The 55,753-nt window shown below is 54.7% G+C and overlaps 6 protein-coding genes across 7 annotated transcripts; 4 read left to right on the top strand and 2 right to left on the bottom strand.

Annotated features, from left to right (window-relative positions):
* Nucleotides 1–3,182: 3,182 nt before the first annotated feature.
* KIRREL2 (kirre like nephrin family adhesion molecule 2) lies at nt 3,183–12,172 on the top strand. Its single transcript, XM_043993877.1, has 16 exons — nt 3,183–3,275; nt 5,095–5,314; nt 6,887–7,036; nt 7,168–7,317; nt 7,501–7,661; nt 7,870–8,020; nt 8,147–8,252; nt 8,352–8,500; nt 8,812–8,939; nt 9,032–9,164; nt 9,259–9,359; nt 9,493–9,712; nt 9,975–10,086; nt 10,267–10,369; nt 10,527–10,610; nt 11,296–12,172. The coding sequence occupies exons 1-16, from the start codon at nt 3,183–3,185 to the stop codon at nt 11,620–11,622; spliced, it is 2,388 nt and encodes a 795-aa protein (XP_043849812.1). The 3' UTR covers nt 11,623–12,172.
* A 786-nt stretch (nt 12,173–12,958) lies between these two features.
* On the top strand, nt 12,959–19,800 carry APLP1 (amyloid beta precursor like protein 1). Its single transcript, XM_043996739.1, has 17 exons — nt 12,959–13,279; nt 14,094–14,237; nt 14,475–14,601; nt 14,852–14,964; nt 15,218–15,351; nt 15,567–15,751; nt 16,037–16,167; nt 16,789–16,863; nt 17,077–17,235; nt 17,415–17,543; nt 17,777–17,876; nt 18,013–18,120; nt 18,286–18,312; nt 18,629–18,672; nt 18,869–18,931; nt 19,054–19,206; nt 19,375–19,800. Exons 1-17 carry the CDS (start codon nt 13,151–13,153, stop codon nt 19,471–19,473), a joined length of 1,920 nt encoding a protein of 639 aa, XP_043852674.1. The 5' UTR covers nt 12,959–13,150; the 3' UTR covers nt 19,474–19,800.
* Nucleotides 19,801–20,549: 749 nt separating this feature from the next.
* Nucleotides 20,550–28,390, bottom strand: NFKBID (NFKB inhibitor delta). Its single transcript, XM_043993876.1, has 13 exons — nt 28,198–28,390; nt 26,171–26,434; nt 24,109–24,209; nt 23,856–23,895; nt 23,529–23,746; nt 22,961–23,139; nt 22,767–22,872; nt 22,541–22,687; nt 22,275–22,326; nt 22,041–22,189; nt 21,760–21,876; nt 21,318–21,482; nt 20,550–20,924 (listed from the first exon to the last, which is right to left on the bottom strand). Exons 1-13 carry the CDS (start codon nt 28,388–28,390, stop codon nt 20,871–20,873), a joined length of 1,785 nt encoding a protein of 594 aa, XP_043849811.1. The 3' UTR covers nt 20,550–20,870.
* Nucleotides 28,343–32,444, top strand: HCST (hematopoietic cell signal transducer). 2 transcript variants are annotated; one of them, XM_043997398.1, is made up of 4 exons: nt 28,343–28,499; nt 31,792–31,815; nt 31,969–32,127; nt 32,261–32,444. In XM_043997398.1, the coding sequence occupies exons 1-4, from the start codon at nt 28,457–28,459 to the stop codon at nt 32,299–32,301; spliced, it is 267 nt and encodes an 88-aa protein (XP_043853333.1). In that variant the 5' UTR covers nt 28,343–28,456; the 3' UTR covers nt 32,302–32,444. The 2 variants fall into 2 exon arrangements, with proteins under 2 accessions (XP_043853333.1, XP_043853334.1); XM_043997399.1 differs by lacking the exon at nt 31,792–31,815.
* A 347-nt stretch (nt 32,445–32,791) lies between these two features.
* Nucleotides 32,792–40,522, bottom strand: LOC122748194 (transmembrane immune signaling adaptor TYROBP). Its single transcript, XM_043993874.1, has 6 exons — nt 40,462–40,522; nt 34,838–35,011; nt 34,335–34,361; nt 33,863–34,000; nt 33,524–33,567; nt 32,792–33,024 (listed from the first exon to the last, which is right to left on the bottom strand). Exons 1-6 carry the CDS (start codon nt 40,520–40,522, stop codon nt 32,959–32,961), a joined length of 510 nt encoding a protein of 169 aa, XP_043849809.1. The 3' UTR covers nt 32,792–32,958.
* A 1,539-nt stretch (nt 40,523–42,061) lies between these two features.
* LRFN3 (leucine rich repeat and fibronectin type III domain containing 3) lies at nt 42,062–46,017 on the top strand. Its single transcript, XM_043999258.1, has 3 exons — nt 42,062–42,283; nt 43,030–44,557; nt 45,147–46,017. Exons 2-3 carry the CDS (start codon nt 43,068–43,070, stop codon nt 45,649–45,651), a joined length of 1,995 nt encoding a protein of 664 aa, XP_043855193.1. The 5' UTR covers nt 42,062–42,283; nt 43,030–43,067; the 3' UTR covers nt 45,652–46,017.
* Nucleotides 46,018–55,753: the final 9,736 nt, after the last annotated feature.

The raw sequence follows: 55,753 nt of genomic DNA, 5'->3' as shown, positions 1-55,753 counted from the left end.
CTAATTCAGGTCCTTATCACTTCTAGCCTGAACTATAGCAATTAGTCTCCCTGCCATAGTTTTCTCACCTCTCCAAACTTCCACACAGCTGTCAAATTTTTTAATTGTTTTTTTTTTCGGGATTTAACCACAAAGCATTTACATATATGCAAGTAGAATACAAAAAGATAACTGTACAGGAAAACATTAGTCTACAGAAAAGAGGGAAAAAAATTTTTTTAAAAGGCTAAACCTGGGGGTGTTAGGTGGCACTGCAGTGGATAAAGCACCAGCCCTAGAGTCAGGAGGACCTGAGTTCAAATCCAGCCTTAGACACTTGACACTTACTAGCTGTGTGAACTTGGGCAAGTCACTTAACTCTCATTACCTAGCCCCCCCCAAAAAAGGCTAAATCTGGGTGACTAGTTGTTATCAACCAATAATCACTTGCTTTTTAAAAAGTATATAATAAATTCAATAAGTTACTTTCCCAAAATGTCCTCCTTGTCTGTACTTCCTAATGAAACTTCCTCCCGTTTTCTTTTGTGCATTAAAAATATTTCAGGATTGTGCAGCTAGGTGGCGCTATAGTGGATAGAGCACCGGCCCTGGAGTCAGGAGGACCTGAGTTCAAATCCAGCCTCAGACACTTAACACTAGCTGTATAACCCTGGACAAGTCATGTAACCCCAATTGCCTCGCCAAAAAAAGAAAATTTCAGGGACACTCTCTTTTTGGCATCCCTATTGTTAATCCTCCTCCCCCATTTCGTTCCCCCATTTAAAAATGGGGTCAGGGGGCAGCTAGGTGGCACAGTGGATAGAGCACCAGCCCTGGATTCAGGAGGACCTGAGTTCAAATCCGGCCTCAGATACTTGACACTTACTAGCTGTGTGACACTGGGCAAGTCACTTAACCCTCATTGCCTGGCAAAAACAAAAAAAAAATTAAAACGGGGTCAGCGGAGGGAAACCTTATAATAAATAAGCATAGTCAAGCATCGTCCACACTATGGTCATGTCTAAAAATATGTGCCCTTTCTGAACCTTAAATTAATCATCTCTGTCAAGAGATGGGTAACATCCTCTAAATACATGGTTTTCAGGAAGTCTAAAGATTCTTAAATTATCTTTCCTTGAGCTAAGTTGTTTTTATATAATCATTTTCTTATATTTTTTCAATCTTCTTATTTTGTTCTAGTATTTCCTTTTCCCATCTTAATAGTATTTTATTTTTATTCCAATTACATGTAAAGAGTTTTCAACATTAATTTTTGTAAGATTTCGAGTTCCAAATTTTTCTCCCACACTCTCTTCCCTTCCCCCTCCCCAAGACAGCAAGCAATCTGATATAGATTATATTTGTATGATCATGATAAATATTATTTCCACATGTTCTACTATTTCTTGCTGTCTTATGGAGTTTCTAATATCTGTCTGGTCTTTTCTAATTTTCAGAGAGTCCATTACTTGGACTTTCTTTTCTAAATTGTTTATTCTTCTAATTTGTTTCTCCAGCTTTTGTATTTCATTTTAAATCTCTTGATGCATTGTTTTCTAGGCATTTGTGTAGCCAGTGAAAATGACAGGATAGAATAAGTGGCTTTTTCTACTTGCTCTTGGATTTCTTATAGGATCCCTTCAGTCGAGGAGGTTCCAAGAGGTTCTGACCCTGTTGTGTCCTTGTCAGAGCACATGTGATGATGGGGTGGGGGAGGAGGATCCTTGAGTTCTATACTATGTGATAGGTCATCTCTAGGTTCAGGCTGGGCTCTTGTTTCTTCTTGTATCCATTCCCTTCTCTCCATAGAACCAGCCACCTCACACTTTGGACTATCACAGCAGCATAGTCCTAATTAGTCTTCCAGCTTCTGGTGCTTCTCTTCCCTAGCCAGTTTGCCTCCTCCACACAAAGCACTAGTATGACTCCATCACTCCCCTGCTTGAGAACCTCCTCATTGTCTTCAGCCCTTCACAGCCTGGTTGCAGCTGCCTTTCCAGGCTTATTTGCACCTTGCTTCCCTTTACATGATTGTTGTTATAGCCAAACTGGTTTACTTAGTTTCCAAAACTCAGAATCCCATCTCTCACCTCCATGCTTTTGCTCAGGTTGTTCCACATGCCTAGAATGCATTTCCTTCTCCCTTCTGCCTCTTAGAATGCTGAGCTTCCTTCAAGGCCCAGTGCATGAGGGTTTTCTACCTCCTGGCCCTGGATTCAGGAGGACCTGAGGAAAGCTTTCCTAGTTGTTGTGCTCTTTCCTTCCTCAAATGTTATTTGTCCTCATTCTTGAAGAGGACCATGACATAGCGGGATGTCATGACTTACAGTGAAGTGAGGGAGGGCTGTGCAAGGTCACCAACCTCACTCTCTCCTCCAGAGCCATCTGGGTCCAGTGGAAAGACGTATGTATGTATGCGTGTATATGTATGTGTATGTGTATATATATGTGTATGGGTACATGTGTGTATGTGTATATGTATATATCACGATGACTGGGGGTGGCCCTGGATGTTTAATGCAATTGGGCTTAATTGACTTGCCCAGGGTCACACAGCTAGTGTCTAAGGTGAGATTTGAACTCATGTCCTCTTCACTCTGGGGCCAGTGCTCTATCCACTTCGCCACCTAGCTGCCCCTTCCTCCTCACATTGTCATGTACTATGTGTACTTTTCTGTTTACTCATTCTCTCCTCCTCAGGAGGCAGGAATTATTTTTTGGTTTGTCATCGTATCCCTCTCACCTCAGTATTTAGCCCCCTTCTCACACCCTTTTATACTTCCTCTTTATGTATTGTAAACTCTTGAAAGCAAAGACTGTCTTTCTTGTATTTGATCTCTAATGCTCAGCACTGTTTCTGGCACATAGTAATGACTTTAGAAATGCTTTTTTATGGATTCATTTGGGAGAGTTATCCTGGGGTCTCAGGTCCAGTTGGGGTCTCCCAGGGACATTACTATGGGATTCTTGATTTCCCAGGGGGCTTACAAATATATTACTCTGGAAGATTTAGGACTCTGCTGTCCTCATAATGGATACCATGATTACAGGGTGTTTGTTATTTCGAGATCTTAGTGGGCTGACAGAAGTTATTGTGGCATTTCTGGGTGCCTGCTGGACTTACAGCAGCATTATGGTGGGATCTCTGGGACCAGATGGGGCTTCCTCTTGTGTTTCCTGTGAGGTTTCCAGGGGGTTCGTGCATGGCTTATTGTGGAATTTCTGAGTTGCCATTGAGCACCCAGGGCTGCTTGGATGACATCGCGCACCCCCTGCTATATGTGTTTGTTATTATGGTATCTGCAGGATCCTTTCAGTCTCTCATGGTTGTTAATGTCATAGGTAGGACCACAAGCTGGGGTTTTATGGAATCTTTCTGGCCCCAGTGGGACTCAGGGGTCTTATCTTTTGTATTCCTTAGCTCTAGGTAGGTGATGGAAGTGGTAGTAGGGGTATGTGGCTCCTACAGCACTCAGGATAGGCTTCCTCAGGGCTCACAGGTATGTTAGTTTATGTTCCCTGACCTCAGCTGGCATCACAAAGTGTTATTATGCGATCTCTAGGCCTATGATAGGCTCGGGTTAAAACTGGGTGATCTCCCGGTCCCTTCCTGGGCATTGGGGAGTTATTTTAGGGTTTCTGAGCTTAATAAATGTTAACTAATGAATAACTGTTGTTTCTTGTCAGTCACTCTGTTTCTCCCCTTACCCCATCCTATAATTCCTGGACCATATGCTGATGTCCCTTGTAAGGGATAAGCCTCTTCTGCTCTCATTTTAGCTCCCAGAGATTTACTCACACAATCACATCATTCCATTTACCCCCATCTCAGATTCCAGACTCCCTTCTGGCTATTTCCTTCCCCCATATCCTTGAATACTTCCTACCCAGCTTTTTAGCACCCCCTGTTGAGGAAAGACTGTTTTTAGAAGGAGCCCCAGTTTCCAGCTCTCTAAACTCTCCCATGTCATTTCCCCTCTGTTCACCTATTCCTTTAGGTTTCGGTTTCTCTTCTTCCTTGCCCCAGCCTATCTCTCTTCTCAATTTTTTCTGGTTCTTTTGAGAAGTTTTATTTCCTTATGTCCTCTCTCTCCAGACCTCTCCTACTATCCTCATTCCTTTTCCTTTGCTTTTGTCTTATAGTCACTCCAAGCCTCACTCCCCCAGGGAAGCCAGCTCTGGATAATCTAGGGGGATCTTCGGGGCTAGTATGTTAGCTATTAATGGGCAAGAACCCAAGAGTGAAAGGATGGAGACTGGAGGGCCACACCCCTAGGGCCCCTGGGTGGTAGAGGGTGCATACAGAAGTCAGGGGCTTGGAGCAGACTGGAAGGCTGGGTGTCATCTGTATCTGGAATGGGGACCATGGGTAGGGTCTGTGGTGCCCTAATTACCAAGGGTCTTAGAAGCAGAGAAAAGGTCTGGGACACTTGCCTTGAGCTAAGAATCTCATCAGCTTTAATTAGCATCAGATCTCACCATCACCCTTCACTTTTATTTTCCTTCCCTTTGCCCAGCAACGGCTTATTTCCTGACTTGGCTCCCTAGGGCCTCATCCCAGACGCTCCCTCTTTCCATCTCCGTCTCCTCTTTCCATCATGGTGGGGCAGGGAGCAAAAGCACCTTGGGAAAATTGTTCACAAGTTTCCTCACTCCAGGCTCTGCACTGCCCTCCTTTCCCCTGCCCCTGATGGCTCTGGAACCCAGGCATTCAGCCAGATGTCTAGTGTCTGCTGATCCCCAAATCCTCAGGCAGCATGATGGGGGGGGGAGTAGCACTGAGGCAGGCATCTGGATTGGTGGCTAAATCCAATGAAGTTGGGTGATTTAAGGCCGGATTTCTGACCCTGCAGGACATGGCATCCTCTCAGAGTTGAGCCTGAGGCATCTGCCCCTCTTTCCCCCTTCTCCCTCCCCCTATTTGAATTCTCAGGCATCTAGCCTCTCTTCAGAGACCCAGGCTGGAAAGGCCTCTCCCCACCCTCTCCTCGGAAGGACACCCAGGTGTTCACCTCCCCAACCTCACCCCCTACCTCTGCCCCAGAGTCTAGCATCCATCCCACCCCTCTCTTCCCTCTCCCTAGGGACCCAGGTGTCTGCTTTTCTGTTCTCTAGTTGTGGGAAGAGGATATTTCTCAGGGATATGCTCCCTTCCCTCCCACCTGCCTGTCCCAGCTGCCCCTAGACCCCTTTGGCCCTCGTGGGAACGCACGGCTGGGACCCTCATTGAAGCGTCAGGACAAGCTGCTCCGTTCCCAGCCTCCTAGTCCCTGGCCCCGCCTACTTTTCTTGTGTCTCCCGGGTGACCACAGAGGCTGTGAGGAGGCAGAGGGAAGTGTGGGGACTTGAATGCCTGGGGTCTTGCAGTGGAGGGGTGGGGGTGGCAACAAGAGATAGCAGACAGAATGTCTAGTCCTGTGGATGACTATGGAAGGGATGTCTGGACCCCCAAAGAGATCTGGGGGACAGGATTCCTGGTTTCTGATTTTTAAAAAGGCAGAGGAAGGGCTGACAGCGTTCAGTATTAAGAACTTTGTCCTATAGTATCCATAATGAGACTGGGAACTCGGAAGGAGGATGGGGGGGGGGCTCTCCCATAGCGGAGTCTCAGTTTCCCCGGAAAGCACTGACCCTGATCTGACCTTGCTCTCAAGCTAAAAATAGCCCTGCATCCCGTAGGCCTCCAGCTCAGCTGGGACCCCTGAGGCCTGGACCGTTTATATCTTCTTTTCCACTTGGGGAGCCCTGGAGACTCAGCTTCCTACCCCTAGGGCCCTGTCTGAGCGAGCTTGTTCCACGAACTAAGAACTGAACGAACTCCTTCCCTGAAGCCCAGAAGTGCAGCCACGCCCCGACCAGAGAGTCTGGAGTTTGGTCCCCTAAACCCCACTCCTAGGTTAAGATCCACACACCTGTCTCCTCGCTCACTGCTCCCCTTCCCTCTCCCCTCACGACAGGTGGCTCCCCCCACTACACACTTCCCTTCATAAACTCCCCCCAGTCTCTACTAGTGCTGAGGAGGGTTTTCTCAATGAGGAGGGGTGTGTCCAGTTGGGGGCGGGGCAGAGGAGGGCTGCCTAAGTGTGTAGCCATGCCCAGCCCCCGGGGACTTACAGAGCAGCAGGCAATCGGAGAGACTGGAAGGAGAAGCCAGAGTCCCGCTTCCAGGAGCTTGAGCCTGAGGGGGTCACAGAGCCCGTCTTGGGGGCGAAGGGAGCAAGAGCAGGCAGTTTCTTTTTGCTGGGCCAGAGTGAGCAGAGCTGTGGGTGGACGCAAGACAAGCATTTTGGTGGGGCCTCCTTTTAGCCCAGAAAGTTTGAGGACTTGAGAAAGACACAAGAACAGCAAGATGCTTTCATTACACTTGCTTCTATTCTTCCTCCTCCAAGGCTCCAGTGCAGCAGGTACGGGATAGGATCGGATGGGGTAGGATATGGGCAAAGGTTAAGTGGGAGGAAGCGAGTAGAGACAGTAGGGACAGTGCCCCTGTACCTCAGTTTCCCTATATGTTCTTTTTGCTCCGGGAGGGGGAGGGGTCAGAGCCAGGAGTACCAGCTCCGAGGCTCGGGGAGGGAAGGACAAAAACAAGTCTCCTTGTCGCCTCAGGCTGCCAGGACAATCAGCAGCAGCATTCTAGGATAAAAGGAAGGTGACAGGTCTGGATGCCTGGGTTCCTGGGGAAGGGACTGGTGGACTGGAATTCTGTTACCTTTCACAGAAGATCGTGGAGGTTGAGGACAAAGGAAGAGGCTGGGGGAGGATCCTAGACCCTTGAGATCCAATTCTGTTCCCGCCCCTATCTTAGCGCGGGAGAGGTCTGGGCATCCCCAAGCCTGTGCCCGCTGATGAAGTTTTGGCACACTGCATCTCCCTGAGAAGCCCTGACTCATCTTTCCCCTCACGCCAGGCCGTGCTCCCCACTTCATCCAGCAACCAGAGGACCTAGAGGTTGTCCTGGGGGAGGAGGCGACGCTCCCCTGTGCTCTGAGCGGCTACCACGGTTTGGTTCAATGGACAAAGGATGGATTAGCCCTAGGGGGTGAACGAGATCTGCCTGGTGAGAAGAACCCTTTGGCATGATTCAGGGTCGGAACAGCTCTGTAAGGGAGATTAGAAGTCTGGATTGATACCTTTAGGCTTGGATTTCGAAATATGACCCTTCCCCCTTTTGTTATGTGCCTCCTCCAGGGTGGTCCCGTTACTGGATTGCAGGAGACAGGGCCAGTGGCCACCACGATCTGCACATTGGAGCAGCTGAACTCGGGGATGAAGCATCCTATGAGTGTCAGGCCACCCAGGCTGCCCTCCGCTCCCGGCCTGCTCGGCTCCGAGTACTTGGTGAGCGACTGCAGATCCCTTTTCTAGCTGGGACTCGGGCGTTTGCCCCCACTCCCATGTCCAGACCCATCCCTCCCAGGTGTCACTTCAGGTCTCACGTATCTGCCTCTGCTGGTCTTGCTAGGCCATGGGCTCTCTGCTTAAGGGAGGTCTGGAGAGTCACCGGTCTTCTATTCTCCTCAGTCCCCCCAGAAGCACCTGAGGTGCTAGGGGCTCCAACTGTGGCTCTGGTTGCTGGGGTTGCTGGGAACTTGACGTGCCGCACCCGAGGTGGAGCTCGCCCCATCCCTGAGCTGCTCTGGTTTCGTGATGGTATACGTCTAGAGGGAGCCACTTACAGCCAGGTCAGGTTATAATCTGGGGCTGTCTCCTACTTCACAGCATGGGGAGGACAGGGAATGGAAAACATTTATCTTTGCAGACTCTTACAAAAATGTGGAAATAATAGGACTGGGGGGGAGGAACCAGAAAAAAGCTGGGCTGTTCCCTCACTGAGGGTCAGAGAGGCCAACCAGCCTTAAGCCCATTCCTTTCTTCCCTCCCCCCACCCAGACCCTGCTGGCCAATGGGATCCTGGGAGCAGCTGAGAGCTCCCTCTCAATCACCCCCTCTGCCCGGGATGATGGTGCCTCCTTCATCTGCCAGGCCCGAAGTCCAGCCCTGCCAAGGGGCAAAGACACTGAGGTCACCCTCAGTCTTCAGTGTAAGTGAGAACTGGACTTCTGGGTTCTGTAGGGGGCTTGAGGGGATCTTGGACAGGAATTGGTTGGGGAAAAAGATGCTGGGCAAGTCCTTCTTTATTCTGACTTTAATCTCCCGCATCTCCTAGATCCCCCTGTGGTGACTCTGTCTGCAGAGCCACAGACAGTGCCTGAGGGTGGAAAGGTCACATTTCTGTGCCAAGCAACTGCCCATCCCCCAGTTACTGGCTACAGGTGAGCCCTTGCAAACACCCCCAGTCCCCAAATGACGGTACTCTCCCAGGACCCCATAGTTCCAGCCATGTTTGAGTAATGATCCTTCCTGCCCTCCAGGTGGGCCAAAGGAGGGTCTGTGCTTCCTGGAGCTCGGGGCCCCCTGTTAGAGGCAAAAGCAGATGCTTCCTTCCTGACTGAGCCTGTGTCCTGTGAGGTGACCAATGCCGTGGGCAGCACCAATCGAAGCACAGCATTGGATGTGCAGTGTGAGTAGAGTGGGCAGACCTCTGCTTCCAGAGGCAGGGGCTGGGGCTGATCCTGGTGTCCGGGCTCCCTGCAGTGGGTGAAGAATCTGTTGGCCACCCTTCCTGGGTGGGAAGTGTCATAGGAAGTGTCAGGGCCTTGGATCCTCCGGTGAGAGTGCTGTGAGGGACTTCTGATGCTTTGGTATCTAAAGGAGTAGGATGAGGGTACTCCCCATGCCTGGGAGGGGCAGGTCGGGACTCCTGAGTCTCTGAGTCAAGAGACAATAATCCTGGAGCCTGAGTCTCATTGACAAGCTCCCTTTAACCTCCAGTCGGTCCTCTCCTCCTCTCTCCACCTGAGCCAGTGGAAGTGGATGTGGGGGAAGACGCCTCTTTTACCTGCACCTGGAAGGGAAACCCGCCCCCACGAGTGACCTGGACCCGCCGTGGGGGGACGAAGGTAAGGGGTAGAGCGCCGGGACGGGGGCTCTGGGTTTAGCTCATTTCCTCCTTCCCAATCTCCCCTAATGACTTTGCCCCATGCGTCTCCAGATCCTGAGCTCGGGGCCCACGTTGCGTCTGGCGTCCGTGGGGCCAGGGGACGCAGGGCATTACGAGTGTCGCGCAGAGCCAGGACCCTCAGGAATGGGGGGCGGCCTGGGGGAGGCGACACTGACTGTGCATGGTGAGCAGAGGTTTTGGGGGGACAGGACGAAAGGGAGGGGCTAGGTGACGGTGAGGAACGGGGTCATCTCTGATTGGACTTTGAATCCTCCCAGGGCCCCCAGCAGTGACTGCCTTGCACTCGCCCCCGGCTGCTCTGGGAGCTCCGGCCCGGCTGGAGTGTCTAGTGCTCGGCTCCCCAGCACCCGATGCAGTGGTAAGGGTTCTTAATCCATCCCATGGCACTCTTTCCCGAAGAACTTCGGCCCGCGCCTCCACGCCTCCTCCCACCCCCCAACCCCAGCCTCCGAGCCTGTCGCCGAGCCTTTCCCGTTCTTTCCCCTGCCCAGGTCTGGTCCTGGGGCGAGGGCGCACTCGCCTCGGGTTCTCGAGGCCGCTTCCTAGTAGAGACGTTCCCCGCCCCAGGGGCCGCCGGCAGTGGGCGACGAGGATTGGTTTCGGTGCTGCACATCTCGGGGACTCGGGAAGCGGACTTCGCCAGAGACTTCAACTGCAGCGCTCGCAACCGGCTAGGAGAGGCAGGAGCCCGGGCTGGGCTGATCCGCAGTGGTGAGCCCTAAGGGTCCCTGGACTCCCAGAGTTCCCGGCGACTCGCAGGACCGCCCCCCCCCCAACCGACCACCCAAATCCTTGCAGATCTCCAAACCTAGAGCCGGAGCAGGGTCCCAGAACCCTCCACATTCCTCAGGGACCCCCCCACCTCGGCTCCTAAAACTGCCCCAACTTCCCTACATTCAGGATTGCTTGGTTCCTCCCCCCGGGCTCCCCAAACCTTTCTTTAACCCATTCTGACCCCTGTGTCCCCTCCCAGACCCACTGCCCCTGGTGCGCATCGTGGCCGGAGTGGCTGCAGCGGCTACCGCTTTGTTACTACTGCTCATCGCGGGGGGCGCCCACTGCTGCTGGCGCCGAGGCCGAGGTCAGTGTGGTCGCAGCTGCCCTTCGGGGTCCGCCCCACTTCCTGGTCCCCCGCCCCTCCCCAGCTGGGCCTTTGCCTCAGCCCACCGCCCCCCAAGCCCTTGCTGTTCCTCGTTGTTCAGTTTTCTCCGTCTCTGGGGGTACCGCCCTCTAGCTCCGCCTTCTTCCCCACTCTCAGGCTCCAGAGCAAGGATCTCTAAGCGGGACATACTGGTGCAAATCACAGACAGCGATGGTTCCAGTCCTCGGGCCCCCGAGGAAGAGGGGGAGGGGAGCCGGGAAGACCAGGTACGCCCCTTTGGACGTCCCTTCACGCGAAGCGCCCCGCGAGGTTGGGGTCCAGGAGCTGAAGGCTGCCGAAGCCCTAGTCGGAAGGGTCGGCGACTCACAGGGCTGGGAGGGGGCCTCTCCCGGGACACTGAGTGTCACGACCCCCTCCCCTTAGGTCCACAGCAGCGAGTCCACCTGCACTTCCCACACCCAGCAGAGCGACCTCGCGGTAGATAAGGAGGCGGGACCTGAGTCCAAGGTGGGCGGAGCAGGGCGAGGGCGGGGCCTGGAGCTTCTAAGGTCTGGGCCCCCCTCCCATCTCTGTCTTTATATCTGTTTTTGACTTCTGCCCTCCATCTCTTTCTGGGTCCCCTCGGTCACCTCCCTGCTTTCTCCTTCCTCAGTCCTTACCTGGGGTCACTTAACCTCCTTATTCAGTCCCTGTATCTCCTTTGTCCTGGTCATTGTGCAATCCTAATTCTTGTCTTTCCCTTCTCTGAGGCATCATGGACTCCTGATATCTATATGTTTGCCTATTCTCCCCATCACCACCACCACTATTTCCCAGCCCCACCCATAAGCCTTTCCAACATTGTTCAGAGACTTCTAGCTGTGCCTCCTCTGTCTTCCAACCCTGTGTTTCTCCATCTGTCTCTCCTTGTCTGTCAGCCACCACCCAATCCCCCTGCCTCTCTCTGGTATGTCTCCCTGTCTCCTTCAAACCTGTTTCTGGTGCTTCTTGTATTTCTCTTTGGCTTTGCCCATAGGTGCCCTCCCATCTTTCTGCCCCCCCCCATTATACCCTGTACCAATCTATCTATGTGTGTCTATTGACCGATTTTCTTGATCTCTGCTGCTTTCCCCTGGGCTTCTCATCTTTAACCTTCATCACTCTGTTTTCCCTTATCATCAGTCTCATTTTTATCTTTTTTCTCTCTTCCCAGGATCCTACTAATGGCTACTATAAAGTTCGAGGTGTTAGTATGAGCCAGGACCCTGGAACTGCCCTATTCTCCTCTCCAGCATCCCCTGTCTTTCCTGCCAGCCCTTCTGCGTTCTATGACCTTACCCCTCACCTGGCCTTATTTCCCTCCAGAACTTGGTGGTCTCTACAGGCCCGGGAGGGTTACCTCACCACTCCATACACACGTGCTTTCACCAGCTATGTCAAATCCACACCCAATGGGACCCTGACCAAGCTCTGGGCCCCCTCCCTTTTCCTACACAGTCCTCCCTGTTCCTGGCCACAGCGCCTTCAGACCCATGTATGACCTGCCCTCAGACTAACTGGTCGCCCACTGCAGCCAATGGGAGGCCTCGTAAAGTCTCCAGTCCTTTCTTGTGTGATGAAGAACTGGTCCAGTCATTGGACAACCAAGATTTCCCCCTCAAGATAGCAACCCAACTCTGGGAATGGGGGGAAGGGGGGAGGAGGAGCAAGACTTTGATGGACAGCTGGCCCAGCAAATGGAAAAAGGCCCCAGTGTAAACATGCCCTACCAGTTCACCTGAGTCAAGAGAACTCAAAAGTGGCAGATGGATGGGCTCCCTGGAAGGGGAGGTATATGGGGTTGTGGCAGGAATGGAATCAAGGGCACACAGATGTATTGATGATTCAACCAATAGATGGGGGGAAAGTCATTACCGGGCCCCTGCCCAGGAAGCAGATTCAAGATGGTGTGAGGACCAGAACAGATGGCCCTCCATTGCCTGGGAGATGCTCAGTGTCCTGGAAACTGTGCCAAGATGGCTTCTGACACCAGGAACCCCAAGATGGTGGACTCAGGTGGCCACACCACTTACTTAGGGGAAAGGAGGGAATTCGGGGGCACATTAATTAGATAAGAATTTGGAAATCTGGTATGGATGTTGGGATTTGAATATTTATGTTTAATTAAAAATGGAAAAGATACGTGTGAGAAATCTTTTACCATCAAGCAACCAGCCCAGAGGGCTCAAATCAAAGACCGGTTCTGATGGCTCTGGGCCACAGGTATCAGGGACCCCTTCCCCTCCCAGACCCCGGCGTCCAGGTTGCCCAACCCATTCGGAGCTCCACCCCCCCCCCCACTTCAGCCTCAGGTTCTGGGGACCGCAGAGCAAGAGTTGGGTGGGGGCGGGGAAGGAGCTCTAGCCATCTGGGTCCCCCGCCTTCCCTCGGCCAGACTTTGTCCACGGACATATATATCCCTTCGGCCCGGGTCTTGTGAACCTTCCAGGGCCAGGGGGAAATTAGCTGAAATAGTCCCAATACAGGAAGCTTCCTTTATTTCTCCACCTTCGGCTACGGAGGCAGCCCACGGTGGGGTGGGGAAGTGGAGGAGATGCCGTGATGTGGAGGCAGGATACCCGGGGCTCTGAGGGCAGTGTCAGCCCGGAAGGTCGAGGGCCTGGGAACATCATTGCCTTAGATCGCCTGGGCACTGCGGGTCTCCGAAAGATCTAGGAGGAGGTTTCAGGCCCAGAGCGTTGAGTAGGGCAAGCACTCTCACCCGCGCTATTGTCCCGGCCGGGGAGGCGGGGCCGGGGCGGGGCTGGCGGCGCCGGCGCAGCCGGGGCTGGGGGGGCGGCAGCAGGAGGAGGCGGCGCGGTGCTGGGAGCTCCTGTCACCGGCGGGCCCAGGGCGGGGAAACCCGGGGGAGGGGGCTGGCGGACTGAAAGGAGGCGACCAACCAAGGACTGGGGGAAGGGTAGGGCGAGCTCAGCCGAGCCAGAAGGAAAGAGATCGCGGGCCAGGGCTCGCTGCAGGGCCAGGCAGGGGAGACAGAGACGGGGCTCGGGCCCGGCCCCGGCCCGGACATGGGGTCAGCGAAGCCCGCGGCCCATGGGCTCGGCCGCCGCCTCGGTTCGCCGCTGCCGCTGCCGCTGCTGCTACTGCTGCTGCCAGCACTCGGGAGCTCATCCAGGGGGACGCCTAGCCCCGGAGAGGTGAGACCCACGCCCCCGTCTGCGGGTGAGGTGGGGGACCCAGACGCGCAGAGCCCCCAGCCTTTTACATCCCACCCCACCCCGAATCTCGCTCTGCAGTCCCCAGGACCTGCGGCTGAAATGGGGGGGGGGTGGGGCTCTGAATGGGTTGGGGGCCTGGACGCCTGGGTCTAGGAAGAGATGGGCGGGCTGGGACCCTGACACCTGCGGTCCCGAGACAGCGGGACCCTGGTCTTTGAGAGGAGAGGATTGGTGAGGATAAAAACGCATGAGTGCCTGAGGGGGGTAAGGGTTGTAGGATCAGGACGTTTAGGCCCTTGTGGGGTAGGGACTGGAGGCCTAGACTCTTGGGTCTTTGCATCGTGGCCTACGGGACCCAAACATCAGGGTCACGGGGTGGAGTGGACAAGACCCCTGCCTATGCCGCCCACTCCCACCCCACCCCCACGGACCAGAGAGGATGGGGGTGCGGCAGCGGGAAGGAGGGTCGGTCTCCGCGGTAACCAGTCGGTGATGCCAGGCGATTCACCTGGGACCCAGTCTCCATGGCGACCCCCCCATCCCCTCCGGAGCAGTTGCCTTGGCAACGCCATCTGTACCGCAGCAGGGGCTGGGGCCTGGATCTCTGAGAGGGGACTAGCGATGGGGTCCGGATGCCTGGGTCCCCGAGAGTGGCGGGGTCTGGGGGTCTGGATGCCTGATATCCCTGATGTCGGGCTCGGGACTCCTGGGTTCCTGAGGGGGGCGGGGCTGTGGCCTGGATCCTGCAGCCCCGACGCTCGTGCTTAGCTCTCACGGTTCCTGCCCTTTTCAGATGGCGGGGGTCCCCCAGGTGGCTGGGTTCTGCGGGCGCCTGACCCTACACAGAGACTTGCGCACAGGCCGCTGGGAACCTGACCTTCAGCACTCACGCCGCTGCCTCCGAGACCCGCAGCACGTGCTGGCCTATTGCAGACAGGTGGGCGGGGCCTGAGGGGGCCGGGCCGGGCCGGGGGGGGGTCTGAAGGGGAGGGGCTTAGAATGGCCTGGGCCTCTGTGGGAGGGGACCTTTGGGGGTGGATCCTATGCGGGACTTTGGGACCGAGCAGAGGTTTTAGGATTCAGGAAAAGCCCTTGGGAGGGGATTTGGGTGGGAGTGAGGAGAACCGTGAGCTTCCTCCTCCATGGAGTCCCCATCCCGTTCCCCCACCCCCAGGTGTACCCCGACCTCCAGATAGGCCGCGTGGAGGAGGCCTCGAGACCCATTCCTATGGAGCGCTGGTGTGAAGGGGCCCGCGGGACCAGATGTCCCCACCACGTGGTGATCCCCTATCACTGCCTGCGTGAGTGGGAGGGGCCTTGACCCCAGGTGTCTCTAAGAAAGTGGGGGCAGGGCCCGGGATACTTAGGGAGTAGGTTTGAGGCAAAACACCTGAGTGAATCCCTGAAGGGAAGGGGGAGGGTAGGGGATTTGGCCAGGACAGGGATTATTTGAAGGGAAGGGAAAGGAGGGAGAGGGAGGAGGAGGAGGGGGAGGAGGGGGGGGAGGAGGAGGCGGCCGCGGCTCATTTCTCTCTCCACGCACCCCTACAGCAGGTGAGTTTGTGAGTGAGGCCCTTTTGGTCCCTGAGGGATGCAAGTTTCTGCATCAAGAGAGGATGGATGAGTGTGAGGGCTCAGCCTACCGGCACCACCAGGCCCAAGAGGTGAGGAGGGACTGGGGCATCTTGGCCTCTAACCACAGGATTTTCATAGGGACCTTGGCTTCCTGGCTTCTATCCCCCATCTCCCTCCAGAGCCTAGTGTCTAGTTTTCCAGCTCCCGAATCCCTCCAGACCTGGATGTCTAACCTCCCATTTCCCCCATTCCAGTTCACTCAATAATCTATCTATTCTCCCTTTCCCCCACACACCTACCTCCCACCCCACTACCCAAGGTCCTCTATCAATTCCTCCTCAGGCTTGCCGCTCTGAGGGCCTGGTTCTTCATGGCTCAGGGATGCTCCTCCCATGTGGAACAGATCGATTTCGGGGTGTGGAATATGTCTGCTGCCCTGCCCCAGGCACCTCCATGCCTCCCCGGACCCCGCACAGGTGAGGTCCAGGGTTTCCATGAGGGTGAGGGCTAGCCTGCTAGGTGTGTGAAAGTTTGAAGGGCAGATTGTTGGAAAACTGGAGAGCCTGAATGACCGGGACCCCGAGGGTGGAGAGCTGGAAGGTCTGTGTCCCTGGAAGTTGGAAAGCAGGGACTGGACACGTAGATGCCTGAGTGTCATGCAGCCAGATCGGGGGTCTTGTCCTCTTTGCAGTGATGCTCCCGCCCAGCCCCAGTCCCCAGGGGGGGAGGAAGAAGAGGAAGAGGAAGAGGAGCCATTTCCCCAAACAGTAGATGACTATTATGTGGAGCCCCCCGGGGAGGATGAGGAAGAAGAGGAGAGTGAGGACAGAAGATTCCAGCACCCCAGCACCCAGCCCCCTTCCAGGGCCGGCAAAGGTGAGACCCAGCCCCAAGCCAAGGGGCCCGGATGCCTAAAGTCTGAGCCAGGCTGGCCAGACGCCTTGGCTTCTTTACGGAGGCTGGCACGAAGCAGCCCTAGAGAGGAAGGTCTCAGCTGTGCTACTGTGCTACCCACAAAAGGCTCTATGTTCTGGGGTCCAGGCTGCCAGAAGAACACTACGTGTGTCTGGGTAGCCCCAGGGTGGCCTAGGCAGCAGTAAGAGAGGCTGTGGTGGTCCAGCTGTTCTCAGGCTCTGACACCCCATATCCTGGACCCCACAGGGAGCCCAACAGCCCGGCCCACTGACGGTGTGGACGTATACTTTGGGATGCCAGGTGAGGGTGGTGAGCATGCAGGCTTCCTAAGGGCTAAGATGGATCTGGAGGAAAGACGGATGCGGCAAATCAACGAGGTGGGCACGACTCCCTCGCTGCCCCTAGAGCCCGCACACACCCTCCAACCACGGGAATCCCCATTTGCCCAGGAACTCCTCCCCCAAATAACTCTCAGACCTCCTTAATAATTCCTGGACCTCTCTCAATAACCAGCAGATACCCAGAATGTTACTCCCAAAATCCTAGTGTGCTTTCTTTAATGGGGCAGATCAATGAGGTGAGAACATGATTCTCTCCATAATACTCTGAACCCCAGAGATGCTGGTAACCTCAGCATTCCCTATAATATGATAGGTGAATAAAGTGGGGGGGGCATGAACCATCTCATAACCCTGGTCCCTAGATCTTCTAAAATAACCCTAATGCCCTAGAGATTCCCACCAACACCAGAGACTCCTCCAGTAATGCTCTGGAATATCCAATAATCTCATAGATTCCCCAATAAAGGTTCAAGACAACTTCAAACTCTGAAATAACACTGCGTTCCCCCCTCCCATCCTGTGACATCTTAGAATGCAATCCAAAAGATAATCCCCTCTCCATGATTCCTTGAGTCCCTAAGGGAGGAGTTTTGGGAAGAGGGCCAGGGGATCTTGGGAGGCAGTCTTGGGAGACTGATGTGACTACCCCTATCCCAGGTCATGCGGGAATGGGCTGAGGCCGACAGTCAAGCCAGGAACCTACCTAAGGCAGACAGGCAAGCTCTAAATGAGGTGAGGACCCTCTGACCTTGCCCCACTTGGATTGGTTGGTGGAGAAACTAGAATCTTCTCTCGCTATAGCCCCCAGTGAACCTTGATGGCTTTATTGATGCTTCATGGGCCAATGAAAGATGTTTTCATGACCATCGGTGTCCACCCCTCAGTGACCCCATTAGCCCTCAGTGAATGAGGGGATAGCCTCAAAATCCCATCCTCCCCGGACAGCACTTCCAGTCAATCCTGCAGACCTTAGAGGAGCAGGTGTCTGGGGAACGTCAGCGCCTCGTGGAGACCCACGCTGCCCGGGTCATTGCCCTCATCAACGATCAACGGCGAGCAGCCCTGGAGGGCTTCCTGGCAGCTCTTCAGGGGGATGAGCCCCAGGTGAGGTGGCCAGGGTGGACTCCAGGGTTCTTGAGGGGACACAGCTGGAGGCTGCTAACTTGGGGTCCCTGAGGACCTGGTGATGGATGATGAAACACTGTCTCCTTACGGGGAGGAATCTGGGTACCACATACCTGAGTCTGAGGGGGTAGGGCAGGACACCTGGGTCTCCCCCATAGGCAGAACGGGTGCTCCAGGCCCTGAAACGGTACCTGAGGGCTGAGCAGAAGGAACAGAGACATACCATCCGCCACTATCAACATGTGGCTGCTGTGGACCCCGAGAAAGCCGAGCAGATGCGCTTCCAGGTAGGGAGGGGGAGGGTGCCACTTCCTAGCCATCCCCTGTGTCCTGGCCCTGAAGCCCTGCTCGGGGGCTGGCCACCACCTCCCTCTCCACCTTCAGCTTCTGTTCTGCTTTTCTCATCCCTACCTGCTCCCTGTCACGGAGCTTCCTGGTTGGGGGGGTGGGGGAAACAAGAGCAAGGGGCTCCTCCTCTGATGCTCCTCTGCATTAACACCCCCTCCTTCCTAAACTCCAGGTTCAGACCCATCTTCAGGTGATTGAGGAACGCATGAATCAAAGCCTGGGGCTGCTTGAGCAAAACCCACACCTGGCCCGGGAGCTTCAACCCCAAATCCGTGGGTACTCCTGCTCTTGTCCCCCAAATGTCACCCCTAACCAATCCCCAAACACCAAATCCTGACCCCCATCACTCCCTCTACCCCTCTTCCCGGGATGATGATTTGAGGTCCTCTTGCCAATTCTCCCCTGCAGAGGAGCTGCTCCACGCTGAGCATCTTGGTCCCGGGGAGCTGGAGGCACCTCCCCCCGGGGGCAGCAGTGAGGATGGGGGCGGCCCCCTGCCACCTGCCACAGAAGAAGGTGATGGCACCTCACTCATGGGAGCGGGAGGGCAGAAGGAGGCCAAGCCTGGAGCCGGGCTAGGGGCTCAGTGGGCAGAAGGGATGCTTCCTGTCTCATTCACTAATCCCTTGCCTCTCTTCCCCGCCCCCCCCAATCACTCACTGCTTCCCCACCCCCTGGCAGATATGGGTGCAACGATGCCTCTTAAAGGTAAGTGACTGGAAAACTATGAAGTCTTCTCTGGGCAAGCCCTCAGAAGCACTGTGATACAGGGGTGGGGGAGGTTCACTAAAGCCTTAAAAATTCTTGAGGTCTTGGGGCAGCTAGGTGGTGGCCCTGGAGTCAGGAGTAGCTGAGTTCAAATCCGGCCTCAGAAATTTAACACTTACTAGCTGTGTGACCCTGGGCAAGTCACTTAACCTCAGTTGCCTCACTAAAAAAAAAAATTCTTGAGGTCTGAGGGAAGGGGCTCAAGGGGATGGATCTGGGCCCAGCTGGGGTCCAAGTGACAGTTTCTTCTGTGCAGGGTCCACAGAAGGAGATGGAGCTGAACGACTTCAAGAGCATAAGGTGAGGGGCCACCAATGCCTGGCCAAGTGTCCCTGAGGGGGTGTGGATGCCTGGTTCTGAGTGGGTGGAGGGTGGAGCCAGTGTCCAAGAGGGGCCAGAGGCCAGCTGCTTGTCACTCTGAAGGGACAGGGCCTGGAAGAAGGGAACCCCTAGGTGGCCTCTGAATTTCTCCTCCCCCCCCCCTCCCCATACCCAGGTGAATGTCTCCATCCCTCGAGGCCTCCCATTCCGCTCTCCTGAGATCCAAAGAGATGAGTTGGTAAGTATGGCTTGGGACAGAGGTAGTGTGAGTCAGAGAGAGGGGATTGAGTCTGGGATTGGACTGAGTGTGAAGGAGTGGGTTTGGGTCAGGTCAGGCTGTGATCCCACTTTCTCCCCTAGGAGCCAGGAATGGGTACGGGGACAGGTGTGGCACGTGGCGCTGTGGCGGGGCTCCTGGTTGTGGCCGTGGCTGTGGCTGCTGTGGTCGTCCTGTCTCTGCTGGTGGCCCGGAGGCGGCGGCCGTATGGGGCCATCAGCCATGGGGTTGTGGAGGTGAGCCCACCCACCCTGGGACTGGGAAGCAGAGGGTTCTGGGATCCTGGGCGATTACTGGGACAGGAGTCCATAGGTCACTGGGGAGTGGGAGGGTGGTTGTTAGGTTTCTTGGGGATGGCCACAGTTCAGAAGTTTCAGGACTCTTGATTTCATCCCTGGCCCCAGGTGGACCCAATGCTGAGCCTGGAGGAGCAGCAGCTCCGAGAGCTGCAGAGACACGGGTATGAGAACCCAACCTACCGGTTCCTGGAGGAGCGACCCTGAGTGACCCCAGCCTGTCCTTAACTGGAGCCCCCAAACCCTAACTCTGGGGGACCCCACCCCCACCCTCTGACCCAGAAGGATTCCCCAGCCCCCAATTCCTGTCTTTGGGGGGCCCTCGAACCCCGCCCCTGACCCTAGGGGCCCTGAAGCTCCTTCTCTTTGACCTTAGAGGCTCCCTAAGCCCATGGCTGCCCCATCTCCTCCCCTAATTTATTTTCTAAGTTAATTGGGTGCAGAAAAGCTGCCCCACCCCACCCCGGGCCTCCTGTGTCTCCCACTTTGTGACCCAGTGAAACTAATGACTCAATAAACCTTCCCTGTCCAATATCTCCTGTGTCAGTCTGTGGCCAGGTGGACGTAGGGAGTGGGGGGAGAGTGGGAATTACAGATTGGAATTCTCATGAGAGGTTATTTGTAAAGGGCTTAGCACCAGAAAGCCTAGCACACAGTAGGTGCTACATCAAGGCTTATTCCCTTCCCCTTCCCTTGGCCTGGAGGACATGGGGGTGGGGGAATGGGGGGCATGCCTGAAAACGGTGTGCCCCAGTAAGCAAGGGCAGCCTAAATTGCAGCCTTCTCATAGAGAGGCTGAGGGAGGGGAGGGTACCTAGCTCTGGCTTAGACTCTCTCCTCCCCCACCCCTCCCCCGATATGCCCAGGCTTGGGTGTGGACTGACTCAGAGGAGAGATTTGAGTTGGTCCTGGAAGGCTGGGGAGGGGGGGGAGAGGGACAGCTCAGGGCACAGAGAATCCTGGGCATTTCTGACCACTGGGGAGTTGAGTTCTCAGAGGCTATAGCTGCCCAGAAACAATGAATACCCACGTTCTGAAGGTTGCCCGAACCCACACTAGAGCACAAGGGATGGACCCCTGGGCTGGAAACCTGGAGCCCTGGATTTCAGTGCCATTTCTGGCTGTGTGGTCTTACATCAGGCTCTTCTCCACTCTGTGCCTCAGTTTCCCTCTCCCTACCACTATGCTGTCCCCTTCCCATTCCCACAGCCTTCTTTCCGGTAGTGGGATCCCCCTGTATCATTCCCCACCTCAAGGACAGGAGAAAACCATGTAGGGTCCGAATCAAATTTAATTGCACGATTGGTGGGTTGGATGGAAGGTCTGGGGCTAAATCTGTTTCACAGAAACAAGTTCAGAGGGGCTTTCGATTTCACAGAAATCATCAGAAGCTCCCCCTCCCCCCCATTTCCCCATCCATGACATCACAGGAGTTTTAATGTAAGACTCCTCAGGGGTTGGGGGGCAGGGCAGAGCATTAGACAGGGCTCCAAATAAATTATCATAGATTTGCATACATAAGCATACGCTTGGTTGTCCCTCAGGGACAGGGAGGTTGAACAGACATGGACTGAAGAATCAGTCCAGGTACTGTGCCTTGAGTCCTACGAGGACGAGGCCAGAGGGAGGGCCCGGCTTCTCTTCAACAGCTGTCGAAGCTGGGAAAACAAGTCAGAGATCAGCGTGGGTTATCAGGCAGAGGTCACTGTTCTGGGTCTTAAGGGGTCAGAGATCAGAGGTCTAGGTCAGAGGGCAGGGTGGATCATCAAGCAGAGGTCTCTATTCTGGGTCTTAAGGGGTCAGAGATTGGAGATCTAGGTCAGAGGTCAGGGTGGTTGGTAGGGAGAGGCAAACAATCTTTGCCTTGGGGTCAGAGGTCTAGGTCAGGGTTGGCAGGGAAGCAGCCCTCAGAGGTCAAAGTTGGAGTGAGAAAAGTCAGTAGGGAGAGCCGAGGGTCCTAGGAGTCAGGGGTCAAGTTCAAGGTAGGAAAATAAGCTAGGGGAGGGGCATGGGTCAGTTCTAGGATGTGAAGGTCAAGGGGCCGCCCTTACTGCTTCTGAGGCTGGTCCGGGTCCCAGCAGGTGTGCAGGCTGCTCATTCTCCAGATTTCGCAGGGCGGGATCTGCCCCAGCCGCCAGAAGCCCACGGATGATGGGCTCCTGTGGGAATCCTGGTGGCAGGGCCGCTGCCATGTGCAAGGCTGTGTTCCCATGGGCCTGGTGGGGACAGAAGGGTGGGTCCTGACCTTGCTGTGGGTCACTGCCTCCCTCCCTTCACACCTGGCTCTGGCTCTTCACAGATCCCCCCTCACCTACCCCCCCCACCCCATCCCCGAGGCCGTGCTGAGGCCTCTTGGGAGATGTTCTCAGGGCCCACCCCCCTCCAGGGTTGTCCTGTGACTTCATGATTGCCCCTCTCCCCAAGCTCCGAGGACCCTCATCCTCCACCTAACACCCCCCCAGGGTTCTCTGGTCCCTTCTCCCAAGGTCCTACCTTCATGTTCACAAAGGCCCTCGGGTCCCCATTTGGCAGGTCCAGCAACATCTGGACGAGGGATAGATTGCCACCCTGGACGGCCAGGTGCAGAACAGTTTTATTGCTCTTGAATTCCTAGAGAAAGGGGCAAGTGAGTGCTGGCCATTCCCTTCTGCAGGGAGCCAGAACATTCAGTTTTCTAATCTTGTGGGGACCCAGGCTCTTGGAACTGCCTTGTTGTATTCTCAGGGACTGATGTGTCCAGCCCCCACCCCCAGCTCCTCAGGGACCCCACCCACCTGGCTGGTGTGGTCAGCCCCCATCTGTAACAGCATCTGGACACAGGCCAGTCTGTCCCTCGCAGGGACCGTCATTGTCCTGGGGCCACAAGCTGGCTGCTGGGTGGCCTCATTGAGGGAGAGAACGGCAGCATGGAGAGGAGTGAGGCCTGGGGGGATGGGAATCCAGGAGAACCATAAGTGCCAACTCCTCACTTTATTTTGCCCAAGAGCCCCCATCCAAATGTGACTCACCCTCAAAGTCTCTGGTCTCCATGTCCACCTGAATACCTGAGTTAAACACAGCCTGTGGACAGGGGTGGAGGTCAGTTATAGTCAGTGCTCCCCAAGGGCTGGGACTTGGCCCCCTTTTCTCTCTCTGGCCATCTAGGTGCCTCAGAGATTCTGTCCCCAGCCCAGGAGGGATCCCAGCTTCTGTCCCCTGAGATGCCAGCATATAGTCCCCCTGAGGAGCCGGGAGGCCAATCTCCAGGACCCAGACATCCAGGAGTCATCCTTACCGTGAGGACCCCAGGCAGGCCATACGTGGCAGCCAGGTGGAGGATGGTCCTGCCACGGTGGTCAGTAGCATTGGGGTCAGCTCCCAGGGTTAACAGGTCCTGGACAATTAGTGGTTGGTTGGCCGCAGCAGCCACAAGGAGCGGGGTCTGCAGGGAGAAAGATGTTAGGATGTGACCAGAACACAGAGAGCCACTTATCTGTGTCCTTACCACTACGGCCCCTCACCTTTCCTTGGTGCTCCCGAATGTCCAGCTGTCCACAGCCCTGCAAGACCTCAGCCGTGGCATAGGCCGACCAGCGTAGGCCTTGGGCAGCAAACAGGTGAAGGAGCCTAGGGTGGGGAACGGACAATGATGAACTCAAGGTCATACCTTGTTCCTGGCCTCCAAATTCCCCCAGTTCCCCCAAACCACACTCACGTGTCCCCCTCCTCATCCTGAGTCAGCAGCCGTTGCAGGCCTAGGGCATGAACCTCCGCCCGAGCTGCATCCAGTGAAGCTCCTTGGGGGGCCAGGAGGTGAGGGGGCCCTGGGACCCCCCAGGGGCCACCTGGAGCAGGAGTTGGCTCCACATAGAGTCCAGGGGCATCCACGGGGCCCTGGAGTTGGAGGGAACAGAATAAAGGCAGCTCTGGAATCTGAGAAGCTATGTCTTTGTAACCCCTAACCCAAAGGGGGAGGGGACTAGGACACCTAGGTGTAAAGAGGAAATGGGTGGGGGGATTGCAGAGATGGAAGATGGGGCCCTTCTATAAAAAGACTGATCTTTCCTTAAAATGAATCATCCATTCCACAAAGTGAGTGAATCACCATTTCCTCCTTTCTTTTCTAAGCATTTTCATTTTGTCATTGGTGGGTGGAGTTAAAATGGGGAGGGGGAAAGAGAGAGAAAGAGAGGAGGGGACGTGTCTGCATCTAGGCCTCTGAAACCCTCTCTGCCTCCCTCCCCCAATCCCTCTCCCTCCATCCCCAGCTCTGGGGGCCTTACCTCCAGGAGTGGCGGGAAGGAAGCCAGCCCTCCGGACTCCGTGGGTGTGAAGAGGCCAGGGGTGAAGAAGGCTTCCGCAGAAGCTGTGCAATGGTAGTGGCAGTCGGGGTACAAGGCATGGGCTTCCAGGTCCCACCCGGGGGCCTGGGCCGGGGGAGCTGACGGGGCCCCGAGGCCAGCCACCTGAACTTCCGGGGCCCCTGGGAATGGGCCAAGACCTGCAGGGTAGGAGGGGTCAGGCACAAAGAGCAACTCAGGGTCATGGGGCTGGGATGCTCTGAGTGGCGGGACTAGAAAGTGGGTTCGATTTTTAGTTTTCAGACTCACCTGGTTCGGTCTCGTTTGCAGAGGTCGCAGGGACCTGTCCCTGGTTAGAGGGGAAAAGAGGTGAAGGTCAGGTTCAGTTTGGAGGCCTCCTCCTCCCCCTCCCCATCCCACTCACCCCGGGGGGGGGGGGGGGCCCTGAGAGGGATAAAGGACTACATATCCCAGCAGACCATAGAGCCGAATCATGTCCCAGTGCCAGGCAGAGGCCGCTGAGCCTGCTGGGAGATGTAGTTTGGAGCCTCTTCTACCTTACCGGAGTCTGGTAGTTGGTGGCGGGTTGCCTCCGCCGCCTTTGAGCCTCCAGCAGTTTCTTCACAGTCTGAGATGGGCAGTGGCTGCGCTCGCCCCGGCTCACTGGAGGGGAGGGGAGGGAAGCGGGAGGGAGGAGAGTCCAAGGGTGAGGGTTATCTGGGATCCAGGATCATGGGGGCCCCTCCTCCTCTTCTTCCCGGCCTCTCACGGAAAACCAGGGCAGTGTTTCCCACGTGGGGGCTCTCCCACCCCCACCGCCGCAGTTTCCTCCAGACCCCACCTCCCTCTCCCCACGTCTTGGAAACCGGGGAGGCGGCGTAACCGTTATCCAGTGCCTCGGAGCGTCTTTCCCCCGGGGATCGGGCCATCTGTCTCGCCCACATCCCTCCCCAGCTCCCGGCCCCATGGACGCCGACTTCTGCTAGCATTCCACCGCCCCCTCTAGTCGTCCCTCCTCTGGGAGCCAGGCTCGGGTTCCCCAACCCTTGATTTCTGGGGCACCCAAGCATCAATCCCCTCTAGCCTCCTCCTCGCGGACCCACGGTCTCCTGTCTCTGTGTACCTCGAGGTGCCTCTTCCCACAGCCTCAGCAACTCCCATCCCCAATTCAGGGACGGAAGCTCCTAGACCCTGAGTAGCTTCTACACGCGAGAGGCTTCCAAAACTCTTAGCCCCTCCTGTCCCTCCATTCAGGTCAATTCTACCAGCATTGATTAGTTTGTGTGTTAGGCACAATACTTGGCTCGGACGATGCCCGACCAAAATGAAACAGTCTCTGGCCTCGAGACCCTGAACTGTCTAAAGAGAGCCTGGAGTCGGAGGTCAGGATTCTCCGCTTCTAGATCTGGGCTTCGGGTTCCTTTTCAAATTAAGAGGGTGGGACTGGGTGATTTCTAGGTGCCGTTCCAGCCCGGAAAATCTATGACCCAAGCGTCTAGTCCCTGCCCCTTAGAGAAGCCAAGCATCCAGGAGCTCAGCTCTTCCCCCAAGGCCGAAAGATACAGGTGCCCCAACCCTCACTCCCCTCCAACTCCCTGGGGTCAGGCGGAGGAAGGGTTAAAGTGGGGGCGGGCGGTTTCGGAAAGGAGTCCGGAAAGAACGCGATGACGTCACGCCGTCGTCACCCCTGCGCAGGGGAATCTTCCATCTGCCACCCGCCCTCCCCGGGGAGCCAGGTGTCCAGCTCAAAGGGAGGGGGGGGGCGGGGAGGGCAGCCAAGCGCAGTGACCACGGAATCCCCGCCTAAGGGGAATCCCTGTTCGGCCCCAGGTCCCTCGAGGAGGGCGGGGGAACTCCCAGGGCGAGGGGGTCCCTGGCACTCCCTGTCCCGGGACCGGGGAAACCTAGGAGTCTGGGTCCCCCCCAAAATTCTGACCCTCTGAGACCCAGGAGTCCTTCCCGCCTCTCTGTGGAGTCTCACTGTCCCAGATGCAGCAATGCCCCTCTCCCTCCCCTAGCTCCGACCTTCCAGTATCGGGGAGTTCTAATACCTTCCATCCCTGACCCTTCAGAACCCAAGAGTCCCATGCCTCTCGGCTCTGACCCGTCGCCACCCAGAAACGTAGATCTCTCCGACTCCGACCTTTCTGTGCTGCAGCCTTATAGTGCTTTACTTTCCAGGACCCAGGAGTCCCAAACCCTCCGGAGTTCAGGAGTCCCGCCACCACCTTCCCCTCCCTCCTGCTCTCTGTCTCTCCAGGGCTCGGGATTCCAGGTTCCCACCCCTTTGCCCAGCTCTGATCCTCAAAAAAACACTTGTCCCGCCCGCATCTCAGAGATGCCCGTTGGGACGCAGGAATGCTTAACCCTCGTCTCTGCTGGTCTTAGATTCTGGAGTCCGGGTCTCTGGACAAAATGCTTGTTACCGTGACTATCCCGCCAGGACTCAGAGCTTCTTCCCGCGCCCCCCTCCCCCCCCGCAGTGCTCGGATCCAAAGGCAACACAATCTAGCCTCTGATATGCCATTCCTCACTCCCCTTGGGTACCCAGCCAACCGGTTCCCATCCGTGCCCCCCACTTCCCAGCCCTGTCACACATCCAGGCGCCCAGGCCCTGAGATTACCTTTAGAATTCCGGGGCGCGGGTGGCGGGGCCCCCGGGCCACCCCGGCCTCGGCGCTGCGCCAGCCTCTTCTGTGTCCGGGGAGCCGGAGCTGTTCCCCGATTCTCTCCACCTGGCCCTCGCGGGCGCTTTAAATCCGGGCCGAGTCCCGCCTTCGCCCCGCCCTCGGGGCGGCCCGGGGAGTCAAAACCACAGAAAGACTGAGGGGTTTTGGAGGCATCCACGCTGCCGCCTGTACTTGACCTTGCTAGAATCCCCTCGGTGACTGACATTCAGGCGAGAGATCGTCGGCCCTATTCTGGAAGCCGTCTGGGCTAGGGGAAGTTTGCTACCTCTCTTCAGGCCGACCATTGAGCTTCCCAACTCAGTGAGCACATGCAGAGCTAGATGCCCCTCTAGGGGCTGGGCATAGGGAAACAGAGGTGCGATACCGTCCTTTCCAGCACTCTCCCTTTTGGAGATTTCTATTGTATTTTTATCCATTTTTGAAGAAAAAAAAAACAGACATTTCCCAATTCCATTTTCAATCTCATTATTTATTTATTTTAAACATTCTTTTCTTTTTCAATTTTGAGTCCCAAATTCTCTCCCTCCCCTATACACCGAGAAGGCAAGCAAAAGATAGCAATTCTACATGGGAAATCATGCAAACTATAACTCCATATTCGCCATATCGCAAAAACAAAAATAGCAAGAAAAATAAAGTGAGAAAAAGTATATTTCAATTGTGCCCAGAGTTCAGAAGTTCTCTCTCTGGAGGTGGATGGCATTTTTTCAACCTGAGTACTTTGGGATTGTCCTGGATCTCTGTATTCATCAGAGTAACCAATTCCTTCACAGTTGATGGTCGTTACAACATTATTGTTATCATGCACGATGATCTCTGGGTTCTTCTCACTTCATTTTGCATCAGTTCATATAGGTATTGCCATGTTTTTTCTGAAACCACCCCCCTCATCATTAGCACAATAGTAGTTTATCACAACCATATGCCACAACTTGTTCAGCCATTCCCCAATTGATGGACATACACTTCATATCCAATTCTTTGGCCCTACTGAAAAAGAGCTGCTATAGTTTTGTACAGATAGGTCCTTTCCCTTTTTCAAAAAATCTCTTTGGGGCACAGACCTAACAGTGGTAATGCTCGGTTAAGGAGCATGTACAGTTTTATTTTATTTTGGGGGGAGGGTTGGGTTTTTTTGCAAGGCAATGAGGGTTAAGTGACTTGCCCAGGGTCACACAGCTAGTAAGTGTCAAGTGTTGAGGTCGAATTTGAACTCGGGTCCTCCTGAATCCAGGGCCAGTGCTTTTTATTTTGTTTTTATCACCCTTTGAACCTAGTTTGGATAGTTCTAAATGTGCCCCCAGGCAGCTAGGTGGCGCAGTGGATAGAGCACTGGCCTTGGAGTCAGGAGGACCTGAGTTCAAATCCAACCTCAGACACTTAACACTTACTAGCTGTGTGACCCTGGACAAGTCACTTAACCCCCCTAAAAAACAAACAAAAAAACAACAAACTAAATGTGCCTCTGCCCCCACCATTGCTCCTGGTGCTGCCCCTGGCCTCAGTTTCCTTCGAAGTAGTTGATGCCTCCCGGAAAGGGTGTAGATTGGAGTTGTTGACAATACTCTTCTCCCACTTCTCCCACTCCATGGGGGGGAGGGAGGGAACAACTATTTATAAAAATCAAATTATCACTGGGGCTCCAAGCACCCTAAACTCTGGTCCTCTAGGGACTCAAGTATCCTGCCTCTCAGCCCCCTTTCCTCAGGAGATCTAGGTACCCTTCCTTGAAGCCTATTTGGGGACCTAGGCATCCTGTCCTCTAGCCCCTGATCCTTAAAGATCCACATTTCTTGTCTCCCAGCCCATGTCCCATCTGGGGACCTAGGCATCTTGTCTCTCAGTCCCTTCCCTGTGAGAACCAATGTACGTCCTTGTTTCCCAGCCCCTACCCTTTCAGACACCCATGTATCCTTATGGGACCCCTGAGTCCTATCTCCCAGTTATTACCACTACCCTACCAGACACAGAATTCTGAGCCCTCAAAGCTGGCTCCCAGGCGCCCTCCTGTGGCCCAGGGGGACTCCTGAGCTTCTGGTCCCCTTTGATTTCCCCGCCCTTTTCCTCCCCATAGACCTCCCACCCCCACTTTGCTGGGGCCAGGAAGCTGGGCTGCTGGCCTATGCCATCTTCTTTCCTTGCTGCCACACCCATTGCTCCGGCCTCCCCTTCTGGGATCTCAGAGCCCCAAGAGCCCAACTCTGATCTCTACCAATTAGCATGAGTCCGCAGGTACCCAACCTGCTCTTGGTCTTGCTCACAGGTCAGTGGTCCCCTTTCCTTCCCCCTCCCAATTCAAGCCAAGGTGAATCCTGGGACTGGGACTGAGGGCCCTTGCTATTGATCTCTTCTCTCTGGGAAGGGGGTAATGTTTATGTGTCTTTTCTTCCCTGGAGCTCTATCCCTTATCACTCTCCTCAATGTTTCTTACTCTGTCACTCTCTTTTTTCTCCTCTTTAAATCTCCCTCAGGTTCTTTCTCTCTCACCACCATTTCCATCACTTCCCTCCCTCTGACCCTCTCCTTTCTCTCTTTCTCTTCCTCCTCCTTCTCCCTATTTTTGTGGTTGTTCATTCATTTTTCAGTTGTGTCTGACTCTTCATGACCCCATTTGGGGTTTTCTTGGCAAAGATACAGGAATATCTTTGCAATTTCCTTCTCCAGCTCATTTCACAGGTGAGGAAACTGAGGCAAACAGGGTTAAGTGACTTGCCCAGGGTCACGTAGCTGGTAAGTGTCTGAGGCCAGATTTGAACTCAGGTCTTCCTGGTGGCTATATTTACTACGCCACCTAACTGCCCTTTCTCTCTATTAAAGATGCTTAAAATACCAAGCTCATGGGTCCTTTAGCCATGCCCCACCCCCACGAGCCTGGCTAAACCCATACCTACTGACTTCATTTTGTCTATAGCAGCATGACACTTCCCCTCCCCTCCTCACCAGCCCCATGTTTGAATCTCCGCCCCCACCCCATTTTGAATCCTTTGATTCTTTCTTCTTCCTCATGTCTTATTCTTTTTTTTTTTTTTTTTTGGTTTTAGTGAGGCAATTGGGGTTAAGTGACTTGCCCAGGGTCACACAGCTAGTAAGTGTTAAGTGTTTGAGGCCGGATTTGAACTCAGGTACTCCTGACTCCAGGGCCGGTTCTCTATCCACTGCGCCACCTAGCTGCCCCGCTCATGTCTTATTCAATCAATTTACCCAGTCTTGGAGAGACAGTGGAGTGGGGAGGGGTGGAGACACTGGAAAAATCACTGGCCTTGGATTCAGAAGAGTTCACATGTCGCACTTACTGTATGTCCCTAGGCAATTCCCCTTGCTGAGCTTGTTTCTTTATTTTTTTTTATTTTTATTTTTATTTTTTTGCGGGGCAATGGGGGTTAAGTGACTTGCCTAGGATCACACAGCTGGTAAGTGTCAAGTGTCTGAGGCTGGATTTGAACTCAGGTACTCCTGAATCCAGGGCCGGTGCTTTATCCACTGTGCCACCTAGCCGCCCCCTTGTTTCTTTATTTTTAAACCAAGACAGTTGAACTAGCTGACTTCTGAGGCCCCTTTTACACCTAAATTTATGATCCTGCAATGCTGCCTATTCCACCTCTTCACGGTCTTTCCCCCTCTTCACTGGCTCCCTAAGGAGTCACGTTTGAAGCTGGCATTCAAGGCCTCCCACAGTCTGGTCCCAGGCCTCCCCCATGCTACAATCCAGCCATAGCAGGCGACTCCCTGGTCCTGGCACATGTGCTATGTTCTGCCACTTCACATCTCTCTTGGATGCCCTTTGAATTCCTATCAATCCCAACTTAAACAACTTTCCTTTCTCCCTGCCTCCCCACAACAGGATCATTCTCTCAAGGGATGAAATCCATAGGAGCAGACAGTGGGAAAAAGTGGGAGTTAAAATCCAATCTCAGCCACTTATTAGCTGTGTGGCTTTAAGAAATCACTTAACCTCTCTGAGTCTGTTTCCTCATGGGGAAATGAAGGCTTTGGACACTGAGATTTCTTGTAGCTAACATTAATAGTGCTTTATGGCTTACAAAGCACTTTACAAATATTAACCTCACAAGAGCCCTGGAAGGAAGGCACTATTATTAGCTTCTTTTACAGATAAGGAAGTTGAGGTAGGAGAGACTTGTCCAGGGTCATACAGCTAGTAAATGTCTGAGGCTAAACTTGAACACAAGATTGATCATTCTAACCATTACATTGCCTGGCTGCCCATGAACCTCTCAGCATTTTCTATTTGGCCTTCGCTGAGTCTTGATGTCATTTTCTTCTATGCCATTTATATTTGTACACATTTCCTTTCCCTCAGCCCTCCCCTGTTAAACTGTGAGCTCTGTGTCTCTTGTATCTCTCCTTCCCTCTCCCCCCCCTTCACCTCCTTCTCTCCCTCTCCCCCCTTCTCTCACCTGGTCTTCTCTCTTCTTCTCTCTCTCCCTCTGGGTCTCTCCTCTTTCATCCTCTTATCTCTCTCTCCTTTTTCTCTTGGTCTCTTCTCTCTCCTGATTGTTTCACCTTCTCTCTCTCCATTTCTCTCCCCTGAGTCTCCTCTGTCTCTGTCTCTGTCTCTCTCCCTCTGGATCACTCTTCTCTCTCTGTGTTTCTGCCTTTCTCTCTGTCTCTGTCTCTTTCTGTCTCCGTCTCTCTCTCTGGCGGGGCAATGAGGATTAAGTGACTTGCCCAGGGTCACACAGCTAGTAAGTGTCAAGTGTCTGAGGCTAGATTCGAACTCAGATCCTCCTGAATCCAGGGCTGGTGCTTTATCCACTATGCCACCTAGCTGCCCTATCTCTCTCTCTCTCTCTCTCTCTCTCTCTCTCTCTCTCTCTCTCTCTCTCTCTCTCTCTCTGGATTGCTCTTCTTTCTTCTCTGAGACATGCAGCCTAATGGCTGCTGAGGTCCCCCCAATTCCCGGATTCGGGAATTCATGGGGCAGGGGAAGGATTGCTGAACTTAGAGTCCTGGGACTTGAGTTCAAATCTTGATTTTGCCACTCATTACCTGGATGACCTTGGCAAGTCTAACCTCTCTGGGCTTCAGGCTGTCCTTTGTAAAAGGCTGGGGTTCGGGATGGTGGCTACAGTGCTGTCCCAGAGGGTCAAATCCTTTGACCCCATAATGAGAAGACAGGACTCATTGGAAAAGACCCTGATTTGGTAAATGACTGAAGGCAAAAGGAAAAGGGGATGGCAGAAGATGAGCTGGATGGATGGCATCATGGAAGCAACAAAAGTGGGGTTGAACAGACTTTGGGGTGCTATGGTCCATGGGGTCAGGAAGAGTCAGACATGACTGAGTGAATGAGTGACAACTCTGATTCGGGAAGACCTGGGTTCAGAGTCCACCTGACACTGGCTATGTGGCCTTGGCCAAGTCTTGTAAATTCTCCAAGCCTCAGTCTTTCCATGTGTCAAACGAAGAGGTTGGGCAGATGCCCACCAAGGTCCTTTTCCACTTAGAATCTAAGATTCTCCTTATTCTCTCTGTTTGTGTCTGGGTTTCTGAGTCCCTGAACCGCCCCCTGACGCTCTCTCTTCCCTTCCTCGAAGTGGTTGCAGCCCAGATGCCTTCAGGTGAGAAGGAGGGACCCAGGCTGCCCCTCTCTCCCAGTCTCTCAAACCCTGGGGTGGGAGTGGGGTTGGGGGTGGGAGCCCTCCTGGCTTTCTGGTGTCTCCATTTCTCTCAGTCTCCCCTCATCTCTGTCCCTGACTGTGCCTCTGTCTCAGCTGATCCCCCAGTCCAGGACTCTAACTGTGGGACCCTGCCTCTGCCCTTGCCCCTGCCCCTGCTTGTGGGCCTTGTGGCAGCTGATGCGCTGATGACCCTGCTCATTGTGGGTGCTGTGTTTGCCTGTGCTCGGCCCTGGGGAACCTCCCGGAAACCAGGTAAGAAGCTGAGGAAGGATGGAAGGGTTGTATCCCTGTGACAGGAAGGAGAGTGAGTAGGAAGGGTCTCCTGGTGGAGGGGAGGAGGGAGATGGGCTCCTGGGCTCACCCTGATGTTGTCCTTCCTCCCCAGAGAAGAGCAGGATCTATGTGAACATGCCTGGGAGAGGCTGAGCCCCGTGGCACCCCACCACCTTGTGGACAAGAACCCATATCCCCTTCAGACAATCCTGGCATCCCCATCTAACTGAAGACAACTTGCCCCTTGTCCCCTGTAAACTCCTCCTTAACCCTGAAAATAAAGGAATTGATTCTTACTCCTGGGACGTTGATTTAGTCTTTCACTAGGAACAGTTCAGTCTAGAACCCAGACATCCCCACAAGTCACTCTCCTAGGGCTCAGATATATCCACTGTTTAATAAGGGAGACTCTTGTGGTTTCCACAGTCTCATAAGCAAGGACTTGGCGTACCCCATTTCAAGCCCTCCAGCACCATGGATCCTTGGCTACCAGGCCCTAAGAGGTAAATATTCTCGTTCTCTGTTCCCTTTCAGGAACCACGAGTCCCCACAACCCAGTCCCTTGGGACCCTGGCATCTTTATAGTCTAGCCTCCCCCCCCATCCCTTACCTCCTGGAACCCCAAAGTTCAGCACAAAGAAGGTATCTGTTCCAAGTTTATTGTGAGAGGGATGGTGGGAGGAGAAAGAAAGTCCCAAAGATCAAAGAAGGGACAAGAAAAGGGAGAAGTAAGGGGTTAGCAGGGCTGGGGTTCTTGGAGTCAGAGGCTGTGAGCTTCCCACACTGGCCATCCTTGGATTGAGTCATGAGTCATCTGTAGAATCCACGTTGGGTAGTGAGGTCACTGTAGACGTCTGATCTAGGGCCCTGGAGTTCCTGAGTGGACATCAGAATGACTTAGTCAAGGGGTGACATGAGAGGGAGTTGTTGGGGGAGCCTGGGAGTAGGGTGGGTACAAAGCCTCCACTCCTCTTCTCAGGCATGAAGATTTTAGCTGAGAGTGTCCAGGGCTTGGCAGTGAGGACCCGGGGGGCCACCTCTCCCCAGACTTGGGTAAGGGAAGTCTTGGGGATCACCTAAGTGAGCCAGGATGCTTTTGTGCTGCCTCTTCTGCTCCCCCACCTCCCACCCCCAGGCCATTGAGCTCTCTCCACGGGATTCCTTCTGGGTGTGACTCAAGTGACTTGGGAGCCACAGTATTCTGCTTTCCAATTGCTTTCCTTAATCAAAGCCTTTCCTCCATCTTCCTGATGGGATTTGGGACTGGGGGGAACCTTTGGTTTCTGGCTCAAGAGGAAGAGTCCTAGAAGAACAAAGACATGGGGCTCCAGGGGAGGTTCAAGGAGGAACTGGGGCATAAGGGGATTTCTCTTACCTGATAGGGGGACTCTGTCTCTGTCATCCTCTGTTTCTTGGAAGCTGGGTGTGTGGAAAAGGCATGAAGCAAGAGATGTATGAGGCCTTCAGAACTCTGGACACTGGCCCCTGACAGCCAGCTCCTCCCTGTGCTCCATCCACTTCCCCAGTCACTGGTCCCTCCCTAGCCAAGGCTTTCACATCCCTGTCAGCCCCAAGCCTTGGTTTTACCCCAGAGTCTCCCCACTCCTTCATCCCCTGCTCTATGTAATCCTCACTGGTCTCTCTCCCACTCAGTCCCATCTTCTCATCACTGCCTCACTGTCACACTCATCAGTCCCCCAGTTCGATCCCTCACCTTCAGGGGCATTCCGACCTGGAGGCACAAGGCGGCCCAGATAGTAAACAGCCAGGGCAATGAGAATGGTCAGAGCGAGATCTCCAAGCACAATCCCAGCCAGGATCCCCGGGCCCACGGCTGGGCAGGGACTAGCTTCTACAGAGAACACAGGAAGAGTTAGGATAGGGCCAGTGGAGTCAGGAGATCACTGGGAGGGGCCAGGAGTCAAGTACAACAATCCCCTCCTGACTGGAGGGTCTGAAGGATTGTTCAAGGGATGCAAAGAGTAGACTTCCTGGAAGGGGGTCCATGAAGGGTGCTAGGGGTCAAAGGTGAGTCTTGCTAGGGAGTCAATGAGGTCTCAGAGTCAGTGGGGAGGACTTGGGGGGCAGTCAGCAGGGAGGGATTCTAGGGAATCAGCAGGGAAGGGGTCTGGGGTCCTCAATGGAAGGTCTGAGAAGCAAGCAGGACAGGGGGTCCAAACTCCTACCATTTTGAGCTGAGACCTGGTTGAAACCTGATTGGGGACAGAAAAAATAAACTTGCAATGACAGAGGGTTGAACTGCCCTAGCCCGGGGTTTTGACCCCAGAAGGGCCAATTTCATCAGAAGACAAAGCCTGCAGGGGGTGGTGGGGGGAGACTTTAGATGTCCAATCTGGCCCATCCCCACCTTCTCCCTGAGCCTCTTGGGACCATTAAGGTCATGGAAGAAAATCTCTTAATGCTTCCTCTCCTCAGTTCCTCAAACTATCACCCTCTGTCCCAACGGCCTGGACCCCCAATGCCCAGACACTAAAGAGCCTTAACACGGATTTGGGGAGGTCTGAGATTCTAGTCCTTTGAGCCTTTCCAGGATATACAGCTAGTCCCCCCAACTCTCCCCACTAGAGGTCCCCTCACCATCCCAACTTCCATGGATGTCCCCAGGCTCTGGGTCCAGAGATCATGGAGAAGATTTTCCTGTCCAGGACCCAAAGCACCCCTCACTCACCCCCTGGGGTCAGGAGCAGGGCCAGGATTAGGGCCAGGCCGAGGGTGGGAACTCCCATGGCTGGGCCCAGGGAATCTGGAGACTGGGGTCTGAAAAGCCAGGCAGGGTGTGGCGAAGTGTCTGAACAGAGAGGAAGTAGGAGGCGGGGAGAAGGGGGAAGGGAGACAGATGACACTGGGGGACCGGGGCATCAGCTCCCCCCAGGTTCCTACCCTGTCAAGGACCAGAGGCCTTCAGTTAGTCACAGATGGAACTGCTTAGGTCTAGGTTTTGAGCCTAAAGGCCTAATTATGATGTTCTCAATTTACTGGTCCTGTTCCTGCTGCCTCCCACCCCAGCAGCAGCAACATGCTGGAAAAGATGGGGGGGGCGGGGAAGAAAGAGAGAGATTAGGAGAGACAGAGAGAGACAGAGACAGAGAGAGACAGAGAGGCAGAGAGAAGGAACAGAGAGTCAGAAGAAAGGCAGAAAAATTGCAAAAGTTGGTCCTAGCCATGGGGGCTCTGTAGAGTCTTCTGTGGAGTCCACGGAACCAAGCAGCAGGAAGCTGGGTGTTGGCTTTGGGGGCTGGGACTGGGAAGGGAGAGCAGCTTCTTCTCTGCCTGAGGATGGATAGGAAATGGGGGGAAAAGGAGGTTCTTTCAGTCTCCCGGCCCCAAATCTCAACCCCCTCAGGAACCCAAAGTCAGTCTTATGATGTTTATGAGTATATCCGTTGGGTGGGGGGTAGGGGCACTTTCCAGGAGAAAAAAGGAGGAACCTGTGGCTTGGGCCCTGGGGAAATGACGCGATGGGCGAAAGAGAGGAAGGCCCGAATGCAATCCCCCTTCCCCCTTCTGTTTCCCCTCTTTCCCCCCACCCCATTCCACTCACAAGAAATGAGGACCCTGATCTTTTCTGGAGTCCCAGCACATGGATTGCTAGTTTTTAGATGTTTTAAAGACCTTGGAGGCTGGAGGATGGGGGGGAGGGGATAATTCAGGAAAATTATATGCCCCCCCCACCTGGAATGGGCTTCACAGGCCTCATTCTTTAGGTTAGGTTAGACCTGGGGGGACTGGGGGGGGGCTGCACTTAATAGTCCAGAGTTCTATCTTCTTAGCTACTGAGGTTAGATTTATCGATGAATTAGACCTTACCACAGACTTTGTAGACCTTACCAGTCTTCTTGGTAAGGAGTCATTGAGTCTAGCTGCCAAGGCCTATCAGGTTAGATTTGGGAGGTAAGAAACCAGCCGTCACTAGACTGTGTTGCTTGTCGAGATAATATGTAAAGGTGGAGCCCACCCACCCCCCTTGACTAATCACAGAAGCCTCAGAGTTTTCCACTGGATCAATCAATAAAAACTAAGCTAGGTGTGATCAGGTTCCCAATCCAATCTAATAAATCCAATAAACATTTATTTATTAAGTGCCTACTATGTGCCAGGCACTATTCTAAGCACTGTGGCTAAAATTAATAAAAAGAAAGACAGTGGGGGCAGCTAGATGGCGCAGTGGATAGAGCACTGGCTTTGGAGTCAGGAGTACCTGAGTTCAAATCTGGCCTCAGACACTTAACACTTACTAGCTGTGTGACCCTGGGCAAGTCACTTAACCCCAATTGCCTCACTAAAAAAAAAAAAAAGAAAGAAAGACAGTCACTGCCCTCAAGGAGGTTATAGTTTAATGGGGGAGACAACATGGAAATAAATATATACAAAGTAAGGTGTATATATAGGAAAAATAGGAAATAAGTAATAGAAGGAAGGTACTAGAATTTAGTGGGCAGCTAGGTGGCACAGTGGATAGAGTGCTAGGCCTGAAGTCAGGAAGACCTGAGTTCAAATATGGTGTCAGACACTTACTAGCTGTGTGACCTTGGGCAAGTCACTTAATCTTGTGTGCCTCAATTTCCTCTTCTGTCAAATGAGCTGGAGAAGGAAATGGCCAACCACTCCAGTGTCTCTGCCAAGAAAACCCCAAATGGGGTCACGGAGAGTCAGACACGACTGAACAACAGCTAGAATTTAGAAGGATTGGGGAAGGTTTCCAATAAAAGATGGTATTTTAGTTGGGACTTAAAGGAAGCCAGGGAGGAAATATCTTGAGACTGGTTGCATAGAATCAGTCATGCCTCGTGGGGGCTATATATAAAAACAGCAAGCTAGTTCAGAGACAGTCAGGCAAACTGTAGTCAAATCCAGCAGTAAAGAATCTACTTAGAGGGAATTCTCCCCACTCTGCCTCCCATCAGTAGCACTATCCCCAGAACAACAGTGGCTAATGGCAACATCCTCATTGGGAACTGAGAAATACACCTAGATCATAGTATACCCATGGAGGAAAGATGGTTTCTACAGAGAGTTATACCCAAGGGGGATTTCATGAAGATGGCAGACAGGGAGAAAAAGACCTTCCAGTAACCAGGAGCTGTGAATTTACCCAGTGACTACATGTGTGCTCTTATTTTGAGCCCACTCTCACCAAGGAGTTTGTGCGTGCAAGAGGAAAGCATTCCCCTGGTTTGGAGGTTGTAGGAATGGTGGATGTTTCTATAATAACTGTCCTTGCTATACCTACTTAATAAATACCCTTCCTGGGGCAGCTAGGTGGTGCAGTGGATAGAGCACTAGCCCTGGATTCAGAAGGACCTGAGTTCAAATCCAGCCTTAGCCACTTGACACTTACTAGCTGTGTGACCCTGGGCAAGTCACTTAACCCCAATTGCCTCACACCCCCCCCCAAATTTTTTTTTTAATTATAAATACCCTTCCTAAAAGTTCACTCAGTCTGGCTGATAATCCAAGGAAATAACACTAGTAGGGGCCCATGAGTGATATTAAAAAGCCTAACCCCTCAAGGTTACTTCAAGAATTCTGAGTAATAATAGTTGCCTTCTGAGGTTCTAGACTGCCAATGTGAGTGGTTATTTGGAAAAGTAGTCCCAGAGCAAAGAATTTTGCAATCTTTACAATGCTACATACATTTCAGTTATTATTATTATTGCTTCCTCACAGCTCCCTCACCAGAATTTTCATGTCTGCTTCTGGGGTCACATTTTATAATGGCCATTGACAAACTGGAGAACAACAGGAGGAGGAGAATGATTATAGTGGTGAATAAAATCATAGTATCATATATTTAGAGGCAAAAGGGACCTTTGAGATTATACAATCTCATCTCTTCATTTTACAGATAAGGAAACTGAGGCCCATGGAGGGGAAGTGACTTGGATTCTGAGCTCATGCCATATGAGGACTGATTAAAGAAACTGGTGATAGGGGCAGCTAGGTGGTGCAGTGGATAAAGCACCAGCCCTGGATTCGAGAGTTCGAATCCAGCCTCAGATGCTTGACACTTACTAGCTGTGTGACCCTGGGTAAGTCACTTAACTCTCATTGCCCTGCAAAAGAAAAAAAAAAAGAAACTGCTGATAGCGGACCTATGATGAAGCCTATTAACTGTCTCCTGACAGGGGGATGGATCGTATGGATTTACTTTGCTTGACTATACTTATTTGTAAACAGGTCTTTTTTCTCCCCTTTCTCTCAGTTTTTCAGTAGCAGGGGTATTGGAGGACAGGAGGTCAGCAAGAATGATGGGAAAAAAGAGGGCCAATGAAATCTTTTCAATGTACAAAAGAGAATGGATGTTGAGAAAGAAGCACAAGTAAGTAATCAGGAGAGCTTTGAAAGTGATATTTAGAATTTATTAGATACTTTTAAAAAAATCAAACAGTATGAAATGGAATGGCTTCGCATATAATCCTGTTGTGTTCTGCTGTTTACATGGAAATATTATTTGTTTTGTATTTAAGTTCAGAATAAAAAAATAAAACTAATTCAAAAAAGAAAGTGGTGATCTTTAGCTTGAAGAATAGAAAACCTGATAGCAATTGTCAAATGACTGTCTCATAGAAGAGTGATTGGCCTCCTGGGTCCCAGAGGGAAGAATCAGGAGCACTCGGGGAAAGGGGATGATTTAGACATGGTATCAGTAAACCTCCTGACAACTGAAGAAGTACAGTAAGGAAATGGGATGTGCCAGAAGGTCCTAGGTTGGCTATTGCTTAAGTAGGGGCTAAATGACTATTTGTCAAGGATGTTGGAGAGGGGCTTCATACCATTTAGATATTCTTTGAGATACCTGCCAGTCTTGCAAGTTTGTGTCTATTCTCTGTGTCAGGAACTTCTAGGGTTGGCTTCTATCTCTTCCATAAGTCTATCGTGAATTTTAAAATGTTTATTTATTTATTTATTGGGGGGGGGGGGCAATGAGGGTTAAGTGACTTGCCCAGGGCCACACAGCTAGTAAATGTCAAGTGTCTGAGGCCAGATTTGAACTCAGGTCCTCCTGAATCCAGGGCCGGTGTTCTAACTACTGTGCCACCTAGCTGCACCTCTCCCATAACTTTATGACTGTGTCTCCCTAGCTGTGTCCCTGATCCTCTCTCCCCCACCCCATGGCTTTGAAGCTTTGTCTCACTCTCTCTGTCTCTTCCATAGTTGCTAAGTCTCTGAGTTCCCTCTCTTTCTCTCTCAATCTCTCTGGCATCTCCTCCAGTGATGTGAAAGGAGCTGCCCCCAGGCCTGAGTTAATTTTAGATGCATTTTCTCATTAGATACAATTAGGAAGGAGTCCAGAAAGCATCTGCTGGAAACCTGAACAGCTTCAGGAACTGAGGGCAGGCACAGGCCCTGTCCAAGGTCATTGGCTCCCCCATCAGACCTGGGACCATGTCTGTCCATCCCCAACAGACTTAAACATTTGTTTCCCCCTTAGATATCCAGACCCTTAGACTTGGGTTCCCATTTCTCTCCCTCAGAAATTCCTCCCCTTGTTTTGGGAAAGAGAAGGAGGACTAGAGGAAGGAGGGTGAAGGAGGAGGAAAGAGGGAGTCACGGAATCTGGGAAAAGAAAGTCAGAGGTAGAAAGTCAGAGTATAGAGAAATAGAAAATGCAGGGTCAGGGTAGCTAAGTGGTACAGTGGATAGAGCACCTTCCCTGGATTCAGGAGGACCTGAGTTCAAATCTGGCTTCAGACACTTAACACTTACTAGCTGTGTGACCCTGGGCAAGTCACTTAACCCCAATTGCCTCACACAAAAAACAAAAAGAAAAGAAAAAAGAAAATGCAGGGTCAGAGAATGGGGAGAGCAGATCAAGAACAGGACAGGGTAGGGGTAAGGAGGGGTGAACTGTGGCCACTTAATTAACAACTATTTATTGACCTTTCAGAAATATTTGACACATTAACCAACCCCTCTTTCCATACACTCTCTCCTCCCCAACCTTTCATAGCTAGTTGCCAGAGCATGGCTCCTCCCCTCTCTGGCCAATCTTTCTCAGTCTCCTTTGCAATATCACTATCCATGTCCCACAACCTAACAGCGGGTGTACCCAGAGGCCTTTGCTTGGTCATCCTTCTATACTCTCTCTAGGATCATCTTCAGTTCCCATGGATTCAATTATCATCTCTATTCACGTATCTCACTTATCTACCTATTCATCCCAAAACCTTCTTGAGCTCCAGTCCCATACCTTCAACTGCTGGACAGCTCCACTTGACATAGATAGACCTCCCTTAACTCAAGTCCAAATGGGATTCTTTATTTTCCCCCAAACCCATCCCTCCTCCCAACTTTCAAGGACACTCCCATCCTTCCAGTCATCAAGGATGTTGACGTTGGAGTCTTCCTCCATTCTCCCCTCTCCTTCATGTTCCCCCCTCTATATTCATATTCCATTAGTTGCCAAGTCTTCTTGATTCCACCCCTCTGATAGGAGACTTTCTTTTAACTCACTACACAACCACCCTAATTCAGACCGTCATCACCATAGAAAGCTCTTAATCAACGCTTTTCATTCATTCACTCATTCTCAGTATACACTATTCCATTTCCCACTTCCATGTCCTTGCATAGGGGGTCTTCCATGGTGGGAATTCTGTCCCTCTTGGAGTCCTGAGCCCACTTCTTCAGAAAGTCTTTCCTAAATCCCTGCAGTTGTTAGCATCCTCTGAAAATCACTGAATCGATTTTGTATCTCTTCTCCAGTTTCCCTGCAGTAAAATATCAGCTCTTTGAGGGCAGGGGCTGGTTCACTTTCACATTTGTATCCCCTGCAAGGTAGCACCTTGTGCAGTGTACATAGTAAGTGCTTAATAATCAAGCAAATATTATTCAGTACCTACTGTATGCGGGGAGTAAAGAAAAGTGCTGCGGGTATGAAAGCAAACGGGAACCAGCGCCTGCCCTCGGGATGTATACATTTGCCTAGGGATACAACTTGTTTGTTTATAGTCAAATAAAGGATCGGGATCGATGCAAGATAAATACCTACGAATGGGGGGTGGGGGTCGGGGTGAGCACTAACAATCGGGGGAATGGAGATGGCTCCTTGAAGGTGGCAAAGTGAGTTGAGAGATTCTCAAGGATGTGGATGCCCAAGGATGGAGGGTCAGAAAGAAGGTCAGAAGATGGGGGATGGGGGAGCAGAAGAAATGGGGTCCGAGGACGGGGCCCACAAAGGGACCTAAGGCTGGGCGGGTAGATGTCAGGGAACGAAGGGTCAGACGGTGGGGGGCGGGGTGGAGGATGGGAGAGCACCAGGAGTGTCCGAGGATGGAGGAGGGGGCTGTTAGTCTTTCTGTCCCGTGGGCCGGGGAGGGCGGGAATCCAGGGTTCCCCCCGGCCTGGGACCGGCGTCCATCGGCATAGGAGTCTCCCATGACCGGTCGCCTTTAATCGGGGTCGCGCCTTTGCCTTTGCCTTTAATCGGGGCGCTCCTGTCCCTTTAATCGAGACCGCGCCTTTGCCTTTAATCGGGGCCGCGCTTGCGCCCGGCCCTGGGTTCCCGGAGCGACCCTCGCGGAGGCCGCCACGCGCGGAGCAGACCCGGGGGGGGGGCCCCCACGGCGGCGGCGGCGGCGGCAGCGCCTCGTCCCCCTCCTCTTCCCCCTCCCCCCTCCGGCCCGGCCCCGCGTGGGCGCGCCCCCCCCCCCGCACCTGAGCCACCGCCACGGCCACGCGCGGGGCGGGGCGGGGCCTCCTGCGGCCCGCGGCCCCTCCCCCCCGGCCCCGCGCGGCGGCGGCCGCTGCTGCTGCTGCTGCTGCTGCTGCTGCTGCCGCCGCTGTTGCTACTGCTGCGGCTGCGGCGCCGCCTCCGCCCCCCACGCGCGGCCCGGCCGCCCGGCGCCCCCCATGGCCCCTGCGCCCCGGGCCCCGGCCTCCTGTCCGCCCGGCCCCGCCCTGCCCCGCATCTCCCCACCCCCCACGCGTGTGCCCGGCGCCCGGGAGTCGGAGGCTGAGCCGCAGCCGGGGATTGGCGGGGCCCGAACCACGGCCTGATCCGGCCCGGGGCCTCGTGGGCCTGGGCCCTAAGGGTCCGGGCCCGGCCGCCCCACCGAGACCCCCGGGTCCGGGGGTGACCTGTGACCTGTGACCCCGCCCCAGGGGGCTCCAGGTAAGAGGCGAGCCCGCGCTGTCCATGGCCTGGGGGTTCCGACAATGCTGTCCTCTTTGTGGGTCTGTGCCTCTGTCTCTCCCAGTCTCTGTCTCTGTGGCTCGGCCCTGTCTCTGGGGGTGTCTGTGTCTTTGTGGCTCTGACTCTGCCCTCCGTGCCTGTAGCCCTGTCCCTGGGAGTCTCCATAAGTCTATCTCTAGCTCTGCCCGTGGATCTCTGTGTCTGTCTCTGTAACTGGGTCTCTGGGACTCTGGCCCCACCTCTGTGTCTCTGTAACTGGTTCTATCTCTGGCTATCTCTGTGTCTCTGACCCTATCTCTGTGTGCCTCTTTCTCTAGCCTTCCCTGTGGCTCTAGCCCTATATGTGTGTTTCTGTGGCCTTAGTTCTTTTCCTATGTATCTCTACTTGACCCCCCCCTCCAGCCCGTGTGTCTCTGCACCCCTTCTGTGGCTGTCCATATTTCTGCCCCTGCCCCATGTCTCTATGTATCTCTGCACACCCTCATATGTCTCTATGTATCTCTGTACCCCCTCTTTGTATCTCCATGTATCTCTACACCCCCTCTTTGTGTCTCCATGTACCTCTATACCCCCTCTTTGCGTCTCCACGTATCTCTACACCCCCTCTTTCTGTCTCCATGTATCTGCACCCCTTCTTTGTGTCTCCATGTATCTCTACCCTCCCCCATGTCTCTGACCTACTCTGTGCCAGCCACCCTAACCTGGGCTCATGCCTCTCTCCCCAGGGCTCCCGGGCACCAGCCTCCGTGCCTGTGAAGTGAGGATGCTGACCCTGCCGCTCCTGTGCCTGCTGGCTCTCAGCCCCCCACGGCTGGGGGCCGCCAGTGCGGTCGGACCAGCGCCTGTGCCCGATGGTTCAGTTTCAGGGCTTTGCCCACGACGCTGCCGATGCCAGACATCCTCACCACCCCGGAGCGTGCTGTGCCCAGGGGCTGGCCTGCTCTTCGTGCCTCCGGGGCTGGACCGCAGGGCCTCTGAGCTTCGCCTCCCTGACAACTTCATTGCCTCAGTTAGGCGCCGTGACCTCGCCAACATGACGGGCCTGCTGCACCTCAGCCTCAGCCGCAACACGCTGGCCCACATTGCACCGGGGGCCTTTGCTGATCTGCGGGCCCTGCGGGCCCTGCATCTGGACGGCAACCGGTTGTCCTCGTTGGGCGCGGCGCAGCTCCGGGGGCTGGTCAGCCTTCGCCACCTCATCTTGGCCAACAATCAGCTGGGCGTCCTGGCCGCGGGAGCCCTGGCTGACTGTGCTGAGACCCTGGAGGACCTAGATCTCAGCTACAACAACCTGGAGGCCCTGCCCTGGGACGCCGTAGCCCGCCTGGCCAACGTCAACACGCTGGGCCTGGATCATAACCTGCTGGCGGCTGTCCCCGCAGGGGCCTTTGCGGGGTTGCACAAGCTGGCTAGGCTGGACATGACAGCTAACCGGCTCACCACCATCCCGCCAGACCCACTTTTTTCCCGCCTTCCTGTACTGTCCCGGCCCAGACCGGGCGCCCCAGCCTCTGCCCTGGTGCTAGCCTTTGGGGGGAACCCACTCCACTGCAACTGTGAGCTGGTGTGGCTGAGGAGGCTGGCCCGGGAAGACGACCTGGAAGCTTGTGCCTCACCCCCAGCCCTGGGAGGCCGCTCCTTCTGGGCTGTGCGGGAGGATGAGTTTGTGTGCGAGCCTCCGGTGGTCACCCACCGATCACCACCAGTCGCTGTACCTGAGGGCCGCACGGCCTCCCTGCGCTGCCGGGCTGCTGGGGACCCTGAGCCCCGGGTACGCTGGGTGTCTCCCCGGGGCCGGCTTCTGGGGAACTCCAGTCGCACTCGGGCCTTTCCCAATGGAACGCTGGAGCTGCTGGCAGCCACACCTGGTGACGGCGGTGTCTTCACCTGCATTGCAGCCAATGCTGCTGGGGAAGCCACCGCCTCTGTGGAGCTCACTGTCGGGCCACCCCCACCCCAGCTGGCCAACAGCACCAGCTGTGAACCCCGCGGTGAAGGAGAAGATGGTGAAGGTGGGGTCCCTCTCACCCCCTCCTCATCATCTGCCTCCTCCTCCTTGGCCCCCATGGATCCCCGGGCTGGGCTCCCACAGGCCCCTGAGCATGAGGGTGATAGTGACGGGGGCAGCGTCCAGGTGGCCGAGCGCAGCGCCACAGCTGCCCTCATCCGCTGGCCTGACCACGGCCCTGTCCCTGGCCTCCGCATGTACCAGATCCAGTACAACAGTTCCGCTGATGACATCCTCGTCTACAGGTGAGAGGGGACGAGGTGTGAGGGAGCTCGAGACATGTTGGGTAATGGACAGAAGCCCAGAGGTGGAGCCAGGAGGACCCAAAGTCAAATCCTGCCTCTGACATTTACTAGCTGTGTGACCCTGGGCAAGTCCCATAATGCCTCTGGGCCTCATTTCCTCATCTGTAAAATGGGAGGGTTAGAGCCACTGGCCTCTAAAGCACCTTCCGGCTTTCAGTCTATGACTGGGTGAACATGACACTGGACAGTGGAACTAGGAGGAAAATCGGGGGATGGAGCTAATAGGAAAACTGGGAAATTGGCTAAAATGGGCGGGGTGGCAGAGACTAGAGGAACTGGGGCATCTGTGAGCCAGGGGTGTAGAGAGATGTGTCTGGAAGTAGAGGAGGAGGGGAGGGGAGGCTGGAAGGAAGAGGGGAGGAATTCAGTTTAATTCATGCATTTACCAAGTGCTCACTCAGTACCAGGCACTGGACTGGGCATGGGGAAATGAGGTAAAAAGGAAGCAGTCACCAGCCTCAGGAGCCGTCCCTTCCTGGGGAGCCCATCTTGGGCCAGAAACCAAGCTCGATTCTCTTCTCCCCTGCAGGATGGTCCCAGCTGGTAGCCGCTCCTTCCACCTGACAGACTTGGTGTCCGGGCGCACTTATGACCTCTGCGTGCTGGCAGTGTCCGAGGACGGGGCCACGGGGCTGACGGCCACGCGGGCCGTGGGCTGTGCCCGCTTTTCTACAGAACCCGAGCTGCGGCCTTGCCGCTCACCCCACTCGGCAGCTCCCGTCCTAGGGGGCACCATGATCATCGCTCTGGGAGGTGTGATCGTGGCTTCTGTGCTGGGCTTCATTTTCCTCCTGCTGCTCAGATACAAGGTGCATGGTGACCAGCCTCCAGGCAAGCCCGCAGCCCGGGGAGGAGTCAGCAGTGTCTGCTCCCAGACCAATGGGGGGGCCCCAGCTCCTGGGCCTGAGAGCTCAGCCTCAGACTCGGACCCTACACCTCCAACACCAGTCAAAGGGCACACCTTGGTACAACTGGACTTTGAGCCTTCAAGGGGGCCTAGGGGCCGGCTTGCTCATGAACGTGGAGGGCAATGATCCTGAGGGAAGCCCCTCGGACATCCCTAGCCCTGAACTGCTTCCTAGAATGTCTCCAGCCTCAGCCTGGCACGATCTTGGCCCCTTGGATGCCCTGAGACCTGGCCTTGGTCCTGGGAAATTCCTTGGCCTGGCCGGGCCTGGCCTCCCAGGTATCCCTAGCCCTGGCCCCAGGGAAGACCATGGATGGAGTAGATTCCAGGGGCTGTGGCTGGGCCAAGAATGGGCATGGGGGGAGTCCATGCTTGGATGCTGGCCCACCTCGCAGCTCCTGCCCAACCTCCTCTTTTTAACGATCCCGCAGGGGACTTGGCGGGAAAGTGGGGACACTATGGAGATTATGTCAAGAGAAACCTATTTTTCTAAGTTCTGGCCTCATTCATTCCCTGATCTGTCTGTCTGTCTGTCTAGTCAGCCAGCCATCATACCTGGGGTGGGGAGAAGATAAATGGGGTGATCGTCACCCTCACACATCCCCTTGGTCCTGTTCAGAAAACCTCCTTCGAGGCCAGGGAGTAGTCTGCCCTGCCCAGGGCCCCTGAGCTGGTCCCTGGAGCCCAGAATCTTGAGAACACCAGGGTCTGGGGCATGTGTGACTGGATTCACCAGGCATTAGGGACTGCTATTGGGGACTGGGGCTCCTGGAGCTTAGGGGCCACGTTTGGGATTTATGTGACACTGACCAGAAGCTGGTCAGAGCAGGCCAGAGAGTGAGGCTGGCCAGGATGGCATCCTTCGGATGGTCAGGGCCTAGGTTGGGAGGTGGGGTACTTCATTACCAGACCTGAGCATGTCAGCCCAGCCAGGTCTGACTGAGAGCAGAATCGCCAGATGTTGGAGCTAGGAGAAGGAATTCAGGGACTCTCGCCAAGCCCCTCATTTTACATATGGAGAAACTGAGGTCTAGACTCTGCAAGGGAGCTGCCGCCCATGGGCACACCTTGAGCTGAGAGGACTCAGCCCCATCTCTGGGCTGACCCCAGTGAGCTGGGCTGTGGGGTCCAGGCTTGGTTCCCTCTCTCCAGGCCTGTCCCTTCTCTCCGGGGTGGTGCACCTGGTCTCTCTGGACCTCACCGTCCTCATCTGTAAGATAAGGTTGGACTCGGTAACTTTCAAGATCCCTCCCACCTCCAGGCCCATGAGACTATGCCAGTCACCCCAGTAGCTGACATGCTGTCCAGGGTGAGGCTAAGGCCCGAGCACTGGGACAGGCACGAGACAAGAGGAGGTTGGTGCCTGCTGCCTGGAGGAGGGGCCCCCATTGAGCCTTAGAGGATGGGTGGCATGGGGCAGTGGGTGGGCCCCAGGGCTAGACCTTCCAGGCTGAGAAACCAGTCCGGGGGATTCCTGAGGCTGTTTGCTCCATTTGTCTGGATCATGGAGCTTGTGTAGGGAGTAGCAGGTCAGAGGGATGGCCTCCGATGGCCTTGAATGTAAGCCAGCAGTCTGGCTTTGGTCTTCTGAGTTCCAAGGGATGTTTTGGAGCTGGGGGTTTGGGGGCTTGTAGATTCAGAGCTAGAAGGGATATTAGAGGCTGTCTGGTCCAACCCTCTCATTTTACAGGTGAAGAAACTGAGGCCAAGAGAAGTTTCAATGGGGGGCAGCTAGGTGGTGCAGTGGATAAAGCACCAGCCCTGGAGTCAGGAGTACCTGAGTTCAAATCTGGCCTCAGACATTTGACACTTACTAGCTGTGTGACCCTGGGCAAGTCACTTAACCCCCATCGACCCACAAAAAAACGAAAGAAAGAAAGAAAAGTTTCAATGACTTGCCCGGGTCTGAGGTGGGATCTGAAGCCAGATCTTCTCAACTTCAGCTCCTGTCCCCCACCCCCTATTCTATACCACTACTGCTCCATGATGATACCAGGTCCCATGATCCTTGGTGAAGGGTGGGCAAGAGGCTGGTTTTCCTGCAGTCACCAGGCATTTCCTGGGTCCCCAAACCATCCACCCAGCAGCACTGGCCCCAGCAGAGGATGGGCTGGGCAAGTGTTGTCCTCAGTGCTCATGTGTGCTTTCTTGTGGCCAAGAAGAAGGCCCCATCTGGCCCATTTATCAGCAGTGATGGATTCAGGTCATTACCCCAGGGAACACTCGGCTCCAGGACTCCTGAGTTATCCAGCTGTGGTCCATAGCTTCTCCTGACCTTGTTCGAAAGACTGTTGTGCCCAGTGTCCTCAGGGAGAAGGGAGCCAGGCTGGTGGGGGAGGTGTGGATCTCTTAGAGCCCACGGGTACTCAAGTCAGGGGTAGTTTCACTCCCTTCCTTGTAGGGAGAAGGGAGGGATGGAGTGAAGTCCCTTGGCCCTCACCAGGGGAGGGAGGGAAGGTTGCATGGGGTGGATAATGTTCCACTAGGCCAAGATGGACAGTGAGAGGGGTGATGGGGCAGGCATTGCAGGCCGAGGGCCGGTAGGATTGAAGGCAGGAGAACATGGGGCCCCTTTGGTGGACAGTGGCTCCAGTTTAGCCAGAGTGTGGGGTGCACAGTGGGGAACACTAAGAGACAACATTGGATCCAGGCTTCGGACCCCAGAGGAGTTTGGGCTTGGTCCCATCAGTTCCAAGGGACGTTTTCTGGGCTGGGGAAATGCCGGAGCTGCCGCTCCCCATTTGGATTGTGTATAAATTGAATGGGGGAATTCCAGTTCAACCCCCCACTCTGAAATCCAGTAGGGGGCTTGGACAGGGCAGCGAAATTGGAATCAGGAAGATGTGGGTTCAGATCTTGCCTCAGACACTTTAGCTGAATAACTGGATCCATGTTCTCCAGTCTCTCTATGCCTGAGGCTCCCCGTTTGTCAAATGAGGGTGCTGGACTTGATCTCTTCTACCTCCAAATCTGTGAGTCTATGAAATACCCCTGAGTCGGGTTCTCAAGGCGCCAGGACATGAATGCTGGTTGTTGGTTCACTCAATCAGATAGAAGCTGAGCTGAGGCCATGGGACTGAAGCAGTGGCGCAAACCCGAATCCAGCCCATCCAGGGCTCAGCCTCTTCCAGGAGCTCCACCAATCTTGGCTTTGGGGAGATCCCTCCCTTCAACCTGACTTAGATGCAGCAAAGGTTATTTATGAGGATTTTTTTTTCTACCTCCCTCTTCCCTATTGTTTCACCTTTTGATTAATGAATCAGTCATTTATTAAGTGCCTACATTGTGCTGGGTGCAGGAGACAAAAAAGGCAACAGTGCCTGACCTACAGGAGCTTACATTTTTTTTGGGGGGGGGTGAGGCAATTGGGGTTAAGTGACTTGCCCAGGGTCACACAGCTAGTAAGTGTTAAGTGTCTGAGGCTGGATTTGAACTCAGGTCCTCCTGAATCCAGGGCCAGTGCTCTATCCACTGCGCCACCTAGCTGCCCCAGGAACTTAAATTTTACTGGTAAAGAGGGAGAAGGGAAGAAGTTCTGACCTCTCTCCCGCTCCCTTTCTTGGTCGCAGACCTTTTCCTATTCCTCCCCTCTCCCATAGGGCCCCCGGGGATACACACAAGGACCCACCTTAGGCCATGGGAGACTGCCCATGTTTAGAGGGGGTAAGACACTTCTTCCTGCAAAAAGAAACAGAGTCTCCTGGATGAATGGAATGGAAGGAATACAACTTTGTTGTTGTCAATTTTCAGTTGTTGTCTGACTTTCCATGACCTCATTTGGGATTTTCTTGGCAAATATCCTGAAGTGGGTTGCCATTTTCTTCTCCATTTCATTCAACTGGCAAGGAAACTGAGCCAAACAGGGTGAAATGACTTGCCTGAGGTCACACAGATAGTAAGTGTCTGAGGCTGTATTTGAACTCAGGAAGATGAGTCTTCCTGGGTCCCTCCCAGCACAACACTTCATCCACTTGGACACCAAGCTGCCCCAGGCATATACCTAGGGTGGGGCGAAATGTCCAGGATTCCTGAGAAGAGGAGCATACTAAACCATATCTCCAACCCACAGTTCCCTCACATTATCTCTGGTGTTATTTCACATTGCCTCTCACATCTCCCACAGCTTCCTAAACTGCCCTCCATTGTGCCAGTATTTCCCCTCCTTTGACTTTCTCCTGTCTCTCTGTCTTTGTCTCTTGCCATTTTGTCTCTTGTCTTTGCTCACCCTATCTCTCTTCTGTCTGATTCCATTCTCTGCCTATCCCTCTACTATCCTCTCCCCACCCAATTTCTACCCCAATCTCCTTCTTGTCTTTCAGACACTTCACGTGTGACACCCCTCCCTGTGATCCCTGTGCTCTGCTCCCTAACCCTGGAGTCCTTCCCTTACTGCCCACAAGGTGCCCACCACACCATCTCCCGTATGCTGTTCACACTGCCCCGCCCCCAGCTCTCGCCCATGTACCCCCATGGTATTTGTGTTCTGTGTGGCCCTGCTCCATCCTACTGTCCCTGATCCCCCCCCAACCTTGACACTGTCCCGTCTCTACCAGGTCTCCCCACAATGGCTGTCTGGGCCATCTGTTCTCCCCTCACTATCCACTCTCCATCCAGCACACTCCCTTCTACATTCCCTTCCACCCTCCCACACTGTCCCCATACACTTTGCACAATATGCTGTCTTTCTTGTCCTTTTCCATCACCAGTGTCCTGTGTCTTTCCATTCTTCCCAAGTCACATTCTCACTGTTCTCTACATCTCACTGTCACTCTCACCCCCCATTTTCCATAATGTCTTCCTACCAAACTACTGCTATGTCCCTACACCTTGTCCCCCTCTCGCCTCAAACCTTTGTCCTCCCCCATCCCAGTTCTCCCTCATTCTCCTCACGTGCATTAACTTAATGCTTGTCCTCCATACAGCTTCTCACAGCCCCTCCAGTCTTCTTTGCTCCCCACACAATGTTTATTGTGTCTGTCCTCCATTGTTATCTCTTTCCAATGCTGTCTCCTCAGTCATTGTTCCTCATGTCTGTCTCCCTTTGATCTCCAAACTGCACTATCTCTGTGTTCCCACTTCTCATCATTTGGTCCCGCCACATCCCCAGCACACTGTCTGCCCACATGATTCCCACCTCTTTCTCTCCCCTCTTGTCTTGATCCTACATAAATCGTCCTCCATGTCCCCCCACGCTGTCCTCACCGTGTCATCCATACTATAGACTATTTTCCCCACTGTCCCCCATGTCGCCTCATATCTCCTCATACCATTCTCTCCATGTTCACCCAATCTGTATTCTCTTCTACCACCCCTCCCTGTTTTTATGCCCCTTTTACATTGTCCCCCATTTGTCCTCTCTATGTCACCCTCACCATGGTCTTTTGTGGTTCCCCCCATCTCCCCTTGTCCCTGGGCAGGTGACCAGGGCAGTGCACTCCTGGCTCCAGATTGGGGTGCGGCATCTTTGTTCTCTGGCTCGAGATGTTCTGGGACAAAGGATGACGTCTAGGCCATTGTCCATGCTTGCCCCCCTTCCTCCAAACCAGGCATCCTGGGACAAAGAGTCCTTCCACAAGCCTGCCAGGTCTCTGCCAGGACCCAGGCGGCTGCTTCCTTATTATCCCCCAGTCTTCTCAGGGATCCAGGCCCCCAGGTCCTAGCTCCTAGGTGCTTCCTGCTTCTAGGTCTACAGAGTTTCTATTCGTCCCACTCACTGTTCCCTCTGCCTAAGAATTCTTATCCCCCACTCTCTCCTAGTTGCCACCCCCACCCTCAATCTCTATCTCTCCATTTTATTCTCCAAGCTTGTTCTCTGGTTCTCTCTCTCTCTCTCTCTCTCTCTCTCTCTCTCTCTCTCTCTCTCTCTCTCTCTCTCTCTCTCTCCCCCTCCTCTCTCTTTCTCTGTGTCTCTGTCCCTCTCTCTCTGTCTCTGTCTGTCTCTCTCCTCTCTCTCTTCTCTGTCTGTCCCTGTCTCTCTCTGTCTCTCTCCCTGTCTCTCTCTCTGTTTCTCTGTCTCTCTCTCTGTTTCTGTCTCCCTCTCTGATTCTCTCTGACTCTCTGTCTCTGTCTCTCTTCTCTTTCTGTTTCTCTCTCTGTCTCCCTCTCTGACCCTTTCTCTGTCTCTGTCTCTCTTCTCTCTCTGTCTCCCTCTGACTCTCTCTGTCTCTGTCTCTCTCTTCTCTCTCTTTTCTCTCTCTCTGTCTCTGTGTCTCTGTCTCTGTCTCTCTCTCTTGATGAAGGAGGTCTCATACTACAGTAAAAAGAATACTGGACTTGGAGGTAGGAAATCTGGGGCTGCTGCTATTCAGGAGCTGTGTGATCATGGGCCATTTATTCAACCTCTCTGAACTTCAATTACAGTATTTGTAAAATGGGGGTGATAATACCTGGTTTATAAGGGTGAAGGCCCAACAAAATAATGTATATTAAGTGCTTCATAAATGTCAACTATTATACCTTGCAGTTTCTACTTTTGCCTACCTCCATTTCTTTCTGTATCGATCCCTGTCTCTTTCTTCCTGTCTGTCCCTCATCCCTGATCTTCTATCTCTATATTTCCTCCAGTCTATTTCACAGTTCTTTCTCCCTGTCTTCCTCTCCTTTGTCTCTCTCCTGTCTCTTCTTTCTATTCTCTTTCTCTTTTGTAACCTCTCCATCCAGCCTTCCTCTTTTCTGCCCCTTCCCTAGCTTGGAATTCCTCCCTGTCTCTCTCCTGTCTCTTTCTGTCCTAATCTCTTTTCCTGACTGTCTCTATCTCTGTCCCTCTCTCTCTCTCTTTCTGTCCCCATCTCTCTATTCTTGTCTCTGCCCCTCTACCCATCTCTCCCTCAGACCTTCTGGGTACTGGGTAATTTAGGCTCATTAAGGTTAATTACAGGCCCTGGTCTGCCGGGAGCCAACACTAATGGGAACATCCGTGTGAGGAAAGGGTGGGGCTGGGGACCCAGTATTGGACCTAAGTGTTGGGGAGTATAAATCCCCCTGCAGAAGGAGCAGCTCCAGCCAGGCTCCTCAGGCAGGTGAGGCCCCAGCCAGATCCTAGGCCAGTGCTTTATTCTCTGAGCTGGGGAGCAGGATGCTTGGATCTTTCAAGGGGCAGGTGTGGGGTATGAGAGGTGTTTTGGGGGATAGGGGGAGGACTCCAACTCGGGGGCTGCAGGCTAGGATCAAAGTAGGGTATGGGAATGGGCGCAGGTGGAAGAACATCTTCTCGATCCTGCTCCCTCTCCCCCAGCCATGGCTGCCTGCCTACCCGCCCTGCTCTTCATCTTCCTCTGGCTCCCGTGGGGTGAGTGTTAAGGAAGAGACCCGGGAGGCAGTGGGGCTGGGGTAGTTGAGCTTGGAGCGCTCACTCTGAGCAACGAGGTTCTGCAGTAGTGGGTTGCTTGTGTTGGCTGCGAGGAGGGTGGGCTGTAGTGAGCGGGTCTGGTTGGCTCTAAGTCAAAGAAGGAGGGGTGTGCCCGGGAGTCCTACTCAGGGGTTGGATCGGCGGCAGGGCGCTGGCTGGGAGGGGTGGCCCGAGGACTTGACCCCAGCTCTCGCTTCATCCTCCACCAGGTTCGGTCACCGGGGGTCCCCTGGGCCGCTGCTTCCTCACGGCCTTCATGCAGAACGGGGGCACGGCAGCGCCAGACTTCCGCCTCTACGTGTCTTCGCCGCAGGAGGTGCCGACGGCTGAGCCGGGGCCAGCCCTGGTGACGGTGGAGGCTCCGGTGGCCTCCTTTCGGCAGGAGCTGAACCTGGAGCCCGGGCGCACGCGATGCGTTCGGCTGCCATCGAGCGTGGAACTGCGCGGCTCGGGAGTGGGCCCTGGCGCCGTCCAGGTCACGTCGTCGCGGCCTGTGTCCGTGATGGCCGTGAACTCCCGGCCGCGTTCTCTGGACACGGCGCTGCTTTTCCCCTGCGAGCTGCTGGGCAGGCGTTACACCGTGGTCACGCCGGCGCTGCAGCCCAGCGACAGGTACAAGGAGTTTGCAGTGGTGGCGGGTTCCCAGTCCACGCGGGTTCAGCTGACCCCGCCGTGCGCCGTGACCCTGGGGGGCGTGACCCACCCGGCCGGCCGGCCCCTGGATGTCACCCTGGCGCCCTTCGAAGCGGTGCAGGTGCAGAGTGAAGCCGACCTGTCCGGGACCTCTGTGAACGCCGAGCTGCCGGTGGCGGTGGTGGCGGGCCACAGCTGTCTGCGCTCTGGCCGCGACTGCGAGCATGTGTGCGAGCAGCTGCTGCCCATGGGCCACTGGGGCCGCATCTACGCCGTGCCTCCCTTCGCCTCGCGGGTCCCCGGGACTAAGAGTCCCTGCGACTACGTCTACGTGGTGTCGGACAGCGGCAGCCTCCTGAACTTCTGGAGCGGCGGGACCGCGGGCGAGCGCGTGCTGAACCCCGGCCGCGTCCTGCGTTTCCCGGTGGACTCGCTGAGGCCCCTGGTGCTCCGGTCCTCCGCCAGGGTCCAGGTGCTGTTCTTGGCCGGAGGCGGGTCCCGGGAGGGCGTGGCCTACGACCCCTGGTTTGCGCAGGTGCCGCCGGTGGGCTCCTACGGCAGCTGCTACTCCCTGACGGCGCAGCCAGGCTTCTCCAACTTGGCCCTGCTCGTGGCCCCCGGAGAGGGGCCGGAGCCGGGGACCGTGCTTCTGGATAAGCGGCCGCTCACCGACTTGCACTGGAGGTCCATTCCCTGCGGAGATGGAAGCTTTTCCTGGACGGAGGTCGCCTACGGCGCTGGAGGCGGCGGGAGCCACCGGCTGGAGACTCTCGGGGGCCAAGCAATAGGGGTCCTCAGCTGCGGGACCTCAGCGAATGCTGGCTTTGGAACCCAGGCAGTGCGGCAGGCTGGTGAGCCGGGCCACCATGGCTTTGGAGAGTTCAGAGCTGGGGCCAGCCGAGTCACTAGGGGAGGTGGGGAGTTCGCAGGCCCCGGGGACTGGGGGGAGGGAACTCTGGGTCTCTGAGGGCTAGGAGTGCGCGATCCCGGTGTTTGCATCCCGTAGATGGACAAAGGAGCTAGAAAGCTGGGCACCCGGCTCCTAGTCTCACTCTCGCTGTTTGCCTCTTCCCCCCTGCAGCCGTCCAAACTGGGACTGTATCCGCCGGTCCGCAAGATCTCGGATCCTTAGTTCACTCTCCACAGATCTCATCCCTACAGACAGAGCCCGGTTCCCTCTCTCAGCTCCTCCCCCAGGCCCCCTCAGGGACCCTTCCCCAAACAGGCTCCCTCCCTCTGCCCCACACCGATCCTTTCCCTCATTCCCTGCCCCCACCACCAGTGCCTCCCCCACATCCCTTTCCTCTGGATCCAGGCTCTGTCTACCCACCAACCTGCAAGAATTATTTCTGCACTGAGGGTAAATCCTGTCGCCTGGTGAAGAACCACCCTCAGTGCGTGGCCCCAAAGACACCACTGGCTGTGGCTGAAGCGGTGGCCAAACCTATAACCATCACTGAGCCTGAGTCTTTATCTGGGGCCAAGGCCGTGGCTGCTCCCGGGGCTATGAACAAGCCTATGGCTGCCTCGGAACCTGTGGGTGGCTCTGTGACAGGACCGGTGGCAGAGAGATCTGTCCCAGGACCCATTGCTGTGGCCGGGCCCGTGGGTGGGTCTGTTTCCGCACACCAGCCAGGGCAGCTGGGTGCATCTCTGGAAGAACCCAGGATTGGGCCCATTGCGGGGTCTGGGGCGCAATCCGGAACTGGGCCCATGGGGAGATCTGGGTCAGAATCCGGACTTGGGAACCTGGGGATGTCTGTGCCGGAATCTGGGCTTGGAAGCGTGGGAGTTTCCACGGTAGAATCCGGACAGGAGTCTTTGGGAGTACCTCTGGAGGAAACTGGGTTTGGGACGGTGAAGGAGACAGCGAGAGAAACTGGGGCCGAAGCTGAGCCTGGCTCTAAGCCTGCAACTGCGGGGACTTGCTGGGCGTCGGGGGTCCCGCACTTTCACACCTTCGACGGTCGTTCCTATGCAGTTCCAGGAGCCTGTTCGTACACAGTGTGTCGCTCGACCCAAGGTGTCCCCGGGGCGGGGCTCCCAGCCTTCCACGTGTGGGCTGGGGGCGCTGGGGGCCGACTGCCACTCCGCTATGTCGCCCTCAATATATTCGGCTACACTATCACGGCTGCCAGATACGAATATGGCTTCGTTAGGGTAAGGACCTGGGGGTCCTTCCGCCTTATAGACCCCGGGCATCTGTCCCCCAGTCCCATTCCTTTCTTATAGATCAGGGAACCGGGCC

Source organism: Dromiciops gliroides, chromosome 3 (assembly GCF_019393635.1).
Source record: "Dromiciops gliroides isolate mDroGli1 chromosome 3, mDroGli1.pri, whole genome shotgun sequence".
Classification (NCBI taxonomy): Eukaryota; Metazoa; Chordata; class Mammalia; order Microbiotheria; family Microbiotheriidae; genus Dromiciops; species Dromiciops gliroides.
The sequence above is the reverse complement of the archived record's forward strand: the minus strand, read 5'-3'. Positions and strand labels throughout refer to the sequence as shown.

Excerpts from the sequence above, each read along its gene's own strand:
- LRFN3 (XM_043999258.1), top strand. The coding sequence starts at position 43,068 with ATGCTGACCCTGCCGCTCCTGTGCCTGCTGGCTCTCAGCCCCCCACGG. Across the intron at positions 44,558-45,146 it reads GATGACATCCTCGTCTACAG|GATGGTCCCAGCTGGTAGCC; the intron begins GTGAGAGGGGAC and ends TCTCCCCTGCAG.
- LOC122748194 (XM_043993874.1), bottom strand. The coding sequence starts at position 40,522 with ATGGAGGAAGACTCCAACGTCAACATCCTTGATGACTGGAAGGATGGG. Across the intron at positions 34,362-34,837 it reads CCTGCTCCTGACCCCAGGGG|GTTTCAACCAGGTCTCAGCT; the intron begins GTGAGTGAGGGG and ends GTCCCCAATCAG. Across the intron at positions 33,568-33,862 it reads AGGTCGGAATGCCCCTGAAG|CTTCCAAGAAACAGAGGATG; the intron begins GTGAGGGATCGA and ends CCACACACCCAG.
- NFKBID (XM_043993876.1), bottom strand. The coding sequence starts at position 28,390 with ATGGGTGTGGCAGCAAGGAAAGAAGATGGCATAGGCCAGCAGCCCAGC. Across the intron at positions 26,435-28,197 it reads GGCTCAGAATTCTGTGTCTG|TCACCGAGGGGATTCTAGCA; the intron begins GTAGGGTAGTGG and ends CCTGAATGTCAG. Across the intron at positions 23,896-24,108 it reads CCACCAACTACCAGACTCCG|GGACAGGTCCCTGCGACCTC; the intron begins GTAAGGTAGAAG and ends CCCTCTAACCAG.
- KIRREL2 (XM_043993877.1), top strand. The coding sequence starts at position 3,183 with ATGGCTTATTGTGGAATTTCTGAGTTGCCATTGAGCACCCAGGGCTGC. Across the intron at positions 7,037-7,167 it reads GGGTGAACGAGATCTGCCTG|GGTGGTCCCGTTACTGGATT; the intron begins GTGAGAAGAACC and ends TGCCTCCTCCAG. Across the intron at positions 8,253-8,351 it reads CCCCCAGTTACTGGCTACAG|GTGGGCCAAAGGAGGGTCTG; the intron begins GTGAGCCCTTGC and ends CCTGCCCTCCAG.
- HCST (XM_043997398.1), top strand. The coding sequence starts at position 28,457 with ATGAGTCCGCAGGTACCCAACCTGCTCTTGGTCTTGCTCACAG. Across the intron at positions 28,500-31,791 it reads GCTCTTGGTCTTGCTCACAG|TGGTTGCAGCCCAGATGCCT; the intron begins GTCAGTGGTCCC and ends CCTTCCTCGAAG. Across the intron at positions 31,816-31,968 it reads TGCAGCCCAGATGCCTTCAG|CTGATCCCCCAGTCCAGGAC; the intron begins GTGAGAAGGAGG and ends CCTCTGTCTCAG.
- APLP1 (XM_043996739.1), top strand. The coding sequence starts at position 13,151 with ATGGGGTCAGCGAAGCCCGCGGCCCATGGGCTCGGCCGCCGCCTCGGT. Across the intron at positions 14,238-14,474 it reads TGCTGGCCTATTGCAGACAG|GTGTACCCCGACCTCCAGAT; the intron begins GTGGGCGGGGCC and ends CCCCACCCCCAG. Across the intron at positions 15,752-16,036 it reads CCCTTCCAGGGCCGGCAAAG|GGAGCCCAACAGCCCGGCCC; the intron begins GTGAGACCCAGC and ends TGGACCCCACAG.